Below are 72,089 nucleotides of genomic sequence, written 5' to 3' on the forward strand. Positions count from 1 at the left end.
TTACGCCAAGAGTCTTCCAGAAAGGAGAGCACAGGGCCAGTGTCCGGTGCTCACTTGCCTTAAGACTAAAGTAAAGGTAGTAAAAGTTTGGTGCTAATGGAAAGCACATAGGTTTCTCAGATGATTAGAAATGCCAAAGCACATGAATGGTTTGCCTCTGGCCATCGCTTTCAAAGACCCTGGAGTTCTCAGCAGCCGTGGAAAGTGGATGAGAAAAGACCATGCAGGTGTCCACCGATGATTTAGGAATTATTGCAGGCTCATCTCCCCACATCATCACGTAGCAGCAACATCTGTCTCTGTCTCTTTAACTTTATATTTTGGCTGCCTTTCCACCTTTATTCTATTTGGAAAAATGACCCAGCATGGACTTTTTATTCTGATTTTGACCTACCATTCTCTTAGGAGCCTGTTTTCAGTATTCCCCTGCGTGGGAACATATTGCAGCTATAGGCTGTGAGTTCCTATTCCTCCCAGGCTGTTGGGACTCTACCCAACACAGCCCTCTCTTGTCAGAGGGGGACAGAATGGTTGCCAGAGGTTACTCGGGTGGAAACATGTTGTTCAGGCCTAGACTAGGGTGGGTTGAGTGAGGCTGAGTCATGCACATGATGGATCGGATCCTGTCTAGTTTTTATATGTATTTTTTGATATTGTTGCTATACGTGCATCTAGTTGCTAACCACTGGAATAGATTAACTGAGTGTAGTCACTCCACTCTTCCTCAGCATTTCCCCAAATTTCTGACAAATCCAAAGTTTAAAATTTCTCCACTAAGTGTATCATTACATTTTCCCACTTTGGTCCTTTTTTTTTTTTTTTTTTTTTTTTTTTTTTTTTGCCTAGGAGGTAAAAAATAAGTCACTTTTTCTTTTTTTTTTTTGTTATGTTTTTTATTTATTTTTGAGAGACCGAGAGAGACAATGTGAGCAGGGGAGGGTCAGAGACAGAGGGAGATGCAGAATCTGAAGCAGGCTCCAGGCTCTGAGCTAGCTGTCAACACAGAGCCTGACGCGGGGATCGAACCCACGTGAGATCATGACCTGAGCCGAAGCTGGACGCTTAACTGACTGAGCCACCCAGGTGCCCCAGTAAGTCACTTTTCGGCTGTAAAACTATAACAGCTATACAATAAATAGCAAAGCTTTTAAAATACTACTTTATCTTAAAGTAATTTCATCTTCCACAAGGTTCAACACTGTTTTTCTGATAGGGTTTAAGGTTTTAGAAATTCATATGGGAAACAATTTTTAGTCAACTTCATTTTAATTAACTTCGACCCAACAAAGGTATTCTTGAACTTGTGGTTTCCCAGTGAAGACTGAGAGTTGAGTCTGGCAGCTTTTAGTGTTGGTCATATAATAGGTAAGAGGACACACCGAGGGCATCTGGTACCATGTCTGGTGCATATTAGCCTCAAAGGATATGTATTACATGAATGAGTCTCTCTCCCTTTCTCTTCAGGAGCAGGCTTTATCTTTGATGTATCTTGGATGGTTGAATCAGTATGCAGTTATACTGTTAACTTTACAAAGTTGTTTTTACTACTGGATCAATGCACTACTTTGTAGCTCTGAGATTAACCAACAAGAAAGACTAGGGGCGCCTGGGTGGCTCAGTCGGTTAAGCCTCTGACTTTGGCTCAGGTCATGATCTCACATTCGTGGGTTCCAGCCCCACGTTGGGTTCTGTGCTGACAGCTCAGAGCCTGGAGCTTGCCTCCGATTCTGTGTCTCCCTGTCTCTCTACCACTCCCTGCTCATGCTCTGTCTCTCTCTGTCTCAAAAATAAATAAAACATTAAAAAAAATTTTTTTTAAAACCCAACAGGAAAGACTAATCTTTTTAAAGCAAACGAACAGGCACACAAAAATACCAGTTGGGATGTTCTATATCTCAGTTCATTTGGACAAGAAAGAATTAAAGAATGGGAAAAATAAAAATAAAAGAGAAGAAATTTAAAAACTTTCCAGAGAGATATTAATGATGTTCAGCCCCACAAACATAAATATGTGGAGCAGCTCTAAGGCACAACTTGTAAGGTGTGTTATGTAGGCAACATCAGTCGCTGACAATGTTTACTATCTAGAGTTATGATCCTGTTGACATCCAGAGTCAAATTATACATCTATCAAATCTCTAATCATGAGTGCATTCCCAGCACATATAATCCAAATGATTAAAGCAGGTAATGATTTCTCCAAAATAACCACATATGCCCAAAGGATTTAATTCACTCTCCCAGTATCTTTTGCTATTCTAATTATTACTGCTTTTGGAGTTAAGTTACCTGTAATTTTCTTTTAGACTTACAAATGGTATATTTTGCTTTCTTATCATGTCACAGAACTGTTATTAATCACATTTTGGGAAAAACCCTCAGAAGATTTAATAAGAAATTTTAAAGCCCAGTGCACTCTACTGCTGCAAGTTCCCAGCATACCCGAAATAAAACAGCCCCTAATTGATTAATAAAAAAGCTAAGTAATTTTGGTATTACTATGATCCCCTGGGAGGCCCCCACAATCACAACTAGTAGGCCAGTCACAGTACTGTTCAATTACATATCCAGGTAAATAATCTGCAAATCGGCAAACCCTATAAGGGGATTTCAGCATTTCCAATTTGTTAATCCATGATAAATGCCTCTCAGAGGTTGGATAAAGCCCAGGCTCTTTCATATTTTGAGACTCCTGGTTTGTTAAAATGCTTTAAAGCAGAGTTACCAAAGTTGTTTTATGTATAAAATATAGCATTTTAAATGTGACATTTATAGCACTAATTCTAACACATTTGTGCTATAAACATACCCAAAATACAGTGCTATATGACCGTTCATATAAAAATTATACTTATAAAATTGTGGATTTGCAGTGGACTTTGGGTGGCCTGACCTGGTCGCGGGGCACTGCAGTTCCCTTCTCTGTGACCTGTCAGGAGAGCTCTGTGACTGTACCTGTTTAGCCTGCTGGTGGCCTTTGGTGAACAGGGGGCCTGGGCCAGGGGCCCGCCGTCCTCCCTCGTCCCTCCTGGGCTCAGAGGCAGGCGCCCCTGCTGGCACAAAATGAAAGACCTTCTCTCTGCCTCCTCGCTGCTCTTGGTAGACCATTCTAAGAAAGGACTCATTACAATTACCTAGATGAACGCAGCTCAGTGCTTAAATCCTTCATCCTCCTCAAAAGTGTTCTTTCCTGTGTCACATTTTTCTGTTACAGTTTAAATTCTTCTCTCCTCAACCTGACCTCCAAAGATTAATGATTCTACCTTGTAGAATTTTGAAAGTGCCCCCACCCTCCTGACACCACTTTTTTTTGTTTTGTTTTGTTAAGTAATTCTAAGTTCCCTTAAATTTCTTCGATGAGTCTTGGACTATTTTTATCCTCTGAAACACTGAAATTATCAAACTTAGTGCTTAAAGTGAAAGTCAGTAAAGAGAAATAATATGCTTTTCACATTATTTTAACCAAAGAAATACACACGATTGATTTAGCCACAGACATAGTGTAAAATCCTTCTGTAAGGAGGTATCACCATTTGCCTATCTCTTCAGTAGACACTGTAGAAGATACAAAGTATAAAAAAATGGGCCTTCTTGTAATACTCTTAATATAAAAAGAGCTCTTACAAATCAATGAGAAACAGGGGAGTCTGGGTGGCTCAGTCAGTGATTGGGTGTCTGACTTCAGCTCAGGTCATGATCTCACGGTTCATGGGTTCGAGCCCCGCGTCAGGCTGTGCTGACAGCTCAGCACCTGGAACCTGTTTCAGATTCTGTGTCTCCCTCTTTCTGTCCCTCCCGCACTCGTACTCTCTCTCTTAAAAATGAATAAATGTTAAAAAAAATTTTTAAAAACCCGAATCAATGAGAAACAGACTAACATGAGGAAAAATGAACAAAGGATAAGAATGGGAAATTTCTAAAAGAATAATTATAAGTAAGTGCTTACTTATATGAAAAATTTATCTTAAGAAAGTTCATCTTCAGTAGTAGTCAATGAAATGAATATTCAAACAACAGTAAGATACCACTTTTCATCTATCAGCCTGGCCTTGGTTTTTTTGTTTTGTTTTGCATTGTTTTATTTTTAGTAATCATAGTGATGGTGAGGGTGCTGGGAAGTCAGTTCTCTTCTACTTTTGGTGGGAGTTCAAACTGATAGTACCTTTCCAAGAGCAATTTTACAATATGATTGAAAAACCTTAACATTTCATACTTTTAACATGGTAATTCCTTAAATTCCTAGGAATTTAACCTAAGCAAACAATTAGAGATATGTAGAAATACAGGGACGTTTACCAAAACCCTTTTCATGATGGCAGGAACTGGAGACATTGTCAATTTCTGACAAAAAGGAGACCCGCTGAGAACACTATGCTCAAACAAGGGAAACCATGTTCTACTGAGAATCAGATTGTAAAGAATATTTAATAACACAGAAATATTTTCTAAATGTGTTGTTAAGTTAAATAAATACAGGTTATAAACCATTAGCTATAACATGGTATGACTTTTTTTTAAAGTATAGAATAAGTGGATACAGGAAAGAATCTGAAAGGGTATATGCTACAATATGCACAGTAGTATATCAGGGTGGATGGAATGCCAATAATTTTTATTTTTACCTTATCTTTATCTATATTTCCTAAATTGCTTAAATTAAGCAAGTCTTACTTTTTATAATTAGAAAAATATGATTTAAAAGGAAAGACATGCACCCTGATCACAAGGAGATTGTAATTCCATAGCATATTATAACCCAAACTATTTTTTTGATGGTCATAAATCTGAGTATTTGGGGGGAAGTCACAAATTTTTTAAATTTAAGTCTATTTTAACCCTATTTCTATGTATGTGTGTATGTATGTATTTACACCCAGGTTAGTTGGCATGTAGGGCAACAATGATTTCTGAAGTAGATTCCAGTGATTCATTCCCTCGGGTAACCCCCAGTGCTCATCCCAACAAGTGTCTTCCTTAACGCCCCTTACTCATCCCCCCACAACCCCTCCAACAACAATCTATTTGTTCTCTACATTTAAGAGTCTCTTATGTTTTGTCCCCCTCCCTGTTTTTATATTATTTTTGCTTCCCTTCCCTTATGTTCATCTGTTTTGTATCTTTCTCCTCATGCGAGTTAAGTCATATTATATTTGTCTTTCTCTGACTGAAAAGTCACAGGTGTTCATTAGGTGTAGACCTAACCATGATTTAACTTTTCCATATTTATAAAGCTTTCCATTTAAATAAATTTACAGGATTTTGAAGAAAAATCCTTTATTGTTTTCATTCAAAATATAATTATTATAACTATGCAGAATTATATATTTTTTTATTTTTTTTGTTTTTATTTTATGTTTGAGAGAGAGAGAGAGAGCTAGTGGGGGAGGTGCAGAAAGAGAGGGAGACCTAGTGGATCTGAAGCAGCTTCCATGCTGACATCAGAGAACCCAATGCAGGGCTCAATCTCAGGAGCCGTGAAGTCATGATTGGAGCCAAAGTCTGATGCTCAACCAACTGAGCCACCCAGGTACCTCAGAATCTTATACATTTAACTTGTATACGATTTAAGCACAGCTTGGGAAAGTATATAAGTTTCTGAGAGATAAAGACAAACCCAGTAAAATCTTGGATTGCAGGTAACTTGTTCTGTGAGTGTTCCACAAGACAAGCAAACATTTGTAATAAATTTTAACTTGACAAACAAGCGATGTCTTGCAATACGAGTAGTACGTAATGCTGAAAGTCACATGATCACAAGTGAGTCACTGGTTCTCTTTCTCTAGCTGTGGGATTGCTGGTTATTGTCTTTTATGCCTGGATATTTGGTCTCAGGCCACAGTGTTTGGCAGAAATCAGTGATTTTTCAGAACTATGGAAGGTGCCCACAACTGGCAGTAGTGTATTTTTTGTCATTTCAAAGTGACTCATGGACAGTCCTTTGCTTTTCTGTATAAGAGTAAGCCTAAGAATGCTTTGCTTCATTCTGGGTCAGGCTGCCTGCAGATATAGACCCTTTTCTCTGCTGTCTTATTGCCAGTTACATAGCATGCAGTATATAACAACAATTTATTAATATTGTACTGTAGTCAACATCCACGTGTATACAATGGCCCCTTTGCAGAAAAAGGTTGAAAAGAAAGGAGGTTAAGAAGAGGATGATTACAGTGGAAGTTAAAAAGGAAATCACTGAGAAGTTTAAACCAGGTATGCGAGTAGCTGAAATTGCAAGACTTTACAAGGAGTCTATATCTGCATCTCATCTGCAGAGGAGAGGGAGAAAAAGGCGGAGGAATCCCTCACTTCAAATGAGATTAGGCAGATGTGTAACATGTGGGAAAGTGCAAAATTTTGTAGAAAAGCACCACCCAAATAAGGCTGTAGGAGTGAGAGCGGTGACTCTGTTTAACGACAAGGCCGTGTCACATTTCCAGGAAATCCTCAAAAGGAAGTAAAAGCAAGTGTCATCGGATAGCTTCCTTGTTAAAGTTACACAAAAAGAAAAAGATTCTATTGAGCCAATAAATAGCAGTGACTCTGGCAGTGATAGTGAAAGTTGTGCTACACAATAATCCTCCTCTCTTGTCTCTCTCACACCAGCCATGGAAGGTTTTCAAAGGTGAGTGCAGGCTAATTTATTTTTCTTTATATTTTGTATTTTCTTTATTATTTTGTATTATATTACAGTATTGTAATTATTTTTCTATGAATATTTTCGGGTTGTAGAATGAATCATCTGAGTTTCCATTATTTCTTATGGAGAAATTTGCTTTGATATACAAGTACTTTGAATTACAAACATGTTTCTGAAATGAATTATGCTCTCAAACCAAGGTTTTACTGTACTCTCACCTCATCTGTTAGTGGACAATAATGGGCATAAGACTTTTAATGACACTGACCAATAAAAGTGTAATTTTCTTTAAATTTGAGGACAGATGCCCATCTGAGACTAACCTGCTTTGATGCGCGGGCTGGGCTTCCCAGGCTTTTTATGATCTGCATGCTTGGGTGACCAGTGCTTTCCTCCTAGTCCTGAGAGAAACCACCAACTCCCATGGAGGGTGAAAGGGACTGCTCGGATTCTTGCTTCCCCTACTTCAAGCTCAATACTATTCCCAAGTGAACATGGCCTCAGAAATCTCAGCTGCATCTCAGCACATCAATTTTTGTTTTATTAAAACTCCTTTTTATATAACATTTTTGAACATTACGCATTTTAACTGCAGAAAGTTTGGATATATGAAAGATACAAAAGATAAAAATCATTCACGATCTCAGTACTCCAAGAGAATCGTTAACTTTTTGATATCTTTTTTCACACTTAAAAATGTATTATGAACTTTTACCCATTGCTATTAAATATATTTTATATGATTTTTAATGATGGCACAGTACTTACTCTATCTTATGGATGCCCCAGGGCTGATAATAACGTTCTTCCTATTACTGGATATCTAGGCGGTATGATAAGCACCTGACACAGACGTCTCTTCCTGCGTGTATCTGGATGCACAGGTTGATTGCCAGTGGCGAGAGGGCCAAAAGGTGGGAATATTAGTAAAAATTTTGGTAATGTCCACATTTGCACTAAACACTCTGCATTAAAACATTGGTTTAAAAAAAATAATCAACTCTTGGTCTGCCCTTTACAGATCCCATTTGTCTTTCTTTTTTCTCCTCTAGTGAAAAAAAGGGATCTTATTTATATTCATTTAATTTTTATATTTATTTTATTGCAATTAAGGATGATCATATCATTATCCTTTCATACATTAGTCGGTCATTTCTTCTGTAACTTGCCTGTGTATTTCCTTTGTCCTTTTTTCTGTTTAACCACTGAGCTTTTCCTTATGTTTTTCTTTCTTTTTTTTTTTTTAATTTTTATGTTTATTTATTATTGAGACAGAAACAGAGCATGAGTGAGGGAGGGTCAGAGAGAGAGGGAGACACAGAATCGCAAGCAGGCTCCAGGCTCTGAGATGTCAGCACAGAGCCCAATGAGGGGCCCGAACCCACTAACCGTGAGATCATGACCTGAGCTGAAGTCAGAGGTTTAACCGACTGAGCCACCCAGGCGCCCCTCCTTATGTTTTTCAAATTGTTTCCGTATTAGGGGTTTCAGCCCTTTATCCATTATATAAATTAGGATATTTCCCCTAGTACTTTTCTTGGTAACTGTACATACCTTAAAATCTACCATATTTACCATTCTAAAGTGTATAATTCATTGGCATTAATTATATTCACATTTGCCACCATCACCACTATTTCTAAAACTTTTCATCATTCCAAACAGAAACTCTACCTGTAAAAAAGTAAGGCTCCATTCTACCCTCCCCTCATCCCTACACCCCTGACAACTTCTAATCTACTTTCTGTCTTTATAAATTTGACTTTCTAGACATTTTGCATATGTGGAATTATATAATATTTGCCTTTTTGTGTCTGGCTTATTTTACTTAGTGTGTTTTCAAGATTCATCTATGTTGTAGCATGTTTCAGAATGTCACTTATTTTTCTTGTTATTTTTTAAGATTTTAAAAAGTATTTATTTTTGAGAGAGAGAGAGAGAGAGACAGCACACATGTGGGTAAGGGGCAGAGAGAGACAGGGAGAGAGAGAATCCTACGTGGGCTCTGAGAGTCTGAAGCAGGGTTTGAACCCATGAACCATGAGGTCGTAACCGGCTTGCACCAAGATCAAGAGTCATATGCTTAACCTACTGAGCCACCTAGGCACCCCAGAATGTCTTTTGTTTTCATGGCTAAATATAGTCCATTGTTTGTATACCACATCTGGTTTATTCATTCATCTGTTGATGGATTGGGTTATCCCCCCCCCCCACCTTTTGTCTGTTGTAAATAATGCTACCATGAACTTTGCATACAAGTACCTGCTTAAGTCCTTGTTTTCAGTTCTTTTAGGTATATATCAAGGAGTGGAATTGTTGGGTCATATAGCAAGTATATGCTTAACTTTTTGAGAAACCATCAAACTGTTGTAACTCTTTAAGCCTTATAAATGCCATGAGCACCTAAAGTAGAAGCTATACGCTTCCTTTGCATGTCTAGCAAGCTCATACTGTCCACATTCCTTTTTTTCCAATTAAAATGGAAAAATATCACTGAAAAAAATTTAAAAATTTAACTCCAGTATAGTATGACAGTGTGATATTAGTTTCAGGTGTATAATGTAGTGATTCAGCAATTCCATATATCACCCAGTGCTCATCACAACAAGTGTACTCCTTAATCCCCCTCATCTATTTTATCCATCTCCCTCCCCACCTCCATATTCTTTTTCAAAACAGAAGCATCTTAAGTAGAAATGAGAAGTCTCTTGAGTCTCTATTGAAATGTTTTCTGGGTGGATCACTATTCTGTTATTACCAGAGTTAGCTTGTCACTACCATAGGCCGAAATATATATTCCATCATGAATGATCCTTATAACTTAAACAAGGCTTCGAGGCCACCACCCATTTATTATTTGACCAAATTATTTTCTCTCATGATAAAGAGATGCTCCATTTTATTTCTAGTACTATAACAAGGTTTTGCTCTGATGAGGCACAAATATTTAAATGCTAGACTTGGCATTCAATCGTCATGAAATACGTCTTAATGTAGCAACACAGACCAATTTAAAATTAGTTTTTAAAAAGGCATGTCTTTATTTGCATTTGAGGATATTTTATAAAGTTTTCTCCTCTTGACTTTCCAGAAATTTTGACACCAAAAAAGTAAATCCATTTTTTAATTAGCCAACTTTTGAGTGTGGATTGTTAATGTGGGTTTGAAGAATTAAGAAATTTTAAGTTGAAGAGAAATTTAGATATACAACCTTACTGAAATTATTCCTTCATCTCACTGAACTCTAGGATTTCTTGGAAAAATTCTACAGTTCTCAACAGTAACCTGATTTATTCTTATCAACGTATCTAATGTTGGGGGTATTGAGAGATTGATGGCTTATTGAAAGACTGAACACTGAGTGCCTCTCAGGATTCTGAGAATTACTTTGGCTCAATTCTATTTATGTAAAGCCCAGGAAACCCAGATTGCCCAAAAGGTAATCTGATTCAGAATGATACAGTATCTTTCTTTACTGCTGTAATAAAAAGACCCCTGATATGGCTTCAGAAGACCTGTCTCATTATTTAATTCATTATAGTCATTTTTAGTATTTTTAAAGGGTACTAAATTGAAGTATTTTAAGAGTTGAATATCTCATTCTAAATTTAATAGTATATGTAACGACTTTTTATCAATTTCTTAATCAATAAAACCCATTTAAAGGATCAAAAAAAGAAGATGGCCTGTCTGAATTTGGATTTTGTCCCTATCATATACTACTTGTGAGACCTCAGGCAAGTGATTTTACTTTTCTGAGCCTCAGTTTCCTCTTGTGTGAACTATAGATTAAAAAAAAAAAAGAGTTGTTGAGGAGATCAAAGTGCTTTTAAAATCAGAAACTTATACAATGGCTCTCAAGTGAAGGAGTTTTCCTCCTCAGAAGGTATCTGACAATGTCTGGAGATATTTTCAGTTTTCTCAATTGGGAGAGGGTGGGCTACTGAAATCTATTAAGTAGAAACCAGTGACCCTGCTAAATACCTCATATTGCACAGACCAGTGCCTTACAGCAAAGAATTATTCAGGCTAAAATGTTAATAGTCCTGAAGTGGAGAAACCCTGCTCCACAATTTTTTAAATAATTATTAGTTTTATACAGTGAGCTACCACTCACTTCTCTGACTTCACTGCTGTGCTCTTTTTCAATGGCTCAGGGTCTTACTAAAAGCTCTCTTTTTCAACCCAACACCAAGTCATGCATTCACAATAACTGCCTTTTTAAGTACATAATTTTATCTAGTTTATCACTCTTCTATCAACATACACCAAGTACATGTTTATGGAGAAAGACTAGTGATTGTATGACCAGAACAGGCCAAAACCGTGGCTTCTTTTAAATGTTATCACCTAAGAGCTCTACTTGACATGAAATGGTACAGTTGCAGAAACAACACGAAGACAGTAACCTGGTATTCAAGCAATAACTGGCAGAATAACTATTGGATGAGGCTGAATACTCAGCTGTTTTGTAAGCAACTTGACTTACTAACATAGTTGTGTTTTTTTTCCGTCTCCGTTTCTCTGTCTGAAAATGAGACTTGACAAAGGGAATCATGATCATGAATGAGGATGGAAGGCTCTCTGATACCAGCTCTCATCAATGCTGTTGCTATTGAGGGGACAGTCTGTAACTCTTTTGTGTCCAGGTGCAGAACCATTAAAGAAAATGAAAATATATGTTTTCCTCATATGTCCCGGACATGCAGCTCCCACTGTCCCTACTCATAAATGAAACAGAAAATACACTGTCTGAATAACCACTGAAAAGTCCAGTTAGTTTGGTCAAGTCTGTTAAAAGAATGGAACAGTTAATTCAGTGACCTTTTTTTAATGTTCAAACTTCTTTATACTAGCTGTTTGACTCAGACTGTGTCTGAGTACATAAACTGATCTGACTAGTTAAGTCAATCAATGGTTCAAGAAGCTGGTGAATAGAGATCATTTGAACAGATGATGGTCTTTTAGTCTCAGGGAGATATAACCTTTACCTGACTCTAAGTGAATCACGAAATTATGTATCTCTCTAAAATTATACAGGCAATTATGAATACCCCAATTAATAAAAAAAAAAAAAAGAAATGCCTTTATTTCCTTAGTGGACAGGGATATGAAAAACAAGAAAAAGTGCACATGCTGTTCAATAGACATATGATTAATTCTAGATGATTCAGTAAGAAATTCTATTCAAAGAAAGAGCTATTTATCCAAACAAAATCATCCTCAGTGTTTGGCTGATGCAGAAGGTGCCTTAATTTCTCTGACATATAAAGGAGATAGATCTTGATGTCCAAATACATACACAATGTAGTCATTTTTACACATTGTTGTCAGATAAGGACTTGAAGCACATTTTTAAAGATTCTTGGGAGGCCACTGAACTTGGATCGTTCTTAGCTAAGTTATCTAAAATACTTCAAGTACTTTAAAATAAAACTAATCCCTGCACTGGTGGGTTGAAAACTTTTGCTATCCCCAGGGCACTAAAATAATACCCTTTTGAACAGTAGGTGAAGTATTTTAGGCGACAGCTCTCTAGTTATAACAAGGCAAGTCAATTTTTAGGAATTAGGGATGCTAATCACAGTGTCTCAAGATGTGCATCGCTGGGGAGTGAAATATAAGACCACAGACTGACAGAACTGCAATGTGCTATGCTTCCTCGAAGGAGATGTAAATGGGAGGGAGACTCGGCCTCCTGGTCCCTCCACGGCTTGATCTATCATAAAGGTCAAGATAATTGGCCACATACAGCAAAATCAACACTGCTCTCTCTCCCCTCACCTAGCAGATAAGCATAGAAACTCAGCTTCCTGCAGGGCTAAGTGGTGGCTAGCCCAGGTGGAGGAGGAGAAGGTCTGAAAATATGCATGTAAGAACACAAGGCCCTGTAATGATGCCATCAAATTTAGCATTAAATATATTTTACAATCAAGTGCGATACCGTAGGTTGCCCCCAAACATGCATGAAATTCTTCCAGGGTTTTACCAGACTGCATACTCTCTCATGTTTATGCCTTTCTAGTGTTTTTGGACTTTAAAAGCTCTCAACACTATAATGTACTTGTGTTAACAAATAAAACTGCAATGAATGCAATTTCTGGTTTAATGCCATCATGAAAGTATGACTACTTAAGTATTCAACTTCCCTGAAATGTCCTGATTAATCTTACAAACCAAAGCTAAGCCAGCCACTGACTAAGATAGAGTGTCAGAAAATTCACGTACAAGTAAAATAACTGAGTTACTAAAAGTTGCCAAATATATTAAAAGTTTCATATATAATAGGAATCATGACAGAGGTTATCAAAGGCATGTATTTCTTTTACAAAGGGAAGTCCATGATTAAGATGCACAGTGGACAAGACTGCCAATTTGTATCACCACACATAACGATTACGTAAGGACATCACGGGTGTGTGACCTATGTGGTTGCACTGCACATCGTGTTCAAAGGGCTCCACATTTGGATAATGTTCTGTTGTTGCTATCTTGAAATTCTTAATATTTTTTTTAAATTAATGAAGGTCTCTGAATTTTCATTTTGGACTGGAACCCACAAGTCATGTAGCTGGTCTTGACTGTGTGAACAATTTAATCCCCACAGAAATGTTCCTGTCCTAGACAGGAAAGAGTCTGGTAAGACTCTTCATGAGAAATATCACCCTCAAAGGATAAACTAAATGGAAGAGGAGGTAGCTTCAATGAAAAAGAAAAGTATTTGGGGGAGGTTGAAAATGTAAAGACAAAAAATGTTTATGGATTTTGAAGATCCGGTTGAATCTTTCCACTCCTAGGAAGTTGAGTTAAAATCATAATGTAAGAAAGCAGCTCTTTGACTGCTAACCAGAAGTCACTGTGGTGAAAATAAAACCCAATGTCTGAACCATAGGACATTAAGAAGCAAGTTAATTTGAGTTCTTTTCTGAAGTTCATTTAAATGGACTAACTGGAATCATTTCAAAGAGAACAGTTAGAGGGCTGCTGACGTATGCTCAAGTTGGTCCTAATTAGCACTCAGAGGAGGTTTGTCATAGTGTTCTGGAGAGTAAGTAGAAGCATAAAAGTACACTCGAGTATTAGCAGCGATTAAAAGTACGGCAGCGGGTGGGAGTGGGCAAGATTATTTACTTTATAAATGGAAGAGCTAAGCATGGAGAAAGAGCTTGCAAGAGAAAAAGTGAGCACTTTTGAGGAAGTGTATGGGGAAAATAACTGAAAACAGTATGAAAAGAATATTATAGCGTACAAAACGCTCAAAGGAGACAGTGAGGACTTACTATATGGGCACTAATGAGCACTAATAAGCTCTCCAGGATTTGAGGCCTAAGGCTATTAGTGTATTAAAAGTTCTCACACTTGTTCACAATAGGTTATATCCAGGCAATCCTCCCTCTGGGAAGATAAATTGTACTCAGATGCAGAATAATAACTAATGTATGTATAGTGCATCATCATTTACATAGATGATCTTTTACATAAAAGAGTTTTTACGCTTATAACATCCCTGCAATGTGCATAGTATAATACCACTTGACAGATTAGATAATGAGGTTCAGAAAAAGAAAGTGAATTCCCGAAGAACACAAGTCAGAAGGTAATAGTCATCTTATGCCAAAATCTGTGCTTTTCCCACCATAAATATAGTGAATGGCATGTAACATGTTCTAGTGTGAAAACACGGTCAACAACAATAACCACAGAGCCTCTTCTGAGGCTCGCCCACCTTTCTTTCCCTCCCTCCCTCCTTCCTTTCTTCCTTCTTCTCCTCATTTATCCATCCACCCTCCCACCCACCCACCCATTGCATAAACTTCTGGGCGAGTTCTAGTTTTAAAAAGATGGTCAGTGTACTCAAGGTTTATGTGGATCTGCCATTATTACACAACGTTCATTAAGAATGATCCTTGCAATTGTCCATTCATCAGATTGATAATCTTCTCCACAAGGCTCAGTGCCCAAACCTGGACAGATTGTAAATGACTGCTTTAGACTGCAGTACCTGGTCAAGGTCAGAAATGTGATAGACACTATGAGTTGCTCCTGCCATGTGCTTAAAGAAATAATATTTACTACATTGCATTTTGGTTGAAAATTAAGATGAGAGATTTAGGCAAGAAGACAAAGAATACAACTTTCTTCACCTACTTTCTCATCAGTGCACTGCTTTTCTGGTTTCTGTTCCTACCACACCAAGCAGTCTTCCTGTCAAGCATGACCGCAGCTTCTGTTTGTATGAATATGCCTTACATTACTTAATCCCTAACCATCAATCCACCCTTGCTTCTTTCTTTTCTTTTATAGTAGGTTTGGGATGTCACACCGACTTGGACTCTTTTCTTGATCCCATCTTTCTTAATCCTCTCCCTGTTCTAATACTGGAACTGGAAATACAGCACAGCTTCATGATAGGTAGGCTGACATGGTCTTGGCCATGTTCAGCTTCAAACTGTGCTCTCTAATTTGGGAGGCATTAGCCATCCAAGGCTATTAATAGCTTGAAATGTGGCTAGTAGGACAGCTGAACTCAGTTTTAAATTTAGCTTAAATTTAAAAACTAAATTTAAGAGAAAACTTCTAAATATATTTAGAACAATTTGGATATGTGAGTTTGCTTTTCAACTGTGAATTTATATAATCTAAATCAAGTCCTTCTAATCAAAATTTAGCTCTCACTGGATGTTATATGTAAGCGATGAATCACTAAATTCTACTCCTGGAACCGATACTACACTAACTAATTTGGATTTAAATTAAAAAAAAATAAATAAAATCACACACACAAAAATAATAAATAAATAAATAAAACCCAAAATTTAGCTCCCATACTGAGATGTACCCTTAAGTGTAAAATACATAGCAGATTTTGAAGCTTTGGTAAGAAAAAAAAGAGTATAAGATATCCCATTAAATTTTTTATAATGAATTCATGGTAAAATGATAATATTTCAGATATACATGGTTAAAGAAAGTATATTGTTAAAATTAATTTCACCTGTTTCTTTTTACTTTCTTTTCAATGCAGTACTAAAAATTTTAAATTACAAATGTGACTATCATTATACTTCTTTTGGACAGCATTAGTTTAGGGACCTAGCTAGGGACAGATGTGCAAGGGGGACTGTCAGCCTTTAATCCTTTCTGCTTTATTGCTTATGAAATAACAGTATTAATGATACATACATTTCAATAACAGCTAACATTTGTTGAACATTTACTAAGTGCCAGACACTGTTCTAAACAATTCTCATAGCAACTTTATGATAACATTTTTATTCCCATTTTAAAGATGAAGAAGCTGAGGCACAGAATTGAAGTAGTTTGTCTTAAATGGCAGAGGCAGGATTTGAACCCAGATATATCTAACTTTATAGCTTTCACACCAGTGAAATCGTGTGCTACCCAATATACTTAAAATATGCTACCTAACATAAGAGATTTGGGGTGGCACTTTTCTGAGCTGTATTTGAGCCGACAGTGTAAAAGTCATTAATACATTGTATAGCACATATTGCCATTGAATGATTAAATCTACTGGATGCTCTGCTGAATATCAAAAAAATCTTCAGAAGATTGCTCTTTCATAGTTCATACACACAAGTACATCTACAGCTCTGTTTGCCAGATACTGTTTAAATCTGAGAAAGGTAAGTAAACTCATGAAGCCATTTTTAAACATTAATTAAGATAACTGGTTTGTTGGAAACAAAAATGTCAAGGACTTTGAACTTCCTTGTAGTGTAAATGGAATTCATTTTCTCCACTGTCAACTCATTAGCAAAATATTTTATACTAATGTGCACAAAATATGCTTCTGTCTGTAGCTTTGAATGCAATTCCATTCATTCATTTGTTCATTCATTCATTCTTCAGTATATTAATTGAATGCTAATGTTCCAAGAACTGGCTACGAAATAGACATAAGAACACACAAGTCTAAGAAGAGAATTTGTGCCTGGAGAAAATAGGCCCTGGCGATAGTGTGAGTGGGAACTTTGATACACCCAACCTCCCTGTGAACTATAGTTTTCCAGGTTTATATTTGTATGACACCAATATTCAAAACATACATTTTGGGTACTGGTTGGGCATTTAATAGTTGACATAACAACAGATTCAAAACTTGATCTCAGCTTATATAAAAACAATGCAGTTGCTGAGTGAAAACAGATGCCAGGGGAACCGTGCTGAGGATAAAGGAAGGACATTGTGGGAAGCACAACTTTATAATAACTTGAGGCACCCCATCTAATGACATTATAATTTGGTGCTCACTTATCGGGTGATGCACCAGACAGCTTCAACTATCTTGTCTGGCATCCATTAAGAATTGTTCCCTTATAATAGTTTGCTTTGTGTGTTGGACAATGAATGAGGTGGGAGAAACTATCTAAGGCATATGCGAAACAAACCTTAATGACAACAAACAATTTGTCAGACATTCTTTTCCCTCAGCTTTAACATTTGGGTGCCATATAGTGAATTAAATGATCTAGCCCATCTCATTCATCATCCAAAACAGAACGAACGGTTGTAGTCAAGCTTCTCTAGAAGATTACCTGACAGTTGATATATGAATCCATGGAGGGATTGTATGCTGAAGGAACATTAAAGATGACAAGTGATATGTCAGCCTTTTAGGCCAGTTGCTTTTATTGTATAACAGGCACACACAGATGTCTGGCTAACGGGTGAGGAATAACTTAACTAAGTTTGATTTGACATAGTCTGTGGGCTTAAGGGAAGTTACACAGGACCACTGCACAAATACATCGGAAACTAAGTATTGATACCACTTTCTGCAGCATTTAGTCATTCAACAAACATTTACTAAGCATTAACTTTGGGTCAGCACTATTGAAATGCTAGATTTTTCTTCTGCGAACTCAGAGAGTTAATGGGTCCTGTTTAGGATCACCAAGCTAATAAGCAGAAGACCAGGGGCTCACACAGAGTTCTCCAACTATAAATCCAGCATTTTAAACAGTGCTACATGCTGCTTCTCAGTGTCTAGTGAGAAATGGTTTGGCTCCTGCTCCATTTGGCTTCCATTCCAGCCACCTTGTCCCACAGCAAAGTCAGCTTGTTCCAACACCCTGGGATCTGGCTGAATTTGTCAATTTAAATAGAAAATTTGATACAGAGTAATCTGCCACTGAGCTATAAACTTGACCTTTAATTTTCTTTTGATATGAGAAAAGAATAGAAAAGACAGAATAAATGGATAAATTTTTAAAACCACTTTTTCAGAAGTGAAGATTCCAAGCTTTAATGATCCAGGATTGACTCTGCAGATTAAACTAACTTAGTGTTACTATTAGACTTGTTGTGTTGTTACTCTAACTATTTGCTTCTAGATTTGGGGATAAACAAAGAGGCTCTTTGTGGTGCCAGGGAACAGGTATCTTTCTGAACAGGACCAAAACTCAAGACCTAATGCAGACAAAGAAATGGCAGAGGCAAATGTATTTCCTGGATACCTGCTATGTGCCAGTCCCTTTTACACATATTTTTAAGGTTGTTTTTTTTTTTCTTTCCACAAAAATCCTGTAGACCATATGTTCATTTTACTCTGTAGGATTTCTGTGATTAATAAATAAGGAAGGAGCTGAGATTTAGTAAGTTAAACTAATATGTCCCAAGTTACCAGCTAGTTAGTGGTAGAACTGAGAATAAAATCCAAATCTGTTTAATACCAAAGCTCTTTCCACACAGCATGCTGTCTTGTGCCTACAATTTGTCTCTCAGTGTTCTTTTTCATCAATTACTTAGGAGGTAGATGGAAATGGAACTCCTTATCTCTTATTTAAACTCTTCTCTTGCTCAGTCTCTTTATCACAGTGAGGCTGTATTTGCTGAGTCTCTCAAGCTAACACTCTTGGAATAATGCTTAACTTTACTTCTAAGACTTTGCAGTCCTTCCTATGGCTTTAGGGTAAGCATACCTGATTAATTCTATTTAAAAATTATTTAGAAGCTGCTTTAAATAATGAGATTATCAATTTTCAAAGAAATAGTATGAGCTAAAGGGTCATTTCTCAATTCTACAATTGTACTGAGAACCATCATCTTTCACATCTGTATGCCAAAATATCAGCCACCATTTAAGGCTACTTTACCTGCCATTTCCTCAGAAGGATTTTTCCTGATGTCACTCTAGAACTTGAGATTCTCCCCTCTCTTATGGCATACATGACTTTTATTTACATTTGCAGAACATGCACTATGCCAGCCACACCATGGTTGATGTACCAACATCATCCTTGTTCTCATGGAGCTTAAAACCTAGCAAGATAACCCGATAACCATTCAACTAGGAAAGGTTTAATTCCATCTATAATAAGTGCTGAGAAAGAAAACTCCCTGCCATTATGTGTTGTGTGGAGAAAAATAAAAATGCAGTAAGTATAATATGTCCACTTTTCTTACTTACATAATTCTAGATAATGGACTTCCCTCTCCAACCTAGCACATTTTCACATTTACTAGGATGTACAAAGAACTCAGCTTGAAAAAAAAAAAAGTTTATCTTTCTCAAAAGTTTACCATGAACAAAATATTATAAGATCTATTTGAAGAAAACTATAAGATTCTGATGAACAAAATCAAAGGAAAACTAAATAAATGGAGAGATATTCCATGTTCCTGCACAAAAAGACTCAATATTATCAAGATATCAGCTCTCCCCAACTTGATCTATAGATTCACTGAAATCTCAATAAAATCCCAGCAAGTTATTTTTATGGATACGGACAAACTTATTCTAAAGTTTATATGGAGAGGAGAAAGACTCAGAGTAGCAAACACAACAATGAAGATAGAAAAATGAAGTTAGAGAAACAATGCTCCCAACTTCAGGACTTACTATAAAGCTTCAGTAAATAAGAGAGTGGTATTGGGTGAAAGAACAGAGAAGTAGATCAGTAAAGCAGAACAGACCACCCAGAAGTAGACCCAGTAAATACAGTCAATTGACTTGAACACAGGAGCAAAGGCAATATAAAGGAGCAAAGATAGTTTCTTCAGCAAATTGCACTGGAACAACTGGAATTGTACATGCAAAAAATAAATCTAGACACAGGCCTTACACCTTCACAGAAATTAATTCAAAATGAACCACAGATCTAAATGTAGAACACTAGAATATAGCAGAGGAGAAAAGTTAGATGACAGATATCATATGTTTTCACTCATAAGCCTAACAGTAGAAACCTAACAGAAGACCATGGGGAGGGGAAGGGGGGAAAAGAGTTAGGGAGAGGGAGGGAGGCAAATCATGAGAGACTCTTGAAGACTGAAAACAAACTCAGGCCTAAGAGTGAGGGGGAAAAGGGGAAGGAGGGTAATGGTCATGGAGGAGGGCACTTATGGGGAAGAGCACTGGGTATTATATGGAAACCAACTTGACACTAAACTATAAATTTTAAAAAATAGGCCCAAAACCTTAACAGATACCTCACCAAAGAAGATGTATAGATGGGAAAAAGACAAATGAAAAGATGCTCTATATCATATGTCATCAGGAAAATGCAAGGGTATAGCACCACATAATTTTTAGAATGGCCGAAACCCAGAACAATGACAACATCAAATGCTGGTGAGAATGAGGAGCAAGAGAAACTCACATTACTAGTGGGAATGCAAAATGATATAGCTACTTTGGGGACAGTTTGGCAGTGCACTCTTACCATACAATCCAGAAACTGTACTCTTTTGTAACTACTCAACGGAGCTGAAAACATGTTCATGCAAAAACTTGAACATGGGTGTTCATAGACGATTTATTCGTAATTGCCAAAACTTGGAAGCAACCAAGATGCCCTTCAGTCGGTAAATGGATAAACTGTGGTACATGTAGACAATGGAATATTCAGTGTTAAGAAGAAATGAGTTATCAAGCCATGAAAAGACCTGGAGGAAACTTAAGTGCATATTACTAAGTGAAAGAGTACAATATGAGAAGGCTCCATGCTGTATGATTCCAACCATAGGACATTCTCAAAAAGGCAAAACTATAGAGATAGTAAATTGATCAGCAGTTTCCAGAGGCGGAGAATGAGGACATGAATAGGCAGAACACAAAGGATTTTTAGTACAGTGAAAATACTCCTCTGTTAAAATAAAAACTTGAAACAAAAAATAAGAAAATACTCTGTATGACATTATTACAATGAATATATATCATTATACATTTGTCCAAACTCAGAATGTACAATACCAAGGGTGAACCCTAAGGTAAACTATGGACTTTGGGTGATTGTAACATGTCATTGTAGGTTCACCCTTGGCAAAAAACAAAAACAAACAAACAAACAAACAAAAAACATACCTTCTAGTGAGTGATGTTGATAATGGAGGCCATGAATCTTTGGGGGCAGAGAGTACATGGAAAATCTCCACACCTCTCTCTTAACTATGTTCTAAACCTACAACTCCTCTAAGAAATAAATTCATAAAATAAAACAGCTCCATGTTTTTGTATTAGTGAAGCAAAGATGTTTGGGGCAAAACCTAAACTGCAGATTTAATTGAGGCAGCGAGAGGCTGAGCTCTCTAATCCATAAGCTAAGGAGGCACTTAAAGATCCACAGTTTCAGTGAATTCTAAATAGAATAACTGAATATCAGATTGAGAAAAATCCTCAGATCTAAGTAACCCATTAGGTTCAACTTTGGGCTTTTATAATTTTTATGGAGAAAGACAGAGGGTTGCCAGCTTCTCATTTTGCCAAATGAGGCTGTTACATAAAACCTACCATCTATTTTTCTCTGATTCCTTAAGTGAGTAGACATTTGGAAACAAAAAAGAAAGAAGAGCATCATCTCAGTATGAAGGACAGTCTCTCCTAAGCAAGGACAGGTAATAGGTAGAGAAATGAATATAAACATAGAGTAAAATGTTATAGCTACATGCAAGATTGTTTTTATTTTCCTTATTTCATCATAACCTGGTGAAAACTGGAGTTTAAGAAACTGATCTCCAAACTCTTTAGAGGTTTAATGACTGACCAAAGTTCCAAGTTAGTGATGACTGGGGCTTGAACCCGTCCCCAGGTCACTGGACCCCGCTTCAGTGTTTCCACTAATCACCCTCTGCTTGGACTTTAGGAGCACGACAAAGGGCTTGCGGTGGAAGGTAGGTGAATCCTCCTTTACATATAGGATTGCGTGACCCTAGAGTCAGGCAAGACAGGTAGAGAAAAAGGAATAAAAAAGAGAAACATTCTGAAGAGAGGAGAGGAGTTTATTTTTAGTTCCTAAGAACATTCTCTTCTTTCCACATTTCTCTTCTCTAGAGCAACAACTGGGGGGTAATAAAGGGTTATGAAAATAGCAAAGCCCTTATTATATGGTAATTTGTTAAACTCCTAATATTTTCTCAGAGCTGAGTTCCTTTTATCCTCATAATCCTTTGAGGTAGCTCTTCTCAGATGAGGAGACTAAGGCTCAGCGAGAAGAAGCAATCTGTCTAAAATCGGCAGCTTCACATCTAACTCAAGTTCAGATATCCATTAGCTATGCCACACTGTTTCAAATATTGCTATCCAGGAAATAGGATGTATATCTGTTGAGTACTATGAGCCCTGGGTTTAATGTTGTTCATAATTTATTTCATGTAATATTGACCTTAGTCCTATTTAGCTTCTTCATTTCACAGATAAGGAAACTGATACTGAAGATCATAGAGCCAGTAAGCGGAGGAGCCAGAAATCAAATGCAGCAGAATTATTTGTATTGGCTCTTGAAGTAGAGATTTGACAGGAAGCTAAAAAGAAAAAGCATACTTTCTGTATTGCATTGAAAGAGTATATATCCAATAGCAAATAAGTAAGTCGTGCTCTAGTTGCATTTTGGTATTTTCATAGGCTGATAGTTTGAATCATATGAAATGACATTTTTGTAGGTCAGAAGTGATTAAATATTGTGATTGAATATGGTCTTATCTAATATATATCATATTAAGTTTTACTAATCCATAGCTTTCTGCCTCTATTTAACCTTGGCAATAAGTTAAAGATTGCCAAGCTAATAGAATAGTAACAGTGATAATAACAATAATAATAACATTATCAACTACTCTTAACCATTTTTTAGAAAAATACTTCTATATAATTTTTAGTAAGCTAAAAATACATAACATAAAATTTGCCATGGTAACATTTAAAATTTTTTATTTTATTTCTTTTTTAAATGTTCATTTATTTTTGAGAGAGAGAGAGAGAGAGAGAGTGCGAGCTTGAGCAGGGACAGGCACAGAATCTGATGTGGGCTCCAGGCTCTAAGCTGTCAGCACAGAGTCCAATGCGGGGTTCGAACTCACAAACCTGATCATGACCTGAGCTGAAGTCAGATGCTTAACCAACTAAGCCACCCCACCATTGTAACCATTTTTAAGTGTACAGTTCAGTTGTGTTAAATATGTTCACAATGTTGTGAAACAATTTCCAGAACTTTTTAATCTTTGCAAAACTTAAACTCTACATGCATTAAACAATGAGGGACCATATGCCCAGTGGTGTCATATCAAAAGATTTTTTCAAAAGATGTCAGTTTGGAATTTTGTGTGAAATTTTCCAAGTTCTAATGGCTTAAAAAAAACTTTGTTGCGATAGAATTCAAATGCCATACATTTTCCCACTTAAAGTATACTATATAATTGTTTTTGGTCATGCAGCCATAATGTTAAGCAACCATCTTCTCTATCTAGTTACAAAACACTTTCAGGAGCCCCAAGGGAGAGCCTGTGTTCACTGGGCAGTCATTCCTCATTCTCCCCGCTCCCCCACCCCTAGTAACCACCATTCTACTTTCTGTCTTTATGAATTTCACTGTTTTAGATATCTCACATTTCTATTAATTTTGAGTGTGTAAAATGTGCATGGTTCTTACACACTTTATTTAATCCTAACAAAACTATGAAATAAGTCTTATTATCCTCATTTATCCTCATTTGTAGCCTAAAAAAGGTAGATATATAGTTACTCATTTTTCTAAAGCAGTAAAGAAATTACAGTAGTGTGGTCTCTGTAATTTGTATAGTACAATGACCTAAACTATACCAAAAGATGAATAGACTTCTTGTGTAAACATAAGATATCTGAAAAAAAGATGGGGGAGAAAGAATTTAACTGTAAAAATAATCACATTCTATTCTGGAATATCATTGACAAATTTAGTTGAACTCTGTAGGAAGGAGGATGTTTTAAAATGGGCTAAAACATTAGGGGATATTAGTTAGTATGTTATTGGAGTTGGCACATACACAAGTAAGAGAACTGAATCTGTAAGAATTAATGAAGCCCTTGTGTTTGCAGCACTTACAAAAAGGATGGACAATCACTGTTTAGGAGAAAACTGAAACTTTCTGCTCATATGTCAACTCTTTTCTTTTTAACAGAAAGACAAAATTGAAGAAAATAGTTGGATACTAGAGATTTTTGTCCTTCCTAAAACAAATGAAACAGAATTGAAAAGAGAGTGGCAAATTATTTGCATGAAAGAAGCACCTCTATTTTTATATTACTGAAAAGGGATTTACTTCAAACTGAAGTTACATTTTTATAAAAGAATTCTTTTCATTGTGAAGGAAAATTACATAATAAATATTTCCTTCTTAAATATTTTCAATCAGAAGTAATAAACTTATTAAAAAGATAGTTATATATAAGATGTATTTATACAACTAAATGTATATTCCTAAATTAGTAAATGACCTTAGATTTACAGAAAATATTAAAAATTATGTTTTCACCTTTACTCCTTCTGCTCTAATAAACACCTTCATTGCTTTTTTCCTTCAAAAGTCTCCCAATAAAAACTTCCCTTTTATTGCATGAAACTCTTCAAAAATTTAATATCTTTAGGCCCCAATATATTTAAATTTTTCCTTAGACACATTGCTTGAACTTAAACTTGAAAGTAACCAAATTTTTGCTCTGTGGATTTTGTGGAAATGCTAATGTCCAAATCTGATTTCAGTGAGCTTTGACCTTCTGAGATTTGTCAACCACCCAGATGTCAAATCTTTCTTTTTCTTTTTTGAAAAAGAAATTTATTCAAGTCAATTCAGTGCAAATCATTCTGTCATCTTTCAAGGACAAAAGACTGAACGTATTATGGATCTTAATTTTTACCTACAACTATCTAAAATAGGGTTTTAGAAAATCTGAAGAATCATAGAGTTTCAATTCTAGGGGACCCTTCAGGATATCGAATCCATTTCCCTTTTACAGAGAAAGACACTAAGTGGCTTCTCCAGAAACGACACAGTTCGAGTTGAAGGTAAAATCCAAATATGTTTTTCTTATAACCACCCAAGGCGAGGGCCGAACTTTTGACTTTCTCGTGTTCTTGTCCAGATCCTAGACAATACAAGGTTCCAGTTGAATAAATTAAATGGTAGTATTTTTTGAGGAAGAAACTCCAGGATCCTGAATGAAAGAAGAGAGATCCCTACGCCTTAACACATCGCTATACATAAAGAAAAACCGCCAGTGTCTCTGTGTTGGCACAGGGGCAAGACCACTGGTGTATTCTACCCCACACTTGCCATGGGAGAGTTGAATCATTTAACTGCTCTGCTTCTCAGTCTGCAAAATGGGAATAATATCCCATCCCACGGAGCTGAGAGGATGGAACTAGATAAAGAATGTGAAGGCAATTTAAGGCTCCTCCACATTGCACGGCACAGGCCCAGCCATGATTTATGCACAGACTTGCTTTAGTAGGTATGCCCTGCTTCCACCACAATAAAGGACCTTGAGACACAGATTAAGGGACTATCTAGCACAAACCCAAGAAAATTCAGAAGAAAATAAAAGGCAAACACTCTATGAGGCATGGAATAAAAGGAAGAAACACACCCTGGCATATTTGATGCTCAAGAGAAATAATGTCATTTCGAAATTACAGGTAGATGTGTTTCCCTTCTCCCCACCCCCTCATACTCTTTTCTAGCACATTTTGGGGAGCTATGGAAAATGAATAGAAGAGACAAAAAAGTACTTTGCCCGGCAGGAATACAAAATTGTAAAAGCACAGACAGCACTACAGAGGCGCGCTGCCATTCACTCACAAAGAATTTTGTGCATGTAGATGGCTGATTAATTGCCGGCCTGCCTAGACGAAGCTGCAACAAGCCAGATACTGTCAGCATGCCATCGGTTACCATGGAAATGCACAAGGTTCCTGTTTCTGACAAACCCTTGAATACTGGATAGATTGTGCCATATGTAAATAAGGCAAATTAGTTTTCCTATATCTTCCAGACAAGGTTAGACGAAAAGAAAATATATCTGTTTAAACATACTCTCTAACCTCTTAGATGTGACGAATGAGAAAGAGGGGCTTCTTTCTTACGAAACTGAACTCAGATTGTTATAACTGAAAGGCACTTGGGGAAAATGACCAAAAAATGCAAAATGCATTGCCCATTTATAAGGAAGGACTTCAAAGTCAGCCATGCAAAGGTACATTTATTAGACTTTTGTTTTGTAACCAGATGTATTTTGTGTCCTGCTCTTTACAAAATTATAAAACGTCAGTTATTTCTATGGTATTAGATTAGATATTTTATATCTCTGTCATGCAATTTTTACTTTTGCACAATCCCTGGTCCACAGGCTGAATACTGAGTCACAAACCAGTATAATTTAAAATATTTAACTCCATTATGAAGAATACTTACTTTGGCATTATATTGGTTGGGGCTGCTGCTGCTTTTTTTTTTTTTTTAACAGTTTTTGCCAGCACTAGGAGACTTATAACTTCTTTCCATGTTGTAATAATAATTTATAATTAACTAAATCTGATCTGATTTCAAAAAATCTTATAATTATCATTAGGATCTTTCAAAGTACATAATGACTCAAATTCCTTGTGTATTTCATGACACAGGGGTACTCTGATGACCACATATAAATATATATTTTAAAATGTTAAAAATGCCAAAAAGTGCTAGAGTACTTTTCACAATATTGCATTTCTGAATAACTTTAAAATGCGCATTTCTTAAAATTAAACTTTATATCATCTCTATTATCTCCTCAATTTTAAATACATACTTTTCTTTATTTTCAGCCAGATTTGATATTTCAGCTTAAATTTAAATTAATGCCCTCTGCCTTTTTGGGGTAAAGGCAAGAAAATTTATTTTCTAGCAAATGATCCATGTATTAGAAATGCTCAGAATTCCAATTTTGATTATGATATACTATAGGTTGTTCCATGTTTTAGAATTCAGAGATGAAATCTAACTAATGGCCCCAGTCTTTAACATATTCTTATAATTGAATATTATTCAAAAAAATAAAAAGAACTATCTATACACAGTACTTCTAATTTTTATGTAAATAATATACTATGTGAAGCTCTCAAAAATGCTAACTTTCAGTATTGCCCTATTTGACATATTTTTCTTGCAAAAATACTCTTCACACTCTTCCATATGAATATGATATGTAAGGAGGATGGTTTTCATAAAATATTCTAAACAAATTTTAAAAGCGCATTATGTTTATCCAACAGTAAAGAAAAAATCAAATAAAACCATCTGAATAATTCTGGCTAGAAAGGTCTCTATGCCCAAGATTTTTCTTTCTGTTCTTCATTTTCTTTTACTTATGGAGACCCAAACAGGTTGTCATACTTTTTAAGTCATTCCAGTCCTTTTGCCCTGAAATACATGCCCTAGAAGATGACATTTCATTTCTCTCTTTTTCCCCCTTTAAATCACACAGATTAAAATTAAGCATTAGGATTTCATGCATGGTCATATAACAATGTCCATTTTTCTTCTTAGAAATCTTCCCAAGTTCTTTAATTATGAGCATGTATATTTGAGGATTAAAATAATAGTCTATATCCTAGAAGCCAAAAGTTTCACAATGAAAAGAGGCCACATTTCTCTTTTCCAAGTATGTAATATGTAATTATACATATATAGTATATGTGTGTGTGTATATATATATATATATATATATATATTCTACAGATATACAGAGTGTGTGTGTATATATACACACATTAGGCTCTGTTTGGGTTTTTAACTCTATACTTTAGAATGAATGATTTGCAAGCTGCATACTTACAAATGAAAGATACATGAAAGTATTTTACTTTATTGCTTAAACATGGCAAAATAGGAATACTATACTCTTGCATATTACCAGAATGGTATTAAACACAGGATAGTCAATGAGAAAGCAGATATTCTAGTCCTTGTGAGGGGAATAAATGCTTTCTAGAAGTATACACATTTGCAGCATTACGGTATGGAAAAATATTCAATTATTCATTCATTGAGCATTTATTATGTGCCAAATACTTTATGATGTACGGGAAGATCCCTGCCTTAATGAAGTTTATATTCTAGTCGGGGTAGAGATAAACCAGGAAAAAAGAGCACTTGAGTTCTAAACTTTGTTTCTCAAATCTTGTAATTTTTTTTACTAGTATTAGCTTTATGATATCATATTCTCTACTATCCTATAAATTTCTCATGATTATCAGATATGATCTGGATCTTTGGATCTTCCACCATATTCAACATATAGAAGGTTCTCCAACAATATCTGTAGAATAAATGAGTAAATCACTCTCCTGGTCACCTATAGTATAATTGTAGGCAAGTCACCTAACTCTAGAAGTTTTTGGATTTTTCTCTTATCAATAGGGGTGTTGAAATAAATCATCTTTATGGTTGAAATTGTAATTCTGTAATATTCCTTAGTGCTATATGTCAGTAAACAAATTTACTCTTGTTATCCTACTGGCTTGGAAAATTTTCATCCTAAAAATTTGACTAGTCTAAATTTATTTTTACTCTTCTGGCTATTATTTTATCAGAATGACTTTTAAAACATAATCATTTTACTTTCATGGAAAAGTATGCCCAGATCTGATATTCAGTCTTAAGGTATTACTTGTTTACTTGTTCGATGTACAAAACAGGCAGGAAAATCATGCACAGGAAAAAAGAAGTCAGTTTTTGAAGTATTAAATCAAGTGAGTGAAGTAAGACAGAAGCAATAGTCTTGCAACAAAAGATGAGAACGTCCCTCCTCTCAGTCCCACAAACATATGGCTGTTTGTCCCAGGCTCATGGGGATCACAGATAATTTACAAACAGTGGATCATGAGCTATAACGAAAATGACTCAGTGGCCCATCCGTAATTTAAGTATGTGACAAAATGTTTAAATGTTTCAAACAATGGTAAAACACTAGAGACTTAACAGTTGGAAAGCAAATGTGGAGCATTTTTTTCTAGTTTATTGGCTTTATTTTTTTGCACCAGCCGAAACAGACATCCTATGTTTGATTCTTCCTAGATTCAGTGTGTAACTTCCATTGGGTATCTCATTGGAAAATAAGGAGGAGAGTATCCATTTTTTGAGAATAGCCTGGCCAATAAAATTTACGTACTGAAGCTAATGTGTATAATTGAAAAATTCAGAAATTCAAAGTCTTACTCAAGATTTTCATCTATCATGGGAATACTTCATTCGTTTTCTTATCAGTACAATGACAGCCCCAATCAGCGTACATCATCATTTTGAAATAAAACTTTAAATTACTTTCATGTTCACATTTATGTAACCTGTGTCTTTGTAGACACAGAATGAAGAGACTTTAGTGCAATAGTTACAAATAAGGCCCTTTCCTCCTATCTCATATGATTTGATTGATTTTCTCAAAAGATATACAAAATAAAAAATAAATAAAAGTTAACTGCTTTTTTTATTTGTTCAAAACAAAGCTGAGAAATAAAAATGAATCTGGTTAACTGGCTATGGGGCTGACATAAGCGCAGCCATGCAGACTCTTCACAGACAAGGTCGATTTTTGAGGGAGACAGAGAGTGATTACTAACATATAGAATGTAAGTAAAAGTAATTATTTAATCAAGGGGAAAGAGAAAACAGTAAATAAAACAAAGAGCTGGCATATAATGACAAGAAAACAAAATTCTAAGTAAATATTGGTGCTACTTTCTAATATAGAGACTCATTTGCAAATAACACATGCTTATCTCAAATAAGTGTTCTGCTGATACATTTAGTTGGATTTTGCAAACTGCTTCAGATTGAAATGTATGTTGAAACCTAAAACTGATTTGTTCCATGTAAATCGCATTTAAAACTTTTTCAGCTAAAGATATTACCAGTAAAGCTATTAACTTGAGGATGAGCTCTATCTTTAGACCTCTGAACCTGTTAAATCTTTGATAATATTAAGAGATTTTTTTCTTTCTCTTTATGTAAAACACAAAAAGAAGTCCCAAGGAACCAGACTTTTTTCCATTTAAAAGGGAAGCAAACCCAATCCAAATTGGGAAGTGAACCTTCCTCCTTTCCTCTGCTGGCCCTTGAACCATGTCCGAAGAGCAGTTGACAGAGTAGGCAGATTTTCTCCAAGACTTTCTCTATTGAACATTGTCTATATATTCTGTATATACACAGCTATATTTAGTGGCAAAGGAACCTAGTAACATGTCAACATTTTTAAACACTTGGTCCTGAAAACATTCTGACAGTGTTAATTTCATCTAAAAGCTGAATGCTTTGTCTCCTTTCTTACTATGTGAAATAGATAGGCAGATAGATAGATAGATAATTATGACACTATTCCTTGGACTGAACCCATAAGTTTAGCTTGGTTTAATTTATTACGCAAATATTGCTACTTGGTAAGACTGATGTAACATTTGGACTATCAAATTTGTACTCTGCGCCATTATCCTTTTTCCTCCTTATATAGCTGGGAAACCTAAAACCTCCTTCATTTTAAAAAAGCTTCTTATTGGCAGATCTGTTGCCCTGCATATTTTCATTACTTTGGGCCCACTCACTCCAATTAGGCTACCCATTCATCACCTGATAGTTACCTGAAACCTGAAAAACATATTAGAGAAGAATCAAGTGTTTTTTGTTTTTTGCCCAGAGTATAATATATAATATAAATGCATAATTAGTGGGATTTATATTTTGATATATATTGAAAACATTTCATCATTTCTAAGACATTCATACTCCAGTGTTCTTTATTCCAAATTATTTATCAGTGATATCTACAAAATCAAAAATAGCATTTGGACTTGATCAATTCTGTCGACAAATGAATTATGTAATATTTAAACATATTCCATAATTCTCATTGTACTGCAGGGAACTGAGTAGGTATTTCAGCATTTTTCTTATCCATATCCTAAAATCTTTTACAAATCCTCAACTTACGAACTCTTGTCTGAGCACAGAGATATGCTATGGGACACTTAGCTTGGGTTACTCTCTCATGGCAAGGGTCAAATTTATACAAGGTGCTTCATAAGCATTGATTTATTTACATCTCAAGACAGTCCTAGGAGATAATTACAAATTACTCTATCCCATTAAGACACATTAAACCTGTGAATGTTATAAAATACTACTTTATCAAATCATGATTTAATTGTACTCTCCATAGTTAAAGGTCCATCCAGACATTTCTAGATCTAGCATAGTATGGAAGATATTTCCTATTCACGAGTCAAACACAGAAGTGGGAGATTTTTAGGCCAAAAAATATTAATAATAAATCTTCCAACCTCAATTTCTAATGCCAATGTAAGTATTATTTCAACAGTATTAATAGAAACTCCTTAATACTATTAAGTGCTAGTATCTTCCATTCTAGTTTAGTTTCAATCAATGGCTCCCAAAGGCCATACTTGTGATGATGCTGTTTTGTAAATAGTTTACTTGACATTGACTAGGATGACAATTTTCATTTTCTATAACACAGTATCTCTTTTTTGAACAAAGGTGGCATGTAGTCTAGAAGGCATACATGTGAGTTCCAAAACATGAAAAGATCTTACGAGCAAACGGACATTCACAAAACAGGAACTGTAGCGAGTGGACCTATCGCTATTTATATTTGTTTCTTTAATTTTCTCTCATCTTTTTCTCTCCCCTACCCTACTCTGTCACCTAGTAAATCACTCTTATCGCAAAGGACATCGGCATGAGTATCTTCCACTATGAAGAGTAATTACAGTAACTCCCACCTTGACCACACTCACACCCACACCCCACATATTTTGGAAACATGAGAAGACAGATTTGATTCCAGACTCTGCCACTGTGTTATTGGGTGACTTTGGATAAATCACTTACTTGAATCTTCTGAGCCTCAGTTTTTTCATCTATAAAACAAAACTAATGATAATATTTGTTCTACCTACTTCATAGAATATCAAGGAAGAATTAAAACATATATATGCATATATATATATATATATATATATATGCATATATATATATGTAGGAACTCTTGTTTTGAAAGTATAACTATACAAATGTTATAATACAGACACATAGTGAGGCAATAGTTACCCTGAAGTTTTGGAACTCAGAATAACATGTAGGTTGTATTATATTTAAGAGAAATTACTTTGTATTTGATAAAACATTTTATTAATAAAAGTCCAACTATACATGATTTCACTTCATCTTTTATATATACATATATATGTATGTGTTTGTATCTATATTGACTTATTGATTGATTGATTACTAACTTTATTTGATTCTGTAAAATATTTGTGGTTTTCAATGAGATAAATTAGAAAACTTTGATAGAAATGTATCCAGAATCTGCTGAGTCATTGTGATGAAATTCTTCAGTATGCTCAACATAAAATTACACCAACAGTATGCGATTCTCAGGAAAGAAGATTCATTAACTGTACTCTCAATTTTCCTATATTCCCTCAGAATATTGAGTACTGAAAAAATTTATTAGTGATCAGCTTTAACCAGGATAGTGAGTATGCTAACATGCCCATATAAATGCTATAGAATTTATTCATTCATCCTAGTGCTGTGCTTGAGATTTAAAAGTGAATTCTTCCATGTTCATATTACTGGCCACTTCAACCCATCTTGCTTATCAGGAGGAACCTAGTATTAACTTAAATGACAACCAAAATGCCTCATCCAGTTTGACTGTTCTCCTTGACATCTATGACTTCAGCTGACCCTACACTCAGACAATGGCAATACCTTTATTTATTATTAGCAATTTTCCCTCCATAACGGACCACTTAATTACCAACTTGATACTCAGAACACTTCTACCCAGCTGCAGTAAAGTGCTCTGGAACAACTAGAGGCCAAGACATCAGTTGTTGCTTTCAACCAACACAGGAAATTTCAGATAATTTCAGGTACTAGACCCATTTTATCCTAGCTAGGTACATGTGTGTGTGCATATGTTACATGTTGGCGGCTGAAGTGCGTGCCACAAGATATACCTCTAGGACTTTCTGTCAGAGAAACACTTCCATAAGCCCCTCAGAGCAAAGTGCAAAATTTGACACATGGGTCAATTAGTAGCCACAGATCACTCTGCACCTAATAGGTAATGTCTAATGATAACTATCTTTAAAAAATCTGTAGATTATTTTTTGTTGAGCTGACAACCATGTTGCATTTATTAGAGGCAGCCTTCACTTCTTTATTAAACTAATATTTACTCCATGAAAACATATCCCATTTTCTAGCCTCTATTCCTATGAGCTCAAAAAACAAAAACAAATCCTAGGAAATAATGAAAATACTTGTCATAACAAGCTGTAACTAAAAAGATAAATCTATCTGACCATTTTCCCAGCTTTTGCTTATGTGCCACTATACTCAATATTTTTCTTTCAAGAATCAATGATCCAGTTGAATCTTGATTTTAACTTACAGCCATCCATTAGAGAAAGTTAAGAGCCTGCAAAGGGTCAGCCTTTTTTGTCTCTATTAGTCTAGGTAGCTTTTGTCTCTAATGGAATCCTTTCAATAATTATTTCATACTTCTGGGAAATCTTGATGGACTCCATTCACCTCAATGCTACCTCCGCAGATCATTCAAAAGCTTCTAATAGGACATCTCAGAGAAACCTCCTTTTTGCTTTATACTCAAATAAAGGAAGTGAAAAACTAAACTTCAAGAGAGTCCATGCTTTTCAATGTAATTACAATACTCTCCAGTCTGAACAAGAGGCATCAGCTATTCCTTCTCTTTTGAAAGCATTTTGACCAGGTGGAAGGATTTTAAACATATACACAGTACACACATCTCTTGAGCCCATTCAAAATCTCAGAAAATATTTTCATACTTATTTGCATACATTTTTTTTCACACTTAAAGTTTAGGGAATCTGAGTTTTATCTTTCAATGATAGTGCTTTTCAATAGAGATAAAGAAATATTTAATCAATAATGGTAACAATGTATTACAGTTAAGTGCTAAAATTGAACCCAAAAAAATCAAATTATCATCTGGGACACTTAATTTTTTTCTGAAATGCATCATACACCCATACACTTCACCTAAAAACATATTTTTTAAGAAATAGTTTTATTTTGCTTAGTTACAAACATCAACTTTAATTCCCTAAGCAGAAAACAGCTGGATGACAGGTGAAAGCTGGTTGAGGATTAAGAATTTGCTGTAAACTTTACACAAAACAGCTAATAGTCACTTGAAGAATCAAGTGCTGAACGTATTAGAAGATTCTAACTGCCACTTCTTTACTTGACCTAGTCTAAATGAAACTCTATGAGCCTGCTTCGAGCAGGATGGGCTCTCATAAGCCCCAGAAGACCTGTCCCACAGAGAGGGAGGGAGGGACTGTCTTTTGGTGTCTAGTCCTGGTAAAGGGAAAAGGAACCAGCCAATACGTATTCAGTAGCTTTCAGCCCAACACCTTTCACAAAGGATTTAAGGTGATTCCCAACATAAATATAATCTGAGAGATAAAACACTTACTGGAGAAAGGTAAGGCACAGGGGAAATAAAGTTTGAACAATAATGAGACAAGGGGTGAGACGCACACACAGAAATGCACAACACAACACATTCCATTAGAGTACCAAGGCTGCCACCTCAGTCTACAAGCAGAGGAGGAAGCATGATCAGGAACAAGATTGACACTATCCATAAAATTGGAGGGAAAGGGGGGGAATTCCTTCATAAAGTGCCTGCTTTGACAAATACCTTTATATGTGCAAGTGTTATTATTTTCATTTTACGGAAAAGGAAACAGAGGTTCTGAGTAGTTAAATGATTTTCACTCAAGGTGGTATGGCTGATAAGAGTCAGAGCAAGGATTTAAACTCAGTTCTGACATCAAAACTCGGGCTCTTTTCATTTCAAGAGGAGGGTAGGGGACAAAGAATCCTCAAAGCTGTTTCAGGATTGCACACTTTCTTAATGAGAAAAACTAGAGCTGACATTTTTCTGAGTTCTTAGGAAATTCAGTGAAGGTATCTGTAAATCAATATAAAATATAGAATATTTCAAATGAATAAGGTTTTACTAATCTGCTATACATCATATTTAAATTATATTGTGTTATTTTGTTTCCCTTTTTTTCATTTCTATAGTTTTCTCATAATAAAAGAGTTTCATAATTCTCTTTTATAATGCTTACATACCAATGAAATGAGTATCTATATCCTATAGTAAAAACATGAAGTTTGGGTATTCTTCAGGACATGGAAAAAGGAATATTTTGGAACTACTTGAAAACAATGTTAATATTCCATTTATTAAGTCACATATTCATATGTCCAGTTTTTTCTTAAGGTTTTTTTGTATGTTTCAAGTTTTTACTTCTTATTTATTTATCATTTTGAGAGGGAGAGAGAACAGGGGAAGAACAGAGGGAGAGGGAGAGAGAGAATCCTAAGCAGGCTCTATGCTCAGTGCAGAGCCCCAGTGTGGGGCTCAATCTCACAACCATGAGATAGATCATGGCCAAAATCAAGAGACAGTTAACCAACGGAACCACTCGGGCACCCCTCAAGTTTTTAGTTAAATTCTACTTAACATACAGAGTATCTTGGGGCACCTGAGTGGCTCAGTTGGTTAAGTATCTCACTGTGGCTCACGTCCTGATCTCACAGTTCATGAGTTCAGCTCCCACGTCAGGCTCTGTGCTGACAGCTCAGAGCTTGGAGCTGCTTCGGATTCTGTGTCTCCCTCTCTCTCTGCCCCTCGCCCACTCATGCTGTGTTTCTCTCTGTCTCAATAATAAATAAACATTAAAAAAAATTTTTTAAACCATACAGAGTATCTTATTATTCTATTTATATATCTTTATCACATTTAAAAGTATATAAGTGAAATTTCCTTAAACTTTATAATGCATTTATAAATTTACTATATATTATATATTGAAAATATAATTAAATACTTCCACTATTTAACAAATCTTCCCTAATATTTAAGTAATTTTTGTAATTTTATTACAGTAAATCTTTATATATAATGAATCTTTTAAGAATTTCAATAATATTTGTAATCTTATAAAATTCTTTTACTTTCACATCCAAATTAAAATTTTAATTCATTTAATCCATTTAATCCATTATATTTTAAGATAGAAACATAAGCTAATCTATTGGACACACTCAAGTGATAAATAAATTTGAATATTTCAAACTAAATAAACATTTTATGAAAGTTAGCTATAAAATATATATAGCTGATTTCAAAATTTACAGAAAAACACTAACATTATGAATTTTTGTTACATTAAAAATTATCTCTATACTTAAAAAAATTTTAATCTAAATCCTGGATAAATTTAATTGTAGTCAAGACTAAGTCTAAATTAAAAGACACTTTTCCTCTAGCACACAATGATATTATCCTAGATAATTTTGTTATTTCCTCCTAAGCAATATAATACAGTATCAAAAGCAGGAAACTGACACTTACACAATACTAACTATACCTGTGTATGCATACATCCATGCAAGTTGTACAGGTTTGTATAATCTAGATGCAAAACTATTACAATACAGAAAACTCCCTTGTGGAATCCTTTACTGTCTGCCCTTGCCTCACACCCTCCTTGTCCCTATCCCTTAGCAACTGCTAATGTATTGTCTAGCTCTATAATTCTGCCATTATAGGAATTCTATAAAGTTGATTCTTGTTTTCATGGTAGTTATATTCTGTAAAGTCACTATGAACACTCAATTAGCAAATACTGAATCATTTCTCTTAGGTGAAATTCAAGGTTAAGTTCTTGCAAGCCTCCAGTAACATTTTCATCATCATTGTATAAATGGAATTATACAGATTGTAACTGTTTGAGATGCAATGTTTCTCATTTAGTATAATGCCCTTGAGGTCCATCCAAGTTAACGCATCTAGCAAAATAGTTCCTTTCTTTTAGGTTTTTATTTTAAAATAAGTATAGTTTCATAGGACATTACAAACGTGGCACACAGAGGTATGTGTGTACCTTTCACTCAGTCCTCCCCACTGGTAACATCTTAGATAACTGAAGTACAGTATCAAAACCAGAAAACTGATACTGGTACAATCCACAGATTTCACCAGTTTCACTTGTACTCATTTGCATACATGAGTTTGCATCTGTGTGTGGTTATGGCACACATGTAGACTCATAGAACCAACACCACAATCTAGATTCAGAACTCCTCCGTCACCACCCAGATCCCTGCATTACCCCTTTACAGTCACACACATCCCCTTTCCCTCTTCCACCATCACTAACCCCTGGCAACCATTCATCTGTTCTCTATCTGTATAATTTTGTCATTCTGCAAATGTATATAAATGGAATCATGCATGTGTAACCTTTTGAGATTGGCTTTCCTTATTCAACATAATTCCCATGAGACTCATCCAATTGTTACATACATCAGTAGTTTATCCCTTTATATTGTTGAGTAGTATTCCCGTATGGATGTACCACAATTAATCATTCATCCACTGAAGGACATCTGGGCCATTTCCAGTTTTTTACTATTACAAATAAAGGTGCTATGAACAATCATGTACAAGCTTTTGTGTGAACATTAGTTTTCATTTCCCTGCAGTAAATGCCCAGAAATGTGAGTGTTGGTTTCTACAGTAAATGCATGCTTAGGTTTTGTTTTATTTGTTATTGTTGCCAGAAATTTCAAAGTAGTTTTCAGAATGACTGTACCACTTTAAATTCCAGCCAGTAATTTATGAGTGCTCCACTTTCTTCAAGTCCTCACCAGCATTTGGTATTATCATCAGTTTTTATTTATCCATTCTGATAGATGCAAAGTAACATCTCATTGTGGTTTTAATTTGCATTTCCTTAATGACTAATGATGTTGAATATCTTTTCATGTGTCTATTTGCCATTTATATATCCTCTTTGATGAAATGTTTATTCATGTCTTTTGCCCATTTTCCAACTGGATTTTTGTTTCTTTATTGTTTCCTGCTGAGCTTTGAGAATTCATTCTCAAGGACTAAATTTAAGTCCTGTTAGATATGTAGTTTGCAAATACTTTCTTCCAGCATATAGGTTGTCTTTTCAATCCCTTGTAGGGTCTTTTGTGCAAAAGTGTTCAATTTTGGCAGTCCACATTATCATTACCAACTTTTTTTCTTTATGGACCATTCTTACAGTTTCATAGATAAGAACTCTTTGCCTATCCCTAGGTCTCAAAGATTTTCTCCTATGTTTTCTTCTACATATTTTCTAGTTTTACATTTTACATTTCAATCTATGATCCATTATGAAATTCCTTTTTATGAAGTATGAAGTTTATGTCAAGATTTATCTATTTTATTTTCCTTTCTGCCCGTACATAGTCAGTTGCTCCAGCATCACTTGTTAAAAAGACTACTCTTCCTCCATTTAGTAGCTTTTGAACGTTTGCCAAAAATCAGTTGGACACATTAATGTGGGTCTATTTCTGGTTCTCTATTCTTTCATACATGTTTTGTTCAATTAAAAATATACCACAACCTATTTCCACAAACAGTTTCAGTACTATTTTACCTATAGAATGCCACTAGTTTGACACGCTATGATTTATTTAATCACTACTTTTGCTATCATAAACCACCCTGCAGAGAATATCCCTGTAACATAATCTTTGCACGTATTCACAGTAATTTCTTGGGATTTCTAGAAGTAAGCTGTCATATCAAAGAGTATGTACATTTTTAGAAAATAAACTCCTTTGGATAATGGCTAGAGCTCAAACTATTTTTTAAATGTATGTCTAAAAACATATGTATGTATGTAAATAAACTTAGGTATAAAGGGAGAACAGGTGAGTGGAGTGGGACAGCAATGAAGCTATTTACTGTTCTTCATGCAAGATTCGTTGCTTTCCATGTCTGTTGAATATCAAGAAATGAATCAGATTTCTCAGAGCAGTCCACTCCTGGGTGAAGGGGGACTTCTCCTACCACCTTCCCTAATGGACTATCATGTAATTGCTTAAATGCCAGATACTTTGTAGAGAGAGCTGGATAAATATGCTTCAGGAAGTCAAGTTTGACAGTAGATTGAGTAGAATTCATTATGTATGGGCAATATTTTTACTAAAAGAACATTTAACTAGCCTATTACAGGACACATGTCCCATGTTAATAAAGACATTTCTATGAGGGAGTCACAGAATTGGACAGGAAAGAGGGAGAGAAAGATGAATCTTAGCTCTGCACATGTAGAAGTCTCTTGAAAATGTACTCTCTGTGTGGGGCCTGAGTATGGCTTCGGATGACGGAATATGGAAAAATGGTATTCTAGAGAGATTAAAGCATGGCCCGTGGAAGTGGTGTGCTGCTGGGGCACTCAGTGAGTGCGCATGTTTTGGGGCAGATGGTTGAAAATTGTTTCGGAAAGGCAGGCTTGAGGCAGGATCTAGGAGGAAACTGGGATCTCAAGTAGAAGCAGGTGCATTATAATCAAATAGGGAAGCTTTTGAAGTTTTGAAATGGGAACAGGTGATCAGAGCTGCCAGATAATTCTGGCTATAGAATTTGAACAGCCTGGAGTGGGAGAAATACTCTGACAGCAAGTCAGCTGAGAAAGCTACTGCTACATCTAGAAAGAAGAAATTCAGCTCTAAACACTGACAGCGGCAGTTGGGCAAGATTAAGGTTTGTGAATCTTTACTCCTAGTAGATGATCCCAGGGAGTTTGGGGACAAAATAATTGTCTGGAGGGAAGAAGCTGGTGCACCAGTGCTTGGATCACATATTTTAGTTCAACCATGATTTAGAGAAGTGATAGAAAGAAGAGGTAGAATCCATGGTAGTTAAGAGCAAAGACTCTACAGCCAAAATTTCTGGATTGTAATCTCAGCACCTGCACTTACTAGCTGTATAACTCTTGTTAAGTGACTTAATCTCTTTTGCCTCAGTTTCCTCAATTGTAAAATGGGAATAATAATAGTACACATTCATCATGCTGCTGTGGGAATAATAATAGTATGCATTTCATCATACATGTCTAGTGCTTAGAACAGTGCATGGGTACTCTTTTTGTTGTTTTTATTATTTTTGAGCTGCTTCAAAAAATGAAGTTTGTGTCTGCATTTGTTGGCATGTTCCTCATGTCCAGGGTTAAAAAGCAGAGGAAGAGGAAATGCCACTTACCAGTGTTTACCCCATCCTAATCCACAACTGCCTCACCTGGAGATCATGTTAAAATGCAGATTCTGAGACAGCAGGTCGGGTTGGGGCCTGAGATTCTGCATTTCTAGCAGGATCTCAGGGGATGTGCAAGAATATGACAGCCCCTTGACTGCTTTCTCTATTTCTCTTCCTTTCTTCCTTCTAGGCTCATCTTAAACTTTGGATGTTAAGAGTAATTCACCTCTTATTGTCATAATAACAGTTTCCAGAAAAACTTTTATACAGTAATAATCATAAAATGAATTCCACCATATATCCCAAGTGTTTTTATATTCCTTATCTCAAATCTTCATAATAAACCTTGTGAGGATAAGGTGCTATGAATCTCATTTTAAAGATGAGGAAATATAAAGAGGTCACAAGATCATACAGCTCACAAGAGGCTTCCAACCCAGGATGTCTGACACCCAACCTTGGGTTCTTCTCAGAGTTATGCTATTTCCTAAGGAATCTGCCTTACATGGAGACGCCAGGGGACAGAAAAGAAGGTAAAGTTGGAAAGGAAAGGTGTGTGCCCTGCCTGCATCAAGCTGTGAAGTTACTCAGATCTTCAGACCAGATGTTTTACAGAGATCTTGAGTAGAATCTTGTAAATTCTGAGTTTCCAGGATTTGTAACTAGCTCCTTTCTCCAACCCCCCCCCCCCCCCCCCCCCCCCCCCCCCCCGCTCCCGCACCTCACCAGTACACAGAGTCCTATTTAGCTAGGTCTTGGTTATTCTTTGAAACAGAATCTTTTTTGGTAAGGTATTTTCCAAGAGCTTTAGCTCCTTTATCAGGACACTGTAAAAAAATACGAGGGAATTTTGATTATTAACTGAGACATACTAAGATTATGAATCTGGGAGGTGGCAAGATGACAAGTCTAAAACGCATATCCACTGCTATTTTATCTCCCAGATCCACAAAAAACAATGCATTTCCTTAGATATTAGCTATAGGAACAATGATCGGTTCACACGCATGCACTACTGTGGCGGGGGGGGGGGGGAAGATGAGGCGCAGGGAACCCCTTCCTGTTGGGACATAGGCTGTAGTTTCTAAGGAGATGAGATAGGCACTCAAACATGGTCAGCTATAGGGGTCAGATATGCAGTACACGAGCCAGTTTGGCTCTGATGCTCCATCCCTGGCAGCTGATAGCTTGGGAGGGATCCCAAAGATGGATTATCATACTCCAACATAGCCCTAACCAAGTTGCATTTAATTATTTAATTCCAGGTCTGCTTTTCCTAAAAGAACTTCCTAAATTCTATTTTTTACATATTCCCTTAATGATTCTCCTCATGTCTATCAATGTTGAGTACCTACTTCACAGAGGTTTTTTGGGGGGGGTTTCTCGTTTGTTTGTTTTCCCTATATTTATGAATTACCTATATTATAATTTAAATGTTTTTCATTAACTCTACTTGCTTCTTTTTTAGTTAAGCATATGTATTTTTTTTAAAAACCCTTGTATTGCTTCCATGCTTAAAAAAAACCAGGATCATTTAGACAATAAATGTAGTTAGACAATAAATGTAAAACTAAATAAATAATAGTGGAAATTAAAAAAGAATCCACACATCATCTGAAGTCATTGCATTTATCCTCTGGGCCATTTATTACTTTGACAAAGGTTGCCCTGGGGGAAATGACCCAAAGGCAAACACCTATGTTTATTTCTCTATTTTCAATATTTTTCTAAAACCCTATCCTTCACTTAGTGATGAATTAGTGAAGCCATAAATATGTACCACTGGTGTTAATGTGGTAAGCAGTGCTTTGGGCTGGGGCAGTCAGGGATGATTTTAATGGCAGATGTAACATTTGATCCACATTCTTTGCTCTTTGAGAAGCAACTGGATATGGAACAAAAATGTATAAGAACATTTCAAATGTCCCCTGCCTAGGTACGGGGTGGAAAAATTTATGGTGAGTCCAGAGAAATAAATGTATCAGTTTTACTGCGGTGGATCTAATAGACCCTAACGGGCCATGTTTCCCAGGAACAGAGGTCTCTAATGCCAGGGCAGTAACGAATGGTGGGAGTTCCCAGCCCAGGGGAAAGATTTGTAGGGAGCATATTCTTAGGTGGGGATTTGAAAAAGGATTTCAGCAGCCCAGAAATCACATTATTCTAGAGCCACCACAGACAAGAGCTTCTTCTGTGGCCGCTGTCAAATGAGAAGGGCATAAATCAGTGAACTGAACACTTATGAAGACATTAACATGCATTCTGAAATCCTAACATACAATGTATGCCAGGATGTTGCCAGGAATGCAATTTCTGATCGAATCCAAATGTCTATGTTAACCATAAGAATGCACTCTTCCTACTAGGAGAAAAACAATTAAAAACCTATGAAGCTGTCTCCAGTTACATTTGACTGATCATTTGTCCCCATTTAGCCAACCTGCTGCTTAGGCTATGACTCCCTAGATGGTTTACGATCATGAAATGTACAACATACAGGTTTAATAATTTTTTTGTTTGTTTTAGTTGTGGGCATGTGTTCTTGCAAGGCATTCACATAAAAACAAAGCAGCAATCCTTCTCATAGCCCTGGTTATCCCTTGAATGAAGCAGCTTTCCACGACTGCAGGCTCACTACATGAACTTAGAGTTTTTGCTTGCATAGCCCTTCATATAAACAGTCAGACAAGGTCTTGTGTGCCTTCTGCACAGGGTGGAATAGCCAATAAGATTTGTTATTATAATACTGCATAATAATGGTGGGGGTAGGAGTAAGCATTTGTTTTCAATGAGACTCTTGTTTCACAGGGCACAATTAAAAGACACAAATGAAATGTTACCAGGAAAAAACTGAACCAGACCAATGTATTTAATGAAGATATAGGAGCTATTAACTAAAAAGAGAGTGCAAAGAAGCCTCCCCATGCTGCAGGAGCATACAACAGTGAGTCTGGGTTGCCTCTAATTCCCTGATAACGTCCCTTCTGCTCACACGACTGCAGAAGGAGCTCGGGGACCCAAAGAGTCAAGTGTTTGCAGATGCATCAGAATTAGCCACCATTTAAGAAACCCACCATCTTTCAGAATGAATTCCCTATGTGTCACAATAAGTTCAATTGAAAAGAAAAGAAAGAGATTTTCTGGTACTTCTTTGCTATACACATCTTCCCACCTGTATGTTGGATGTTTCAAACTACCAAATGTTGAGGGAATTTATCCAGGCATGTTATTAATGACAGCCCACCACTGCACGAACACAAATAGGCACGATTTGGAGCACTTCAGAATTGACTGCCTAATTTAAAATTGCTTGAGTGCAGTTAATCAATATTTATTTGCTTTTTCTAAGAGATGAAGAAAGTATATTATAGTGCTGATTTCATCATTTATATGTTAAGAAAGAGGACAAAAGCAGTGTAATGGTTCCAACGATAGGCTTTGGAGGCAGAAATATCTGGATTATAAGTACTTGTGAATTGTAACCTCGGACAACATACCTAATATCTAAACCACAGTTTCCTCAGCTATAAAATGGTGACAAGACCAGTTGCTGATCCACAGAGGACAGTTAGGATATGTAAAATAGTACAGTCCATATATATATATGGAAGACGCTGAGTGAGTACTGTGATTATATTGCTTTCTTAAAATTTCTCTCCTTCAATCTTTTTCTCTCCTTTAGTGTGGGGTAGGGGTTGTGATACCAGGTGAAGCAAGCCAACGTGGTGAACTCTAAAGTCTGCTGGGGCCAAGCAAGTAATATAAACAAGAAGTAGGAGTCAGAATTTTTAAAAGTTTGAACATGAATGATAAATGGCAATTGACTATTATCTATGTCAGTGACTACTCCTTTGGCACATAGAACAGTGTCTGCCCTGTCCAAAGCAAATGGAAGTGTAAGACACTGTGGCTGAGTTTTCCAGAAAAACCTGGATTCATTTAAAATATGATATTCCCAATTTTAAACATTGGCAAAGGATTCACTACCATATAAACTTCTTTATTTATTTCTATTAGAAAGAGTACAAAATAGATGCCTGGGTTGAATTTAGCCTTAAGGGCACCAGTTGGTAATATTTGGTTTAAGTGCTGCTAAAACAAAATGAACCCAAGCTATCCCTGAAAATGCATTTTAAAATGTACTTAAAGCTTATTAGCAAAGAAGTAAGTTGGCATGCTTTTCTTCCTCACTCCCTCTCACCTTCTTTCATTATTTATTCCCTTTTTTATCCTACCATCCATCCATCCGTTATGATAAAGCCTCTATAATAAATTGCTGGGTGTTAAGGAAGATTCAGAGAATGTAAATGACAGGTTCCCTCACCTCAGGGAACTCCCAGGATCTGAGTGGCAGTGGCAGTGGTACATTCAGGTGTCTAACAGAGCTTGTAGGGGAAGGAGGATGGAGACAGAACCAGTATGGTAACAGCGGGAGTGGCATTAGAGAAGTGAATAAAGGGGCGCCTGGGTGGCTCAGTCGGTTAAACATCTGACTTGATTTTGGCTCAGGTGATTCCTGGCTTATGAGATTGAGTCCTGTATCAGGCTCTGCTTTGACAGTGTGGGGCCTGCTTGGGATTCTCTCTTTCTCTCTCTCTGCCCCCCACCCTGTGCTCTCTCTCTTTAAAAATAATTTTAAAAACTTTTTTAAAAAAGAAGTTAGAAAAAAAAGCCCTTCTCTGCTTGAAGATGACTGCTCTCACCTCTTCTCTCTACACTAGTCCTAGGTGTTGACCCCATTTGCTTGCCTTACATCAGTCACTATGCACATCCTCCTCTTCTGGAGAGGATGCAGGCTCAAACCTAGAGTGAGTGCTCTTCCTTGCAGAAGAAAGAAAATACTTAATAGAAAAATGGTGCTAAATTCCAGCACTATTATTTGTAGTTCTTCCACTGTCTTTAGGAAAACTCTCCATCAAGTCCCTAAGTTTTTGATTAATGTAAAAATTAATAACATTTAAAAAATTTTTAATGTTTTTTATTTATTTTTGAGAGACAGAGACAGTGTGAGCAGGGGAGGGTCAGAGAGAGAGGAAGATACAGAATCTGAAGCAGGCTCCAAGCTCTGAGCTAGCTGTCAGCACAGAGCCCGCCGTGGGGCTCGAACCCATGAACGGTGAGATCATGACCTGAGCTGAAGTCAGACGCTCAACCGACTGAGCCACCCAGGCGCCCCAAAATTAATAACATTTAAGTGTTGACTGTTTTCATTTATGAGAGCTTAATATAGAAAGTCAGCAAAGAATAATGGGAAGAAACCCCTGAGAAATTGGATACAGATCTGAGTGCAGCTGCAAAATCTCTTTATGGCCTTGGGCATGATGATAGGTACGGTGAGATAGGGGATTGATGCAAACAACCTCAAAAATCTCTTCAAACTCTAAAAACAAGTAATGATTATGTTCCATAATTCTTGGTCTCATATATAAAGTTCTGCTCAAACTTTCAGTAGGTTGTATAGGAGTAGACTGAGCATGCTTATCCACGTGGTGGTGCAAGGCCCAGAGGGGAATAAGGGTAAAAGAACACTCTGCCATCTAGGTGCTTACCGCGATGTTGCCACCATGCATTTATACAACCTGCCTAGTCTACAAAGCACTTTCTTACTCATGGTGTCCTTTTGATCATTTCATTGGGAAAGGAAAACAAGGTTCCAAAAGGTAAGGAGAACTTGTTCTGGGCTTCACAGCTTGTAAGTGGCACAGTCTCCGTGGGCCCACCTTTCCCTGCTAGGAGAATACACAGAAACCACAACCATTACTTGAGCAGCGGCTGCCACTTCCGCCACTACAACTAACATATGTGGACCATTCACAATGTGTTAGGAACCATGCCAAGTGTGTTATGTCACATTTGTGATCTCATTTAATCTTCCTGATGCTCTGTGGGAATGGGTGGGTGATATTATCTCCATTTTACAGGTAGAAGAGGCTCAGAGAAGTAAAGGGCTCAAGGTCATGGAGAAAAGATAGTGCTGTAATGGGGAGGGGTTAAAAATTATTTTGATCTAATTCCCACGTACCTCAATATATAAACTTAACAAATATAATTAGAGTGATACCAGAAGGCAGGGAAAGGGTTGAGGAAATCAGGCAAGGCTTCCAAGAGAAGGGATTAATGACAGAGCAAGGCCTACTAAGCAGAGAGGATCCAAACATGCAGAGGCAAAAGGGCTTTTCACAGAATGGGGGTTGTCTGGCTGGAATGGAAGAGCCATGTTACTGAGCCCCATGTTGCACAACTCCAGGGAGCACCCTTTACACTGAGTTGCATGTGTACACCTATTAGAGGTGTAGTGAGTAGATGTATTCCATAACATAAATGGTGCCCTCAGAGTTGTATAATGTGGCAGCTCTGAGAGAATGAAGCTAGAAAAGCAGATTGGCTCTAAACTACTAGCAGCTTTGAATGCCATAGCTGATTGAACCAAAGTTGGTAATAAGGAATGTACTGAAATATTTTAGTAACCCAGAGAGTTGCATGACCACTCTAGACATATTTATATAACAGTGGAATTTGTCAGGGAAGAAGAGACGAGGCAGAGAGACTAATTCGAAGACTTCTGAAGTAGTGGTAAAACCTAAATAAGCATGGAAGTAGGGAAAAGCAATAATTTTGGCATTACCAAAACAGACTGGCCTTGTTTACCTTATATATATCTGTATGAAGGAGGAAAAAAATATCATTAATGTTCTGATTTGGGGGGTTTAAGTGACTTAGAAAGTGGATACTGATGTGAGAAATATGAAAGTCAGGAGAATAATCAGTTGGGGCCATTTTAGGTGTATTGAGTTTTGATGAAAGCAGATCATCCCAGTAGAAATATATCTGGAAGTGTGTGACTGGACCTTGTGAAAGTCGTAGTGGCTGAGATATAAATTTTGGAGGCCTTCCAACCTGCAGGAAATGCTGAGGTCATTGGGAACTTATCGTGAGACTTGCCCCAGTGATTTTCTTTGGGCATGAGCCTGGACTGGGATGAAATCTCTCTCCAGGCTGCAGTTTTCTAAATGGAACATGTAAATCCATCCTGGCATAGAACTTCACCACCATCATGAGGAATCCTTCTCAATATAAACTGCTCCATATAAAAGGCAGCAGGTATTAATAATGTTCATAAAATGCATGAGTACTGATGACGTTCACAAAATAATTTAAAAACAAATAAAAAATACATTCTATAAGGTACAATGATTCATAAAACCCCTGTGAAGTATATTCATAAATATTGATTAACGAGATGGCATACACCAGATGGTGAAACACCATGATTCCTGGATTCTGTAACATAACAGCAATTATTACAGGGGGTCAGACTCAGGTAGAGAGTTATATTAAAAGTTAGCACCAAATTATTTTTATAATACTATATTTTTATATAGTATTATATATTTCATATAGTATTAGTATAGCATTCATATAGTATAGTATATTTTCATATAGTATTATATATTTCATTTAATTTGGTCTAATAATTCTGTTTACATTATCAAAATAATACTAAAAAATTACATGAAATCTAGGGAAGAGAGAAAATGACCCATAATTCCTTGCAATTCTTTTTACATTTATATTTTCATATTGTTGTCAGTTATTCTTATTTTCTTCCTCTTAATATTCCTCTTTTGTGTTTTCCATGATGAACTTCATAGCTATTGAAGGGCCCATGATGTTTCACTAAATGGATGCACCCAAGCTGACTGAGCCAGGTTCCTGGTGATGAGAATCTGACTTATTTATACTTTTCAAAACAAATCAGGCCATACTCAATGTTCTTATGCCTATTTTTCTAAATTGTGGAGTACTTCCATGAGTTATACTGCCATAAATAGAATTACTGGATAAAAGAAAACCTGTATTTTTTTATGGCTCTTAATACATGTACCAGAATTCATCTCCCAAATTTCACCTTTAATTTTTTCCCCAGCACCAGTAATGTATGAGGACTACTCTATACCTTTGCTACTTCTGGATATTATACTTTTTAAGTTGTTAACTAAGTAGTGAAAGAACTTGTTTTATATTTATTAAAACCTAAATCTCCTTTCAGGCCAAGACATTTTCTGTAGTATCTTTGACTGTGAGTATGTAGCTGCATGTAAACTATTATTTTCTTTCATAAAAGTAGCAACACGGATGCATTTCTATCTCTCTAAAATTCCAATCTGAACAATGGGGGACACAGTGTACACCTTTGAAGGCTTTGTGGCATATTTTGACATTTTAAGGGTTTTCATTCAGTCTTTATTGAACACTTAGTATATGCCAGCCTCCACTGCATATGCTGGGACACAAAGAGTAACAGACAAGGGGGAAGGGCATTACAAGCACAAGAAATAGCATTTGCAAACCAACGTGATGTGTGACAAAAAATGATGTTTTCATAGAACTATAGTTGCTCATTATTTTGGAGAAAAAAGGCACTGTATTAGTTATCTATTACTGTTTAACAAACTACTCTGAAACACGACTTCAAACAATGCCTTACTATTTCTCATAGTGTGTGCGTTGGATGGATAGTTTTTCTTCTAGCTTTGGCTGAGTACACTCACATGGCTGCATTGGGGTATCCGAGATAGCTAGGCAACTCTCTCCAAGAAGTCACTCATACTTAAAGGGCTGGACCAGACTGTACTTTTTCACGATACCAGCAGAGGTTCAAGAGAGGAAGCCCCAGTGTATAAATACTTATCAAGCTTCTGCTTTGGTCACGTGTGTTGACTTCCTAGTAGTCAAAGCAAGTCACAAGTCAAACCCAGTCTTAGCATAGGAGGTCTATTACATGGACCCTAAGAGGTATGATTCTTTGGAATTCCATAGAGAAACAATTTCTCACAGTTAAGATTAAGGAAACAAGGGGCACCTGGGTGGCTCAGTCAGTTGAGCATCTGACTTCGGCTCAGGTCATAATCTCACGGCTTGTGAGTTCGAGCCCTGCATCAGGCTCTGTGCTGATGGCTCAGAGCCTGGAGCCTGCTTTGGATTCTGTGTCTCCTTCTCTCTATGCCCCTCGCCCCTCTGTCTCTCTCTGTCTCAACAATAAATAAAACATTTTAAAAAAATAAATAAAAATTTTAAAAATTAGGGAAACAATGGGCAATGAGACTAGATACAGATGCTAGACTGCTGCAGCCTTCGTGAGATAAACTGGGTTAAGGGTGCTATCTACGCCCCAAAGAATGACTGGAAAGATTTGAATAGTTTTGGAGGTATGGAGTGGGTCTTGCTCTGATATCTATTTTTAGAAAGATGACTTAGAAGAAACCGCATATTAGACATGAGATCATTAGGACACAACCACGATCATCAAACTAGAAACATCATGAAGAAGAAGAAAAATGGTTGGAAAATATTTATTCAAAATAACAATAGTAAGATTTACTGAGCATCACCTATGTGACTTTACAACCCTATCTCACATCCTTACACAATCACTTTACACAGGCATACTTAATACTATTTTACAAAATTAGAAAACAGACAAATGGTTGAGTAACATTCTGAGGTATTTAAGGCAAGTTTGTGGGAAAACTAGGATCCTGCCCTCCATCTCTTTGAAGCCAAAGCCATTGGTTATCTCAGTCATGCTGCAGAATGACAGGCAAGAAACTGACTGAATGGTGAAGAGTTAAAGTGGCTGACAAACCATGAGGGGAAAACCACATGTTTGTTTCTCGTATTTATTACTCATGCCTTAACCTTTCAGGGAAGATCGAGTGTCCTAGCTGGTAGATGCTGGGGTCCAAGTGAGGAAGGGGAAATGGGAAGGGGAGAAAGAAGGAGTGAACATAGTGGCCTGGCATCTTCGGCACAAACACAGAGTTTCTGATCACTGCTCCAGTAGCAACAAGCTTTGAGCAGCCAGGACTTATCCTGGGGAGAGATAGCAAGTCAAGAGAGTTACTGGTATGATGCAGAGAAGATGGATAATGAAATGCAATTTAAATTCTGCATTCATTTTTTTCTTTTCTTTTCTTTTTTTAACACGAACTCCCTCCTACCCTTCTCATTTCTTCCTTTCAACTGGCTCTTTGTGGGTGGGTTTCATTTCTTCTGAAATGCCTACTTCCTTCCTCTTTTGTCTTTCTGTCTTGGTCCCTGGGGAGAATGGAAATTAGCTAAGTGTGATGGGTGTACAGGAGGCAGGCTTTGGTCCTTGGCCAAAAGAGAACTAATTCCCCCAAGAGTAGCCAAAAGTATCAGCTTTGCAACCGCCCTTCTTTAAGCTGAAAGGGTTTCTTTGTTTCTTCAATATTCCAAACCAGGGCAATTGGAATCTGTTTTAAGAAATCCATGATCACACCCAAACAAATCTCTCAAATCAATTCAAATATCAATTAACATGTATTGAGCTGTAAGGAGGGGGGTCAGATTGGAGATAGTAAAGCAGGAAAAAACAAAAGCCTTTACTCACAATGAATGTGCAGCCCTTATGGGTGGGGGATCGAGGCTTACAGCAGGAAGTTATATCATGTAAACAATAATCATAATGTAAAGCGGGACTGAAATAAATGTTAATAGAGGTATGTGCCTGATGCTGTGGGGAGACAGAGAAAACAAAATTTCATGAAAGTAAAGACATTTGAGCTGGTCTTCTAAAGAAGAGCGTTCAAGGCAGAACACAGCCTGACCAAGAGTGCAAACTTCGGAAGTGCCTGATGTGGTTGGGGAATGGCTGAATTGTATGGGTTAAGAATTACAGATATTTGGCCAATATAAAAAATTCTCAGGATTTTCTGAAATGAACCCATTTTCTTCCTCTAATACATTGTCCTCTGAAATAATGCCATTCATTAAAAACAAGTCAAGACATCACTAATCTTAGATTATCTTTATCTTCATTAATTATATGAAAGCAGTAACACTTTGAGCCTCATTCATCTGCTCCTCAGGGATTTAGCAAAGAGGTAACAAAGGGTAACACATTAGAGCACATTCAGCAGTGATTTGTTATTTCCACGTACTCTGTCTGGCACATAGTATATACTTAATAAATATATGTTGGCCTGTATAAATGAAGGCATATGATCCACTATGATACCTTACTATGTACCATTTTACATGACTCAGACCTAACAGAACTATTAAGTTACTTAGTGTCACTGTGATGTGCCTGTCCTGGATAGGCGGGGTTATGTTGTGGTAACAAACAGCTCCAGAATCTCAGTGGCTTAACATAATGCAGCTTTATTTCTTGCTCATAGTGCATGTCGAGTGCAGATTAGCAGGAAGATCTGTTCATAATAATGATTCAGGAATCCAGGAGGCTTCATCTCAACTCCAGCTTTCACAGTCATCAAGACAAGGAGACAAGGATGTAACAAATCTTCCACTAGCGCTTAAAGTTCCATCCAGACGTGACATAACTCACTTCGTCTCACATTTCATTCAAAGTAAATCATATGGCCAGATCTGACTTCATGGAAGCAAGGAAGAAGGGAATAAAAATATTTGTGAATAGCTCTAATGACCACCACATTGGGTCCATCACATGTTTGGTCCCCTTAACTCTCCTTTCACAATATTCATCTGTGAAAGAATATTATGAAAATACGATTTCCTTTGTGTATGTATATATGCAGGTCCTATACCAGATTTTGTATATAAATAAAATTATTCCCAAATTTTTTTAACAGAATTCTCTGCTAGTAGAGCAAATCACAGTATTTTGCCTTAAATCACTTTAAATCTCAGCATTGTTTCCATCAATGGCAGCCCATTTAGTGCTTCTTGCCTCTTATGAAATGATAGCATTTACTCTAGAAACCTTATCCAGTCATTGAACATCTTGCAGAAAATTTAGCTAGTGTAGACATATGCCTAGCACTTGTACTAACATTTTCTATCTTCTATTCTGACACTTATTAGATGATTGCTTTAAAGCTATTTTTGAAGAGAGGACTTGAAAGAGGAGAATGGATCAATCACTGTTTAGCCTGCTAGACCCTCTTTGATGTACGGTAACCAAAAGTCATTCTCATCACATCACAGAAGGTTTAGGTGAGGCAAGCTTGTGATCTCAGCTGAATTCTTACTATACGATAGGCTCTCTCGTGTCCCCACACAGGGGATGTAATTCAGTTTATAATAAAAGCTCAGTGTCCTTATTGCTGTTACTATACACAGCAGACTTACTATATACCATCTATTGTATTTTTTTGGATGAAAGAAAAAGTATTAGATTATGTCCTGACTGCCTTTCAAAGTCTACTTAACCAATTCACTGCTGCTAATTAGCATCTGGGTGCCCTGATAGGGCACCACCCTGGGCAATTCCTAGCCTTCCTCATGTATCAGACCCCATAAGACTACTGTCCCCTTGTGGTGATGAATGAATTTATGTCCATTCCATGGTAAACATAAGTCTGTTTTCAAAGAACTTGGAATATGTTGACCATCTCATTGCATTATCCATCAGTTGGAATCACAGAATAAGGTAAAGTAAGGTCCAAAGATAGCCTTGAATACTGCCCCTCACTAGAAGAAATGCTCAATGGCGAGAGAGTTTATAGATAACCTAGTTTTTCAACCTCTCAGCCTCTTGCAACAATAATGTGCTTGCCACCTCAGCAGACATATTATATAATCAATACTTAGATGGCCATTATTGCTGTTGGGCATAAAAAATGCATTCAAAAGACAGGAGAATCTTCTGGAGACTCGCATTCTGTCAAGCAGGGCAGTCCTTAGGGAGGGTTTCCCTCCAAAAGCAGACAGCCAGAGGAAATGTTGACAATGTCAAATGTCAGGCAGAATTTCTAGGGCAGTGATGTACTATGGGTCTCTTCCCTCCACCAGCAGGCTCCTGGACAGAAGACTGATTCTTGATGAGGAATCAAAGGAGCCATTTAGGGTGTCCAAATATTTCCTTTACTGTTTTGTTTCAGAACTTTCCCCCCAACCCCCTAATGTTATGAAGAGCAAGGATTAAGCCTTTCTATCATTATAACCACACTAACGAATACTAATTGAACATAAGGAAGTTGAAGATACAAAGAAAAAAAAAGCCAAACAAACAAAAAAACTCTGGCACTGAATATAATGAAATATTTTTCATTGTAAATATGAGTAAAAGAATTTGACATGACTCAGCTAACCTCACTCAAGGGCTATCAACTACATTGCCAAGTAAAATTGAGTAAAAAAAAAATAATTGATTAAAAGATTATTTAAGATTTGAGGCTCTATAAGACGCTCTCTGAAACTTATTCTTTGAGAAAGTAGAGATATAGTTGATTTTTCCAGAGAGTTTATTTTCAAGATTCTCAGAGTAGTTTTGTACAAAGCCAGAATTAGGTCATACTTTCCAAGATCAATAGAGCTATATATTAAACACTTTAGAAATATATATTGATAAAATATCTCATTTATTTTGTGAAAACCAGAACTATAAAAAGATATGGAATGAGAACAGGCATATTAAAATGCTAACAAAGAAATCTCCTCACAACTCCCCCTCCCCACCTTCCCCCAAAATATTCAAGTAAGCATGTGAGATTTGCAATCAGGCTGCAACGGGGGGGTCAGAGATCAAAAATAAATGGTGGGCCACAACATGCAGAGCTTTTAAAAAATAATGTCACATTCTTTCATTCCCAGCATAAGAAATGGGCAACTTGTTCAGGGCAAATAATTGTTTGAACTGAGGATTTTATTATTAATCTCTGAAGACTGCTGAATTTAGGGTCACAGTAAGGGTTGATTAGGTACAAGGTGCATAAAGCTCTCCTCTGTCGATGCTATTGAAAGAAGCAAGTAATTTAGATTCAGAATTGGTCTTGGATTGAAGCTCACTCCATTACCGACCATTTTCAATTTCAGCTATACAATAAACATCAAGCTCGGCAAGGAAATTAGTACATTTGGTAATGTATTGGAAGAGATGGGTGGGTCTTTGACAAGATGACACTTATCACCAAAGCTTCAGTTAATGAAACCCTTGAGTGGTATCTGCGTTTGACATATTTTGACATTTTTTGAAATCACATCCAGCGTTTTTTCCCCCACAATGTTCTTCTTTATGAGAGGAAAAAAATCCATCTATCTTTAAAAAGTGTACTGGAGTCCTGCAATATTATTGGGGGAAAAAATTAAAAAGATGCTGCCTGCCACTGACAGGAAGAACAGGGTACTTTCTCAAAATCTGTAAGAAGCAACAGATTCACAGGATAAATTTTATTCAAATGAAATCCATAATGCATTTCCAGGAGAAGCTTCAAGTTTAAATGGAGCATGTTTTTATCATACCTTTCCTGACAGTACCTTTCACTATAAAATGCGATCTCAATAATGTGATCAATTTACATCTTTGCAAAAAAAAAAAAAACCCTAAAAAAAATTCTGCCAATTTTGAATAATTATTTCCTGACAGTAATAGTTTTCTTTCTATCTTTTTTTTTTCTGGAAAGAAACTGCTTTTACTTTAGTAAAGGTGGGACTTTTAAAAGAGAAAAATAATGAAAGGGAACAGAAAATGGAGGCCATATACCAAAAAAAAAAGTCAAGAAAGAAAAACTTCAGGGAAAAATAAAAGTACAAAATAAATAGGGGGAAAGCAGATAAGAATGAAGTCACCTAGAATGAACAATTTCTGGCCCCAAGCTAGTTCTGACTAGATCACAACCCATATTCTCTCACCAGAGTTCTCACGTTTATGTATAATTAAATGCTGTTTTATTGCCAACTGGCCTAGATAATGAAAAACTAGAAAAAGAAGAAAATGCTTCCAAAGTGACCGAAAATTTAGGTTCACACATTCTGAGGAGTGGTTTTTGTTATTTACTGTTTAGTTTTTTCTGAAAGCTGGGTGAAATTATTATGTACTCAGATATTGTAAATCTCACACAGCTCTATTGTTCAAGCCATGTTTTTTATCCAGGGCTGGGAGAACAGTGTAACAAAAAATACAAAGCGTTCTAAATGGGGGGGGCCCTCTCGGAACCCTACTGGACCCGGGGTGGCACTTGCAGTGTGGTAGGCCCAGCTGGGTGGTCTCTCTCATCTATCATTTACCCACCACGAGGAGGAGGTCACCTTGAAGTCTGGAAAGGGGGATAGGAGAGAGAAAGAGCATGAGGGAGGCAGAAAGAGCTGAGTGAGGAAAGAAAAAAGGCTGCTTAGATACTCGGGAAGAATTCAAAACACATCAAGAGGACCCTTTTTCAACCTCCACTCTGTAGGTGATTTCTTTAAAACCTTTAGACTCCTACCCTTTCTGACTTCCATAATCCAAATTTAAGACCCCAGATGCTACAGTGAAGGGAAAGGGAAAAAAAAAACCTAACTTCTGCATTAGCTCCAGGTCTTAATACTGTCATCTTGAAAAGCTGAACTCAACGTTTCCCTGACTGGTGACTCTGATCCCTACCCCCTAAAATAAAATAGCGTCATATAAAAATGCAAGGAGCATTGCGGAGTTCTTCGATCATCTAATAATCCAGAGTCTGAGGATTATTTCTACTAGTCCCCACTTGTCCTATAGATGTGGGAATAAACTGAGTTAACTGTATTTAAGTAGGATGACATATCACCTGGCATATTACAGTTCAACTGTTTTTAATATCATAGTGTGACCACACTATCATATGACCCTACGCTCCGTCAGGGCTCTCCTTTTATTTTGGTGATAACAATAATAATAAAAGTTGAATAACCAACCTTTGCACGAGAGGCTCTTACTTACTATACTCAGTGATGCCACTGAGCTGCAAGGCCCTGGAACCTTCACCACTAAGTCCATTTTGATTAGTTGACACCCACGTCACAGCAGTATTTCCTTACGTTAAAATATTAACCAGAATGGATGATCACCAGTGAAGCCTTTTTATAATTATGATTCATTGATTACTTGTGTTAAGTATCTGGTTAATGTCTCCTCACACCCTCAAAGTCTCATCCCTTGAGAAAGCAAGGAACAATTTCTTGTTTGTGTCTCCTCTGCTTAGGGCATTCTTGTCATACAGTAGCCACTCGAGAAATTGTGTTTTGAATGACAGGATTCCCCACATATCCACATTTTAAGAGCTGTAACAGAAGAATGAAGAAAGACCATTTTAATATCTTTGTAGCATTAACTGCTTATTCTTCTAGAGTCATTCTGGCATTGAAAATGTAAAGACTGGAGGAACATTGTTTACTGAGAATTATTATTTAATCTCCTGGTTTTTTAATATAATCTCTTTTGGATCAGCTTTGTCTGTGTCCTGAAGTTCAGTGTCTTCCAAATTAAACCTCCAGTCTTCTGCAGGGTAGAGTATGAGAAGTAAATCAGCTGCTTGTGGTGGTGTGGAACTGGGGGTCCAACTGTGAGTTATAGGATTTTAAAGTAATTTCTGTTTTCAGCATTAACTGAATACCATTTTCAGGGACATTGTGCCTATAGTTCATGAGCTTTTATAGAGTAATTTGATATGAATCATTTGGAGATGGGGCTTCTTAGGCTACTAGTGTAAGCTTCAACTTTCTCTGATCTAAGTAAAAATATTAACTGTTTCTTGTCTCCCATTTTCTTCATCTTTGTGTTACTTTGCCACTTTTTAAATTTCTACAGTTCTATTATTCTAGTGTGGTTTGGGGAAGAAGCATGAGTCAAAGCAGGTATTAGTTTATTATCTCAGAGTTTAATATAGTTTCCCCAGTTATAATTATGAAATAATATAAATAGCAGACATATACACATAGAAGCATATTTGCATATAAAATATGCATAGGCATATATGTGTGTATATTTTTGCCCATGTGCTCACACACATATGTGAGACATATAATATGTCCTATCAATCTAACCATCTATCTAGCATCTATATTTGGAAGGTGACAGAGTAATATAATAAACACCTATATGCCCACCACCTAAATACATACCCTTGTGTTTTTCCTTGTAGTCTCTTGCCTCCCCACTAAAGGGAACCATTGTTCTGAATTTTGTGTTTAAATTTCTCTCATTTTTCATTATTTCTCACTTATGTATATTCTCGAATTAAGGCTTTACTAAATCATGCTACAGTACTAACTTATACAGAGAGAGATTTATTTATTTACTTCTATATTTTTTGCTCAAGCATACATTTGATGCTCGTTGGCTGTGTGCCTGTAAGTCGGCTTTGGCTCCGTTCCATGTCTTCTTCATTTCATGACTCAGGCTAAAAGAACAGCACCTATTTCAGTGTCGTCATAAAGGAAAATGAGCAGAGGCAAAACTGTGATGACTCTTAAAGCTGCCCGAAAATGGCACATATCAGTTTCATCATGTTTCAGGGGCCAAATCTGTTATCAGTCAGAAGGGTGTAACACAGGAGGGACACTACAAGATACATGGCAAAGGACAGGGATGTATAACTCCCTTATAAAAAACTAGAGCGAAGAGTACCAAACAATAGTACAATGACTGCAATCTGCTCTCTTGGTCACAAGTGTTCAGCTCACTCTTTCATGTAATAACACATTCTCCCCGTCCCCAAGGAAAACATTCAGTGATGTCTCCCACGACAGCACCAGACTACAGATCCAGGAATTTGTGATCACCTTAACATCGGATCCAGAGATAGCTCGTCTTCATTTGTAGACCCATGAACTAAAACTAAAACTGTCTGCTGAACATGGCGATTCTGAGCGCTGAGTAACTGTAGTAAGCCCTCCGCCATGGCGGGAAGAAATGCCTCTTGATTAGGCTCATTCTGCTCTTTATGTATCTACCTCTCCAGTCCATGCTTCTAGAGAACTCTTGAATCTACCGTCTAGGCAGCTTTTCTTTGTGCCTTATCCTCACTGGACCACATCTGAAAAGAGCACTGGAGAATATGCTGTTTAGGGGGTGACAATTTTCTCACTCTTAGACAATTTCTTTTAATCTAGGCTGATGGCTATTTTGACAGTATGAGTCTCTCAACAACTTCATCACATTTTATACCAACTGCCACACTGGCAATTTTTTTCCCCAAGACATGCTTCTCTTCTGTAGACTTACACAGAGGATTTGTTGTTGTTTTTGTTGTTTAGCTTATCAGACTTCTGTGGGGGAAGATACATGCTTGGGCTCTTTTAAGCCATTTGTGCACCTGAAAAGATTTTCCAGCTATTGTCATCATAATCATTCCAACAAAAAGCGCCCCTCACATCTTCGATTTGGTCTATGACTCCTCAAAGCTAAGTTTTAATCAGTTTTCATCACTCAGAGGTATTCTCAGTTTCACTTTGGGTATGAGAATAAGTACATCTTCTAACCCTGTAAATCCCCAGCTTTCTGACTTTCTTTCATTTCTTTTCATATTTGCTTACAAATTGGCCAATCCTTTTCTGAGCTCACTTCTTTTTCTGTACCACCATGTCAAATGAAGCCAAAAGCACTTAGGAGTTGCTAGTAATAGTCTGTTTCCCAATCTCTTAGCCTAATGTTTCAAAGTCTCAGTATATTATCTGCATTTTATTTATTGTGGCTATAGTTTCATTAAGTGTTGTGCTACTGCGTAATGAATTGCCATCCTTCTAGCCTTTAATCCTGCTACCCACTACTCTGTGACAAACTCAGAGAGACATATTTTAGGGGTTTTGTTATGGTAGCATCTACTGTAAGGTAACAAGCTCTATGTTACAAAAATGAAGAAGTATTTTTTATTCATGTTATAGAGTTCTACCTTGACTATGTGTTGGCTGAGCTTTTTTCCCTGTGTACTTGTCCAGGATGAAGAGAACCAACCTCATCTTGGACATGCTATGCTTGTGGCAGATGGAGGAGGGTGATGGCAGAACCATATGTTGATTCTTAAAGTTTATTCTCAGAGTGGCATGCGTCACTTCTACTCACATTCAGTTTCAAAAGTAAGTCACATGACTGACTAACATCCATGTTGTAAAAAATAAAATCCACAACAAAGAGAGGATAGTGAATATTTTTAATAAATCATACAATGTACCATAACACCGGAATATATTACATTGGTGTGCATGTTTTTGAACTTTATATAAAGAAAATCATAAACTATATATTCTTTTGTGACTTAAACTTTTTTGAAGTTCAAGATTTTATTTGTAGATTTCATCCATGTGATGTGCATAGTTTTGTTCACTCATCAGTGCTATATAGTGCTCCATTGTGTGTATCTATATATCTCTAGATATCTATATATCTATGTATCTATCTATATATACATATATCCATTACAGCTATTTCCAGTGTTTGTTTATTTTTCCTATTTTACACATGCTTTTAAAAAGTCTTTGACAAGTCATGCAGACATGAAAATGGTTTTCTGGAATATGTATAAGAAGTGAAATTTTGGGGTCATATATCTTCAAATGTGTTCATTAATGCTGGATTTGTTTTCTAGAGTGATTTTATAAATTTATATTTCAGCCAAAAATATGTAAGAGTTCTCATTGTTCCATAGTTCCATACCCTTGAAACATTTGGTATTGTCAGACATTTTTAACACAACTGCCAATCAGATGGGTATCTCAGTGAGGTTTATAACTATTGTATTTCTCTGTTGACATATTGCATGTGTCTGTGGGCCTTTAATATGTCATTCCTTATGATATATCTAAATATCTCTTTGAGGCATTTTTCTGTTGGATAATCTATAATTTGTATTGATTTTTAGGAGGAATTGAAAAATATTTATACATTTTCAATACTATTCCTTTATTGGTTATATGTGTTTCAAACATTCTCCTAACTTTGGCTTGCCTTTTCACTTTTAAAATGGTATCTTTAACAAACAGAAGTTTTCATTTTAATGTAGATAAGTCAATCAGAGTTTTCCTTTATGAGTAGTGTTTTTTCATTTTGTATAAGTAATCCCTGTCTACGTCAAGGTCATAAGGATATTAAATTTTCTAATAAAAATTTTAAAGTTTTGCTTTTTATGATAAAGTGTTTTGGTAAAAGTTTTTATTTAAATTTCAGTTAACATAGAGTGTGATATTAGTTTCAGGTACAGAATTTAGTGATTCAAGACTTACATACAACACTTGGTGTTCATCACAATATAATGACGTCTTTAATACACTTGGAATTGATTTCTATGTTTGGTGGATGATATGTGAATTAAAGTTTTTCCAACTTGAAAATCAATTGTCTAAGTATCTTTTATTGTGTCCTATCATATTTATATACTTTATTCATAAGTATATTTTAAAATTACAGCATCTAATTGTATAAAAATGCAATTGATTTTTATATATTGATTTTATACCCAGTAATCTTGCCAAATTCTCTTACTAATTAAAAAATTTGATTTTAGATTAATGTTTATAGAATAGTATTACTTATAAATCAAAACAACTTTTTGCTTGTTTTCCAATTCTCATACCTTTGTTTTATTAAAAATTCTTTTCTCTTATTTAATTGTTAGGACTTTAATGGACGTATTGACCGTGGGTGTTATTTTCTTGTTCCTTAGTTTAAGGGGATGCTTTTTAACATTTCACCATTTATCATAATGTTTGCTATAGAGTTTTCTTTTTTTCCTCTTCTTGATAAACATACAAATTATATTAACAAATTTTCTAACATCATATTAACCTTACATTTCTAGATATTTATCTAACTCTGTAATGTTTCTTTTTTTAAAAATCTTTTTATAGATAGTTAGAAACAGTTTGCTAATATTTTGTTTAGGATCTTAGCATCCTCTTTGTACTGTTCTTCCCCTCACCCTTGGTGTTAATTTTGTTTTATCAAATCCATATGAAATTCACAAAGTGTGTTAAGGAATGGTGCCTGTGTTTCTATCTTCTAAAAACTTTCGGTAAAATTTGAGTTGTCTGTTCCTTACAAGTTCATTAGAAGGCACTTGACAAAAAAAAAAAAAAACTAGGTCTTTTTCTTTTTTTTCTTTCAAAAAAGTCATTATTGTTGATTTAATTTTTATATGACCACAGAATTATGTAGCACTTCTAGTTCTTTTGAGTCAGTGTTCATAAAATATTCTGTTTTACCCTCTATCTTCAGTTTTCAAATTTACTGGAATAAAGTTGTTCATGATATTCTCTTATTTACTTTACTTTTGTTTCATTTATAGTTATGTCCTATTCTTAATCCTAATATTTTATTTCTAATCTTCCCATTTTGTTTTTTCTTGGACAATCTTCATGGAAGTATATTTATTTTATTAATTTTTTCAAGTAATCAACTTTTGGCTTTGCTGGTCATTTGTCTAATTTTTTCCTGTTTTGTTATTTCCTATGATACTACTTCTATAGATTTAATTAAAATATTAAAATTATTCACAGGCCACTGGGATGGACAAGGTTTTGATGCAAACCATTCCTGAAGGTGGTAGTGAATAAGAATGTAAACCTAGAAAAACAACTTGGTTGCATCAAAACAAAGAATATAATTTAGGGGCATAGAATTCTTATTGTCTTTTAAATGGTATGGATCTCTTTGGTAATTTTCTTACTGACTCTTCTTTTTAATCCTGAATTTAATACAGAAGTTGACTATAAACTCTATATAATTCTCTAGTTTAAGATGAAAGAATAGGTCTTTTCATCTAAACTTTCTAACATCAAGATCTTTAGTGACAGTGGCAAAATAAACAGATGGCTTATGTCTGAAAATTACATATTGTTTTCATAGCTTAAAGAAAAATTGTGTAGTCAAAAGTAAAATTCAGGGCACCTGGGTGACTCAGTCAGTTAAACGTCTGACTTTGGCTCAGGTCATGATCTCACAGTCCATGGGTTTGAGCCCCGTATCAGGCTCTGTGCTGACAGCTCAGAGACTAGAGCCTGCTCAGATTCTGTGTCTCCCTCTCTCTCTGCCCCTCCCCTGCTTGCTCTCTGCTCTGTCTCTTAAAATAAAATAAAGATATTGAAAAAAACATTTAAAAAAGTAAAATTCATAAGATTTTAGTGCTATATGTATAACATAATAAAACACTAGCTATACACCTGGAGAAAAATCATAGGACATAGTTTAAATTTGGCTACATATATGCAACTTTCATATACGCATGATAAGAATAGGATTTCACAGTGGCATTGTGGGCCAACCACAGTACCAATAATCTAAATGAAGACCCAGTGATAGGAAACAATGCTTATTTTCTTATTATATAGTATTAGCATACTCTCAAATAAACAGGTATTTATTTTTCAGCACCCTGTCCACAAAATTATCAACTCTATGTTACAGAAACCCTTTTTTCCAGTAAAAAATGAATTAGGGCCACAGGGGCTTTTTTGGAGAAAAAAAATACTTAGTTGAAGTTTAATAATTCTAGAAAGGTTTGTAACCCCTTCTTTGATTTAAGACTGAGCAAAATTTTGGTTTGCATAACTCTTGAATTAATTGATGTCATTACCAATAGCAATGAAGTAATTTGAGAAGCTGACATTTCTCTTATTTACAAATCTGATATATTAAAATGATATGGAATTTCTGGAAATTTTCAATCAATTTAGTCTTTGTAGAACTTGTAATCACCAAAATAATATCTGGAATTCTAGAGAGAAGATTACAATAAAATATGGGGGGGGGGAGCAAAAGGCACTTAAATCATCCTGTCCCCTCATATGTTTTGGTGTTCTCTTCCATGAGTATCTATTGCTGAACTTGGGAAGACAAATGTGACAAAGATCTTCCTGCCAGCAAAACTGTAAGATGTTGATTAACTTCAGGCATGAGGTAAGGGTATTATTCAAAGCCCACTTGTAGTTAGTGATCTGCCCTTAATCACTTCTTGATTAGTATTTGGTCCTTAATTATTCACTAGGGGACACTAGTTCCTCTTTAGAAAGTTATCATTGCCCATGCATCATTGCCTCAAGATATCTCTCTAAGCTCTACTTCACATTTCTACTAAAGTAGTTTTCCATAATTAATTTCATTCCAATTTAATAATTTTTACTATCAGTGACCTATTGTTTCCTAAATGTTCTCTTTAAAAATGAATGATTAAAATTTTCTTTATTCATTCTAAACAATAGTATCTATGAAATAACAGGTTGCATATACTAGTGACCTTTCTGGTATAAATTAACAAAAACTATTAACTACTAAAATTGTTAAAATATGCAATCCACTTGCTATACCTTCTGGTAATGGTAAAACCTGGTATGTAGTTTGTTCCAATAATTTCACAAAAGAAACTAGAAAATTGGGAAAAGTGTTTCTTAAAAATTATCTTGAAGGTAGTGTAGAGGCAACACGATAATGAAGAACTACTGGTCTAGGATTCTAGGACAAGAAGTAACCAAAAGTGAGTCAGGAATTTAGGACCACTTTTGCCCTGGTAGAATTTTCTTATTCTGGAATAAGCAACTGAGAGACTGAATGAAACTTTGACATCTTCATAGAGTTACAGGAAGGAGATTTTAGTTCAGAGCCCACAGATGATAAGCAGACACAGTGAACATTCCCACTTTGGGATGAGACCACAGAGGGATCTGTTCTAAGGAACAGAGTAAACAAGAAATAGATACGTTCTTTCTTTCAGCCTTAAATTCTCTTAATCCCTGAAACAGAATTAAAGTAATATCATATTATTAGAGAGTTCAGGTATCTAAGAATGCATATGCCCCCAGATGTTTTAAGACATCCTCAGAAGCCTTTAGAGAGGAAGTAATACCTCTTAGACAAAATGAGGCAATATGTAATTTCTAGCACATACTTTTGAAAAAATGGTCCCATAAGGAGCAAGATAACATGAGAAAAGCCCAGCAGAAACACATAACAATAAAAATTATTTGATAGAGGATTAAGAAATAGGCATAACTAGATAAAGACTTTAAAGGTTTTTTTTCCTTTGAGAGAGAGAGAGAGAGCACAAGTAGGGGAGGGGCAGAGAGAGAGAGAGAGAGGGAGAGAGAGAATCCTAAGCAGGCTCCACATTGTCAGCATAGAGCTTGATTCAGAGTTCAAACTCGGGAACCTTGAGATCAGACATGAACTGAAATCAAGAGTTGGAAACTTAACTGACCAAGCTACCCAGGCACCCTGATAAAGGCTTTAAAATAAATGTTTACCATGCTCAAGAAGAAAAAAAAACATATTGTTTTGGCAGGAAAAAAAAGTTAATGGTAATTCTAAATCTGAATACAGGAACTGAAATCAAAAACTCAACTGATGGATGGGACTAATAGATACAACCCACCCAAAAAGAGATGTAGTTACCTAGAAGATCCTCGGTGAATCTTATAGAAATGAAATGATGGAAAACACAGGAGAGACAGTAAGAGATATAGAGGACACAGTGAGAGAGCCTAACGTAAATTGAGTACTAAATATAGAGGAGAAAAAATAATGGGCCTGAAGCAGGATTAGAAGAGAGATAGAATTATATTAAAGCAAATTTGAAGTCATAATAGCTAAAAACCACCCAAAACTCGAGTAGGATATTAAGTTATAGATTCAAGAAGCACCACAAATCCCAGGCATAACAACTGAAAAATAAATCGACACTGAGGCATTAATGGATAAAACTGCTAAAACCTGAAAATGGAAAAAAAATAAAACTAAAAGTCAGAGAAAGGTATGACCTTTAAAAGAATAATAACCAGACCTATAGCTTACTATTCAGGAAGAACAACAAACCTCATCTAACAATAAAATGGTATCTTTCAAGTGTTTAAAAAAAAAGCTGTCAATCTCATTTCTAAAATTGATGGTATAAGAAACAAAACTTCTCAGATTAACAAAACGAGGCTATTTCCCAGAAGCACACTAAAATAAACATTAAAGGATATTCTTCTGACTGAAATGATACAATGAAAAAGATCTCACATGGAAGCCCAGAAATACTGAAAGTAATAAAGAGCAATGGAAAGGCTAATATAGTAAGGAGTCTGGCCCCATGTTTTGATATTTGAGTATTAAAAGCTTTTAAGCTACATCCTCTCCCTTTGTCCCCTTCTGCTCCCCATATGAGCATGCTAGTAAGAAATCCTGGGTGCTTAACTCCCTTCTTTAATGCCAGTGGAAGATTAAAACTAGTCAAGCTCTTACACATGCACAGGAAGCCTTGTCCCAGCACCACCCTCTAACTACCATAAAAAAAAAAAAAAACTTAAACCAATCTCTTTTCCTATTCTCCCAAGGTTTTCAGACCAACTTGGGATATCTGCCCTGTTTTCCCTGGACAACTTCATCTGGAAAGTAATAAACCTTGCATACCCTTTTTATATGTGTGTGATATCATCAGTCTTAATTGAAGCAAATTTAGGATGAGGGATTATCCTATTTCTGAAGAGTGGCCAAAATAGCTAAATAAGTGTGTAAATAAAAAAAATTATTATTTATGCAAGAGTCATAAGAGTGTTTTATTGGGTTTGTTACATATATGTGCACACATATGTATGTATGTATATAGTTACATACACACATATGTATATGTAAATATATATATAATTAAAAGGAGGGTAAATGAAATTAACTTATTCTAATATCTTTGACCAACTTTCATTCATGTGGGTAGAGTCTGAAAGAACCAATTAACTTAGCATTTCATAAACCAAACATATGTGTTACAGTCTCTGAGATAACCACTGAAAGATGACTAAAAGTTTACATCTTTTGAGGAAATAGCAGGAAAAATAGAATAATAAAAAATTATCAACATAAATGGTGATAAAAAAGCAGAAAAGAACAAAGTATGCAGAAAATAAAGAAAGCTCATAATAAAATGATAAATTTAAATTCAATTTGATGGGTCATTACATTAAATATAAATAGACTGAATATACCAATTAAAAGATAAAGACAAATATAATCAGACTACATTAGAAACCATATTCCTTTTATGAGACATCTAAAAATCTATAGACAATACAAACAAACAAAGGAAAAAAATAAGAGAGACAGAAAGCAAAAAACAGACTCTAAATATGGAGAACAAACCAATGGTTATCAGAAAGGAAGTGGGTGGGGGATGGGTTAAATATGGGATAGGGATTAAAGAGTACATTTGTGATGAGCACTGGATGTCACATGAAAGTTTTGAATCACTAGACTGTACACCTGAAACTAATACTATACTGTATTTTAACTAACCGGAATTAAAATAAAAACAAAATTTTAAAACTGTTGAAAGTAAACAGGTGAAAAATTTGTAAAATAAAATTTCTGATACCATAATGTCAGGTAAAGTAGAATTAAAGGCAAAAAGATATTTTATAACAATTCTATATTTGTATGTATCTAATAACATAGCCTTAAAACAAAGTAACACTTAACAATAAAAAATAATAGACAAACTCACAGTTATAGTGTAAGGTTATAGCTTTTTGCACTAAAAGCAAGCAGATAGAAAAATCAGTTAAGATACAGTGGAATAACATAAATAACAATTTGACCTAATTAAGATGGATAAAATAATGCACTTAAAACCAGATTAATACACACTGTTTATAACCACACTTGTAACATTTCAGAAATTTACCATTTCATGGGCTACAAGGTTCTACAAATTTTAAAGAATTAAAATCATACAATGTATTGTTTAGGGTCACAATGAAATTAATTTAAAAATCAATTAAAATTTTACCAGAGTATCCCTGTTGATTTAGAAATTGAGAAATATGTTTTAAGTAAATCATGACTCAGTGAAGAGAATATACTGAAAAATATAAAACATTTTATTTGGAGGATAATAAAATTACCAAATATCAAAATATGTAGGATACAGCTAGAGGCATGTTTAGAGGAAAATTTAGAGCTTTACAAGCACATATTCAAAGGGAATCAAAGCTGGGAGGGGCCAAGATGGCAGAGCAGCATGGAAGTTTTCTGCTTTTCTCTTCCCTGAAATGCAACTAGATCAGCACCAAGCCATTTTGCACATCTAGAAAATTGATCTGAGGATTAACACAACAATCTGCATAATTTGAGCCACAGAACTCAGCAGATACACAGAGTTGAGAGGTGAACTTGGGGAGAGAGAAGCTGTGGAGGGTACAGGGCTATTTTTGCACAGAGTGGTCAGAGAAAGAGGGGAGAGTATAGGGAAAGCACTCACCCCCAAAAGAAGCTGAAGAGAGAATGTAAACACCCACAAGTGACTGAACAATAAAGGGGAAAAGGAGGGGGTTTCAATACCATTAGGACTCCATAAACAGGGGAGAGAATCAGAAATTCTGAAGCTCAATACCCGGTGGTGCTCTGATGGGAAGGCAAATCCCCAGGAGCAGGCAGCAAGGTCCAAAGGGTCTGTGGGCCACACAGGAAGAAGTGGTTCCCCTGATAGGGGGGCATTTTGGTAGAGGCTGTATGGCCTCTCCATAGGCAAAGGTCCCAGTGGACCCCAGAGAACAGCTACATTTGCTGGCTTTAGAACAAAGACACTAGGGTGCAGTGAAACCTGGTGCCAGTTGTGCCTGGTGATTTACCATAATCCCTGAACCTCTGCAACAGCATGATTGCACATACCTTCCCTGGGGGACAAGCCAGACTCAACCATTGCTTGGCAAGACCATCCCCCAGAGGGTCGGAGTAGATCCAAATCACAGGGCCCTCAGAGGTTAGGAGTTTGGAAACACAGCCCCATCTGATATAAAATTTGGGAGGGAGGTGTTGCCGGACAGGCTGACTACGTGGATGCAGACAGTGTAGAAGCAGGGTGTGGACGGAAGCCAGAAACAAAGGAGGGGTGCTTGATTGTCAGTGGGTGAGAGTGTACACTCTGGGCCAGAAACTGGGAAGCTGGGTGCAGCCATTTTCACCTCTCCCTGAACGTACACGTACATGCACATGTGCACATGTGCCTCACCATCCACCCCAGGAAGCTAACCAGTGTCACCTAGTGGAGAATGGAGCTGTTACACCAAGCCCCAACCAACTGTGCCAACCAAGCCCTAGAGGACCAGCATAAGTCTCTCCACCTGCTTAGTGTACAGACTATAAACTGCTTCATAGTTTGACTTCTAGGGAAAACTGGATGTAATTTCATTCAAATTTCATTCTGTTTGCTGGTTCATCTATTTGTGGTTTTTGTTTCTTTTTCTCTTCTTAATCTTGGATACAGAAAGAGAAAATATTTATTTTTATTTTCCATTTTCATAATTTTTTGTTTTTAATTTTTTACTATATTTTTACTTTTTTGTAATCTTTTAAATTTTATTTTACTTTCTTCATTTTATTTTATTCTATTTTGTCTATACATTTCTTGTAATTTTTAAACCTTTTCTTACTTTTTTCATTTATTTTCTTTCCCCTTTTTCTCTATTCTGTCAAGCTCTTTTCAACAACCAGACCAAAACACACCTAGGATCTAGCTTCCTTTATTTGATTTTTGTGTTGTTTTTAATTTTTTAATTTTAATTTTTAATTTTATTAATTCTGTTTCTTCCTCCAAAATGACAAATAAAGGAATTCATCCCAAAAGAAATAACAGGAAAAAAAATGACAGCCTAGAACTGAATTGACACAGATATAAGCAAGATGTTTGAACTAGAACTTAGAATCATAATAATAAGAATACTATCTAGGATTGAAAAAAGCATAGGATCCCTTTCTGTGGAGATAAAAGAAGTAAAATCTAGTCAGGATGAAATTTAAAATGCTATAACTGAGATGCAATCTCAAATGGATGCCGCAGTGGCATATATAGATGAAACAGAGCAGCAAATCAGTGATACAGAGGACAAACTTATGGAGAATAATGAAGCAGAAAAAAGAGGGAAGCTAATCCAAAAGACCACAATATAAGAATTAGAGAATTCAGTGATTCATTAAAAAGAAATAACATCCAAATAATAGGGGTTCCAGAAGATGAAGAGAGAGAAAAAGGGGTAGGAAGTTTATGTGAGCAAATCATAGTGGAAAAGTTTCCTAGCCTGGGGAAAGAAGCAGATATCAAAATCCAAGAAGCACAGAGAACTCCCATTAGATTCAACAAAAACCAATCATAAACAAGGCATATCATAGTCAAATACACAAAATACACAGGCAAGGAAAGAATAATGAAAGCAGCAGGGACAAAAAGTCCTTAACCTATAATGGAAGACAGATCAGGTTTGCAGGAGACCTATCCACAGAAACTTGGTAGGCTAGAAAGGAGTGGCAGGATATATTCAACTTGCTGAATCAGAAAAATATGCAGCCAAGAAGTCTTTATCCAGCAAGGCTGTCATTCAAAATAGAAGAAGAGATAAAAAATTTCTCACAAACTTTTGTTTGTTTCAGACAAACAACAACTAAAGGAGTTCAAGACTACTAAACCATCCTGCAAGAAATTTTAAGAGGGACTCTCTGAGGAGAGAAAAGACAAAACAAATCAAAAAAGACCAAAAGCAACAAAGACTAGAAAGGACCAGAGAACATCACCAGAAACTCTAAATCTACAGGTAACACGATGGCAATAAATTCATATCTTTTGGTACTCACTATAAATATCAATGGACTAAATGCTCCAATCAAAAGACACAGGGTAACAGAATGGATAAGAAAACAGGATCCATCTAAATGCCATTTACAGGAGATCCATTTTAGACCTAAACACACCTTCAGATTGAAAGTGAGGGGATGGAGAACCAACTACCATGCTACTGGAAGTCAAAAGAGAGCCGGAGTAACCATACTTACATCAGACAATCTAGATTTTAAAATAAAAACTGTAACAAGAGATGAAGAAGGGCATTATATCACAATTAAGGGATCTATCCACCAAGAAAACCTATAATTGTAAACATTTATTCCCTCAATGTGCAAACACCCAAATATATAAATCAATTAATCATAAAGAAATCAAACATAAAGAAACTTGTTGATAATAATGCCTTAATAGTAGGGGACTCAACACCCCACTTATAGCAATAGACAGATCATCTAAGCAGAAAATCAACAAGGAAACAAGGGCTTTGGATGACACACTGGACCAAATGGAGTTAACAGATATATTCAGAGCATTTCATCCTAAAGCATCAGAATACACATTCTTCTTGAGTGCACAGAGAACATTCTCCAGAATATGTCACTTGCTGGGACACAAATCAGCCCTCGACACGTACAAAAAGACTGAGATCATACTGTGCATATTTTCAGACCATCGTGCTATGAAACTCGACATCAACCACAAGATAAAATTTGGAAAGACAATGAATACTTGGAGATTAAAGAATATCCTACTAAATAATGAATGGTTTAACCAAGAAGTTAAAGAGGAAATTTAAAAGTACATAGAGGCTGATGCAAATGGTAACACCACAGCCCCAAACCTCTGGGATGCAGCAAAGGTGGTCATTAAGAGGAAAGTATATAGCAATCCAAGCCTTCCTAAAGAAGGAATAAAGGTCTTAGATACACAACCTAAACTTATATCTTAAAGAGCCGGAAAAAGAACAACAAATAAAACCCCAAACCAAAAATAATAAAGATTAGAGCAGAAATCAATGCTATTGAAATAAAAAAAATAGTAGAAGAGATCAATGAAATCAGGAGCTATTCTTTGAAGGAATTAAAAAAATTGATAAACCCCTAGCCAGTTTGACCAAAAATAAAAAGGAAAGGACCCAAATAAATAAAATAAAGAATGAAAGAGGAGAGATCACAACAAATACTGCATAAATACAAACAATAGTAAGAGAATATTATGAGAAATCATATGCTAATAAATTGGGCAATCTGGAAGAAATGGACAAATTTATAGAAACATATAAACTACCAAAACTGGAACAGAAAGAAACAGAAGTTTCTGGGTTTGAGCAGACCCATAACCAGTAAAGAAATTGATTTAGTAATCAAAAACCTCCCAAAACACGAGTCCAGGGCCAAATGCGGAATTCTATCAAACACTTAAAGAAAAGTTAACACCTATTCTCTTGAAGCTGTTCCACAAGATAGAAATGGAAGGAAAACTTCCAAACTCATTTTATGAGGCCAGCATTACCTTGATTCCAAAGCCAAAGACCCCAATAAGAAGGAGAACTATAGATCAGTTTTCCTGATGAACATGGATGCAAAACTTCTCAACAAGATACTAGCAAACCGGATCCAACAATACATTTAAACAATTATTCACCAGTTAAAGTGGGATTTATACCTGGGATGCAGAGCTGGTTCAATATCCACATATCAATGTGAAACACCATATTAATAATAGAAAGAACAAGAATCACATGATCCTCTCAGTAGATACAGAGAAACATTTGACAAAATACAGCATCCTTTCTTGATAAAAATGTCAAGAAAGTAGCAATGATAGAAGGATCATACTTCAAGATCATAAAAGCGATATATGAAAGACCCACAACTAATATCATTCTCAATGAGAAAAAACTAAGAGCTTCCCCCTAAGGTCAGGAACACAACAGTGATGTCCACTCTTGCCACTGTTATTCAACATAGTATTGGAAGTCCTAGCCTCAGCAATCAGACAACACAAAGAAATAAAAGGCATTCAAATTGGCAGGGAGGAAGTCAAACTTTCACTCTTTGTGATAATATAATACTCTGTATGGAAAACTCCAAAGATTTCACCAAAAACTGCTAGAACTGATCCATGAATTCAGCAGTCACAGGATATAAAATCAATGACAGAAATTGGTGGCATTTCTATACACTAATAATGAAGAGTTGAAAGAGAAATCAAGGAATCTATCTCATTTACAATTGCACCAAAACCCATAAAATACTTAGGAATAAACCTAACCAAAGAGCTGAAAGATCTAACACACTGAAAACTATGGAAAGATTATCAAATAAATTGAAGAAGTCACCAAAAAATGGAAAAATATCCCATGCTTATGTATTGGAAGAAAAAATATTGTTAAAATGTCAATACTATCCAAAGCAATCTACATATTCAATGCAATCTCTATCCAAATAACACCAGCATTCTTCACAGAGCTAGAACAAACAATCCTAAAATTTGTATGGAACCAGAAAAGTCCCCAAATAGCCAAAGCAATCCTGAAAAAGAAAACCAAAGTTGGAGGCATCACAATTCTGGACTTCAAGATGTATTATAAAGCTGTAATCATCCAGTCAGTATGGTACTGGCACAAAACAGACACTTAGATCAATGGAACAAAATGGAGAATCCAGAAATGGACCCACAAATGTATGGCCAACTAATCATTGACAAA

This window comes from Suricata suricatta, chromosome 5 (assembly GCF_006229205.1).
Source record: "Suricata suricatta isolate VVHF042 chromosome 5, meerkat_22Aug2017_6uvM2_HiC, whole genome shotgun sequence".
NCBI lineage: Eukaryota > Metazoa > Chordata > Mammalia > Carnivora > Herpestidae > Suricata > Suricata suricatta.